Source organism: Podarcis muralis, chromosome 1 (assembly GCF_964188315.1).
Source record: "Podarcis muralis chromosome 1, rPodMur119.hap1.1, whole genome shotgun sequence".
Taxonomy (NCBI): Eukaryota; Metazoa; Chordata; class Lepidosauria; order Squamata; family Lacertidae; genus Podarcis; species Podarcis muralis.
In genome coordinates, this window is record NC_135655.1 from 130026740 (window position 1) to 130088868 (window position 62129).

General features: G+C 45.3%; 1 protein-coding gene across 1 annotated transcript; it reads left to right on the forward strand.

Annotated features, from left to right (window-relative positions):
* The first annotated feature begins 20883 nt into the window (after positions 1-20883).
* Positions 20884-45616, forward strand: LOC144326927 (uncharacterized). Its single transcript, XM_077924218.1, has 3 exons — positions 20884-20949; positions 23469-23790; positions 45042-45616. Exons 1-3 carry the CDS (start codon positions 20884-20886, stop codon positions 45614-45616), a joined length of 963 nt encoding a protein of 320 aa, XP_077780344.1.
* The last annotated feature ends 16513 nt before the right edge of the window (positions 45617-62129 follow it).

A 62129-nucleotide genomic window follows, 5' to 3' on the forward strand; every position in this document is an offset into this window, starting at 1 on the left:
AGAGCTACTGGGGGACATTAAAAACATAGTGGCAATATATTGCTATCTGTCGCGGTGTTATTGGGAAAATCAGGGTTCAGGGTAAAAATAATGGAAGCAAAGGGCCCAGTGGAGCAGGCAGCGTCCTCAAGAGGATACAATGCGCTGCAATATCTCTCCGTTCTGAAATACTCCTTCTAGCTGTGGCTATTAGTGAGGGAAGCGGGTTTCCCTAAGGAGGCAGGAACAATTGTCAGATGTTAGTGAGGAGCGGGTGTTTGGTTTGGCCTTGGAGATGGAGCTGTTCTCCGGATGTAATTCACATTCTATTTGCATTTTGCATCTGCAGAGGCTTCATTACTGGCTTATTGGTTTTGCCTCTGACTGAGACCCCGGAAAGCCATTGCCAGTTGGAATAGACTTAAGGTTACAGGACTGGTGCAGGTTAGCCTTTGTGTCATCTTGGGGGCCCAGCCAATAAGTCTTTGGGATTATATGTTTGCTTTATTTAATAAACTTTATATTCCGCTTGATTGTGCCAAAAAACAAAACAAAAAAAATCAAAGCAGCTCAGAAAAAGATTAAAACAATAAAATTGTTGCTAAAAAAATTACAGCCATAATTTTAAACACAGAGAAGGTTATGATCAAAATAGAATAAATTAAAACAGTTCACCCCAGATCAGGAAAGGCCGTAGCTGTCAAACCAGTTGCAGTTGGTAAAAGGCATTTCTAGTCACTCAGACTACCTCAGGTTACCTCAGGCCACATTTGGATATTATTTAGTTGTGTACAGTCGTTCCGGAAGTCTGTTTGGCTTCCAAAACAATCAGAAACTAAGGCGCGGCTTCTGATTGGCTGCATGAAGCTCCTGCGAGCAAATCGGAAGCCGCATCAGACGTTCAGGTTCCAAAGAACATTCGGAAACCGGAACACTCACTTCTGGGTCTGCAGCATTCAGGACCAAAACATTTGAGTCACAAAGCGTTTGACTTCCGAGGTACGACTGGATCTACTTTCCTCCCATTTGAGTTAAGCCAGATAAGTCCACATGTATTTGAATTTGTATATGAGGAGCAACATTGGCCTTTGTTATTCAAACTGTTAGGGTTTCCTGTTAAGTTGTGGGCGAACATATCAGACGACACAGCGATTCTTCAAACAGCTCTTGTTTATTCAGAAGCCAGAACAGAACTGAACTGAAGGGTTCAGTCAGCCTGCTTATATAGAGCTCCTAGAACAACGTAACTGTAGCAACTTTCTAAAACTATCCAATCACTGAATGTCACTTTTGATCCTTCATTTGCATAACTATCTACAGTATCCCCCTGCTGGCCCAGGGTGAGAACTTCAGTACATAACATTTCCCTACTTTCGAATTTGTTGATTCTGTTATGCCAGATCAGTGCAGCAGGGCACGCATGCAGATAGCTGCTTGTGCACCTTGTTTGGTTCTTTAAAAAGAATTTTCTGCCCTGAAGTGCGCAAGAGCACATGGTCAGGCAGCCGCAAATTCTCAGCACACACCTTTGCAGTTTTTTTGTGCAAATCTGAGGCATCAAAAGAAATCCTATCCGAAAACAGCAACAGCTGTGTGACCTGTTCACCAATGACACCAGGAGTGCTGTGTGGAAAGTGTTGAGACACACCCATGACTGCAGTCCAGACAGCAAATTAAACAACAGCTCAATAAACATAAGGAAGAAATGCCTTTTCCCTTTAATGGTAGTGCAATTCTCCCAAGTGTGAAAGGTTGTCTGAAGAGAGGCATCTGGATCCTATATAAGAAATCAGTACCAACAACACTTTGAGTATTCTGTTATCTGGAAAGGCCTGGCATGTGCAGGTGTATCTTGGAACATTATGGACCAGACCAAAGACTGATCTAGCGCATTAGTGGCCAGCTAAATGCTGCCTGTGGTTTGGTCAAGGCATCCATTACCCAGGGAAATACTGCTTCAGTGCGTAAAGGTAAAGGGACCCCTGACCATTAGGTCCAGTCGTGGCCGACTCTGGGGTTGCGGCGCTCATCTCACTTTATTGGCCGAGGGAGCCGGTGTACAGCTTCCAGGTCATGTGGCCAGCATGACAAAACCGCTTCTGGCGAACCAGAGCAGCGCACGGAAACGCTGTTACCTTCCCGCCGGAGCGGTACCTATTTATCTACTTGCACTTTGACGTGCTTTTGAACTGCTAGGTTGGCAGGAGCTGGGACCGAACGACAGGAGCTCACCCTGTCATGGGGATTCGAACCGCTGACCTTCTGATCGGCAAGTCCTAGGCTCTGTGGTTTAACCCACAGTGCCACCTGCGTCCCTTGCTTCAGTGCATAGAGGTTGCTATTATCTGTTGTGACTATTGCAGAGAGAGTCTTGCCCTTCCTGAATTTGTCTCTTTTTCCAAAGCTATCACACCGTCATATTTTCTGGCATAGAATTCCATATATGAAAACTATGGCCTGGAAGACAGAAGAGGCACAAATTCCTCCTTGCCTCTTTCCACCTTTACAGAGCGCCCATCAGCAGATTGTTCTGAGGACCACTTTGGGGGGTTCCGGACCAGCACAAGGAATTCTGCCGAATTGTTTCCCAAGACGTGTGTTCCTCTGGCTTTGTATAAGATTGGCGAGTGAGCGGGGCAGGCAAACCCTTTCCCCCTATGCAGCCTTAGCCAACTGCGGGGTGGAAATCCCGACCCCTGGAACGAGCTCGAAAGCTTTGCTCTCTCCGTAAGTGAAGCTTGCTAGCTGACAAAGTTTGGAAATGCAAGGATGTGTGGGTGTGGGTTCGGAGAGGGGTGTGTCTCTCTTTCTGCTTGTATCTATCAAGGGTGGACATAGCTTAGAATACAGAGTTCCAGTGCATAAATAATGCAAATGCCACGAAAGGGTTTCTATCCCTCCCTCTCTTCCTCTTCCCATCCGCTCCCTGGCTTATAACAAATGTTAATTTAATCAATTGGCAGTAAATCTGCTCAATGCTGACTCATGCCAGACAGTGTCTCTTGGGGACTGTACAGAGCTTTTGCTGTCTCATTTAGAAATGAACAATGCAGAACAGTGCAGTTCCATCTTCACCTCCTCCTTTGGAGAGATTTTTTAAAAAGGGGGTGTACAACAGCAAGAAAACTGCCAAGGGTTTGCAGGTTTATGAAACAGAGAAGTCAGGCAATTATTTTAAAAAAAAAACATTTTTTAAGGATTCAGATGTACGTTACATCCTTTGCAACTTTTGCTAACAGGGGATGAATATGAAATGGAAAAGTAAAGCAAAGATATATTTTAAAACCATATAGGTTGCCCGATATTAAAGAGATTAAGACTGAAATGTTAAGTGGATTGAAGCCATTTCTTCCTTCTTTTTAACACATTTAATTATGTTTAAATTTTTTTTACCAAACTGCGGGAGGCAGTGGAAGACAGGAGTGCCTAGCATGCTCTGGTCCATGGGGTCACGAAAAGTCGGACACGACTAAACGACTAAACAACAACAATTAATTTTACAAATAAAAAAATACAGGTAAACACACATCAATAAAGTACAGTGGTACCTCGGGTTAAGTACTTAATTCGTTCCGGAGGTCCGGAGGACCTGAAACTGTTCTTAACCTGAAGCACCACTTTAGCTAATGGGGCCTCCCGCAGCCGCTGTGCCGCCGGAGCACGATTTCTGTTCTCATCCTGAAGCAAAGTTCTTAACCCGAGGTACTATTTCTGGGTTAGCGGACTCTGTAACCTGAAGCATATGTAACCTGAAGCGTATGTAACCCGAGGTACCACTGTAACACTATATGTGGAGATTCTCTGTATCTCACGACTTCCTCCCCATCCCATTCACGGAGTCTTGTTTTAAAACATCTACAACTGCATACTGGTCTGTACTCCAGTTATTATATCAAACAGTATTATCCATAATATTTTTTACACTACAAGTGTGTCAAAATCCTGCTCTTGTTTCCATCCGCTTGCAGTGGTCTCCTAAATAACTTGCAAAATTTCCCCATTCTTTTATAAAGTTTTTATCCTCTTGGTTTCTGAGTTTGCAGTCTGCTTTGCCAACTCACCGTAGCCCATCAACTTGGCTTGCCATTCTTCTCTGGTAGGGACTTGATCATCTCTCCAACTCTGGGCCAATAACATCCGCACGGCTGTTGTTCCATACATAAAAAGTCCTTTCTGTGGACTGAAGCCATTTTTTTATTCCTTTCCTAGTTGTGCTACTCTAGAATTTGCACTGAAGTGCATGTTCCTAAGGACTGTTGCAGCATGCAAGCATAGCAAATATCTGCTTGAGACTCTCTGAACCTGCAGATTGACGTTCGAACTCTGCACCAATGTAACATCACTAGCATACCAGTATCAACACCTGCGGCAATGATCTAAGGTAAAAGGTAAAGGGACCCCTGACCATTAGGTCCAGTCGTGACCGACTCTGGGGTTGCCGCGCTCATCTCGCTTTATTGGCCGAGGGAGCCGGCGTACAGCTTCCGGGTCATGTGGCCAGCATGACCAAGCCGCTTCTGGCGAACCAGAGCAGCGCACGGAAACGCCGTTTACCTTCCCGCTGGAGTGGTACCTATTGATCTACTTGCACTTTGACGTGCTTTCAAACGGCTAGGTTGGCAGGAGCAGGGACTGAGCAATGGGAGCTCACCCCGTCGCAGGGATTTGAACCGCCGACCTTCTGATCGGCAAGTCCTAGGCTCTGTGGTTTAACCCACAGCACCACCCGCATCCCATCACTAGCATATCACATCACTAGCATACCAGTATCAACACCTGTGGCAATGATCTAAGAGGGATATACAAATCACAGACTGGAATAATATGGAATGTGTCATCCCAGGGCATTGTCTAACCCAGTGGCTCTCAAAAGGTATGGTGTACCTCACTGACGTGGCAGGAGAGGATGACAGTTGTAGCAGAAATATGGAAGATCAGAAAAGAGAAAGGCTTCTTTATTTCAGTGAGGATTGAGAGTTTGTTTGCCTCAAATTAGACCTAACATAAATGAGATTACCTGGCAAAAGCAACCTCATGCCTCTCATCAGGTTTGTGTACACACTTAAGGTACGTATGTAAGAGGCTTGTTTATAATTATATTTTGCAATTATTCATGTTCTTATGCTGCTGCACTGTTTTATACTTTCTGGATGTTCCATGAACATATTGTACTTTTCCATGTATAAGATGCCCCCATGTATAAGACGCCCCCTATTTTGGGGGACTCAAATTTAAGAAAATGGGGGGAGATGGCCCAAAGGGTTGTTGAGATTTTTCTAGGGGGGAATGCCGAAAATCGCTCACCCAAACATGTCGCAAAATCTGCCTCTTGTCTGTCCCATCGCCGGCAGAAGCTGCCAATCGCCCGCCAATTTGCCGCAGCGTCGCCAGTCAACACCACCCATTGATGCAGCAACCAATAACACGCACAATAGCCTCTGACAGCCATGACAACAACCAATCAAATGTTCACCCTATGCACTACCCATGTTTAAGACGACCCCCACTTTTTAGCATGATTTTTAAAGAAAAGAACCTAGTCTTATACATGGAAAACTATGGTAGTTGTGTTCTGTGTTATAAATTGAGCACAGCTAGGAGTTGTTGGTTTTTTGTTTGTTTTCTGGTGTATTTCTTATCAATAATTTTTTTGGGGTGTGACTTGAGCCAATTTTTATTCTGAAAGTGTCATTCCAGAGAAAAAAGTGCTTTGATTTCAGCATCTTGAGTCTTGTTGATGCAGGTGTGAGTCTGGTACACCTTCCATGAGCAAATGGCTCTTTTGGGGAAGGGGTGGCGAGTGAATTCATGCAGTACATGCCCATCTCACATGTTTACTGTTCTGCTGAAAAGCTGGTTCATTGGTTGCAACAGAAATATGTATTTGAGTGGGGCATGTGGTGAAATAATTCTGCAGCTGCCTCATCATTTGTCAATGATTGCTGAACGAGTCTTGTTGAAGAAGATTCAACATGGCTTCCACAAAGTTAAGCCCTATCTAGCTAACCTTTCTTTTAGAGAGTTGTTTTTTATTAACAGTTTCAATAATCATGTACATAAGGTTGAACCAATTAGGCATTATTGTGTACTTGGATTTCCGAAAAGCTTTGACGATGTTCCTCACTAATGGCTCCTGAGAAAACATGCCATGCGGTAAGAGGAGAGGTCCCTTTCTGTATTATTTTTTCATTTGATTTTTCCAATTAATATTTACATTCAAAATCACATATAAATAAAAAACAAATACAAGATTCTCTCGAATCCATAGACTTCCCGCCACCCTTCGACGGGTTCCATACTTATTCTTTTTACTGCATATTTTAAATCATCCAATTACTTAATTATCCATTATATCCAAAGTCTTTGTTACATTGCAAGTGTTATTTAAGTCCTGTTAAAGGGTTCATTTCTTTACAGTGGTTTTCCAAGTACAAGTCTCACTCTTTATTAAATTTTTGCTCTTCCTGGTTTCTGATTTTCCCGGTCAGCGAAATTTAATTGATTGATTAATTGATTAAATTGAGGAGAGGTCCTTCTATCAATTGGTAATTGGCTAAAGAAGCGGAGAGTGGGAAGAAATGGACAGTTCACAATGGAGTGATGTAAGAAACGTCGTCCACAAGTATCTGTATTAAGATCGGTGCTTTTTAACCGGTCCGAAATTGAGCTGGAGTTGTGCTGTATCCATGCACCTTGCTTCATTCCGCAGACGTCAAGAGTGGTATGCTTTATATCTGCATCATCATCTGTCAGGGGACAGAATCCTGATTTGATAGGGAGCAGAGTCAATTATCTAATACATCCATTCCATCACTTGTTGTTATGTTTCTTTCGTGTACAAAAACCATCTGCCTACCGACTGCCCATCCCCAGAGAAGAATGACCAATGAGCATTCATCTGGTTTATACCAGTTGTTGGAAACTTCAGGAGCAGAGAGTGCTCTGGTACTTGGGTCCTGCTAGTGGGTTTCCTAGCGGCATCTGGTGGGGCCACTGTGAGAACAGGGTGCTGGGCCAGATTGGCAATTGCCCTGATCCCGTGTAGGAATCGGGGGTCGAAAGGCCAGCTGGCTTGGCCCCAGCTGGAGCCTATTTGGTGTTTCACAACTTTCTGACTAGTTGCAGGACCTTAGCCAGACCTAGCAGAGTAAACGCGGAATCCACGGAAGCAATTGGCAACTTGGCTGCAGACAGGATAGACGAAGCAGGAACCAGGAACTTGTAGTTAGGTGTTTATTACGGTATATACAGTGGACTATTTACAGGAACAGAACACGGATCTTTAGCTCTATCTCTCTCTGACACAACTCGCAACTCTTACACTGACACACAGAACTACTGAACTCAGAACTCTCAGTTAGTAGGCCATTAATTATCACTCCCTTGAGACAGCTTGACCAATCAGGGAGTTGTCTCCATGTCTCTGTTATCACCAGGCAGACTTACTCCTTCAGATTGCCTTCTGGCTGTCTGCCAAACCTTAATTGACTCGGTGTGAGTAGCTGCACGTACACAGTTTCCCAACAGCGTCTCCCCTCAGCCTGGCCGCTGTGCCGATCCATCAACCTCTGTGCCGATCCAGAGTGGCTGGGGAAGCCCAACCAGATGGGCGGGGTATACATAATAAATTATTATTATTATTATTATTATTATTATTATTATTATTATTATTATTATCTCTTCTCCGACATGCATCAGTGACTCAAGCTTGCAGGCTTGAGCACACTTTCCTCAGCAGTGCAAACTGCGCAACAGAAGAGGCTTGAGGCTGTAGACACATACTAAACTACGCATTTATTATACATAAATCAGGACAAAGAAAACATCTCTCCTTACCGTCTTCTCGGAGAGAGGCTAAAAAGCAAAAGCAATACAGAGCGGAAGTTCCGCTCACGCCAGCAATCTGTGCTGGAATGTAAACAGACATGTGACATGTAACAATCCCATGTCTGCAGCAAAGGGTGGAATGGAATTCCCAACATCCCACAGACTCTTCTTGTAAGATGTTAATAATAATAATAATAATAATAATAATAATAATAATAATAATAATAATAATAATATATTTTTTATACCCCACCCATCAGGCTGGGTTTCCTCAGCCACTCTGGGCAGCTCCCAACTGAATATTAAAAACACAATACAGCATTAAACATTAAAAACTTCCCTAAACAGGGCTGCCTTCAGATGTCTTCTAAAAGTCAGATAGTTGTTTATTTCCTTGACATCTGATGTGAGGGCGTTCCACAGGGCAGGTGCCACCACCAGGAAGGCCCTCTGCCTGGTTCCCTGTAACTTGGCTCCTCGCAGGGAGGGAACTGCCAGAAGGCCCTCGGAGCTGGACCTCAGTGTCCGGGCTGAACGATGGCATGCCCGGATGGTCTGAAATAAAAATGCATGAGAATCACTTAAAATGGATCACTATCATGAAAAGGATCATGGGCGTGCAATCTGGTGCCCTCCACTCTTTTGTAGAGCAACCGATAGGAGTTTTGCTGCATAGCAAGCTGGGAAGATGACATTTTTAAAAAACTGGCAATTGTCCATCGAAACTTTTAAGAGGCAGGTTAGGGAGAGAAGGGCCGGTGCTGCAATTCAGTGATGGCTTTCCATGCTTTGTGTGCAAGAAGCGACATTTTCAGTGTCTGGCATCTCCAGGTCGGACTGGGAAATTCTCAGGTCTGAAACCCTGCAAAAACAGTGCCAGACACTGGTTCTCGATGGTACATGCCCTGGTATAAGGCAGCTTTAGTTAAGGCAATTATTGCTGCTATCACTTCAGTTGGTTAACTGTTGTTAGCTGGCTCAAACCATTTTTTATGGAAAGGCAGGGTGCAAATATTTTACATAAATACATTTGAATATGTTTTGCAAGCTCTTGACAAGGTTGTTTGTCTCAGATCTTTAACTAGGAAAATGAGATATTTGCTACCCAGGGTAGCGTGCTGTTTAGGCAATAACCTCACAAGAGAGATTGGCTGAGAGGATCCCACCATTTTTTCCTTCTTTCTCTGGTTTTTATCCACATTGATTGAATCTGCCCTCCTGTAAAATTGTATTAAGTAAGTTATGAAAAAATTGTGTTTATTATTTCCTTCTTTCTTTTTAAATAAAAGGTGACTGTGTAACCGTCTTTACTACTGCTGACTTTTAGTTTTTTAATTGCATCATGTCGTTCTTCAATGGTGGTGAGATTATTTAGATCGTTTTTCTCTTTATCTTGTACAGTGGTACCTCTGGATACGAACGGGATCCATTCCAGAGCCCCATTCGCATCCTGAAGTAAATGCAACCCATGCCTGCGGGTCGCAATTCGTCGCTTCCCCACATGCGCATGACATCATTTTGACCATCTGCGCATGCGCAAGTGGTGAAACCCGGAAGTAACGCATTCCGTTACTCACCGCAGAACGCAACCCGAAAGCGCTCAACCTGAAGCAACTTCAACCCGAGGTATGACTGTATTTGTTTTACTCTTGCATTATTGATATAATTGATTATTTCTTCTGGGTTAGCGGTTGCTGGCGAATAGAAATAAGGAACAAAAAGTCTATAAATTGGTCTAGGATTTCACGGTCTTTGTAAATTTTAATTTTATTTGGTAATTCTAAGGAGACCATATTGTTCCTTTTATGTGATTTTTAAAGGCAATGTGCCAACAAGTTTGGAAACGTTATTATACCCGCAGTATTTAAGAACTGCAAGGCTCCTGCCATTCTATCAGTTTCAAGAAAGTCTAATTCAGCTTTCCTCCTTGCTGTAACACTTCTGTGTCAAGCTTCATTTCCATCTGACGTGTGAGTCATGAGGCTTTAAGCTGATTGACCTCAAAGCATGATGATGAAAAATAACAGCAGCACAAGTGTAGCAGGAGGTTGGCTGGCTGCATGAGTAAAGCTTAGGCAAAGACCTCTGGCAGTGAGACCAACTGGGAGAGGAAATCAGAGCTAACTGCAGGCGCAGCCAGCTACTTCTGGTTTGGTCTCCATCGTCCTCCCTGCTGAGTTCTGCAGTGGCAAGACCAAGACGAAGGAAGAGGAAGTTGACAGGCAGCGTCACTGCTCCCCATCTGGCGTGGTTGTAAGTAGGGAGGTAGGCAGTCAGGTGGTTGCTGGCTGGCTGGAGATTCACTTAAGTTGGTGGCAGAGCAGCTCTCCTTTTGCCCCAAGGAACCAACTTCCTTAGGAACAAACATTACCCTAATGTCTCTTCTTCGTACTGCTGAGGCTTGGTGTTGATCTCCAGAGCTTCCAGAGCTGCTTCTCTCATAACCTCCGATGAAAATAGGGATGTCCTATTCTAGAAGAAGAAGAAGAAGAAGAAGAAGAAGAAGAAGAAGAAGAAGAAGAAGTGTTAAGTTGTGGGTGAACATATCAGACGACATAGCAATTATTCACACAGCTCTTGTTTATTCACAGGCCCAGAACAGAACTGGGCTGAAGGGTTCACCCAACCTGCTTATATAGAGCTCAACTACAACGCAACAGTAACAACCTTCTGTAACTATCCAATCCCTGAACGTCACTTTCAATTCCTTATTTGCATATGTGGACCTGAGTGAAAACTATCTACAGTATCCTCTGCTGGCCCAGGGTGAGAACTTCAGTACACAACAACAACAACAATTATTATTATTATTATTATTATTATTATTATTATTATTACTACTACTATTCCAACATAGATAAAAATATAACAAAACATGAAACATTAAAAAACTTCCCTATACAGGGCTGACTTCAGATGTCTTCTAAAAGTTGGAGTTCCTTATCTCCTTGGCTTGGTGCGCCACACCTCCAACATTTCTCTGATAAAAAAAGGAACGTCCTACCACACCCACCAACATTTCTGCGATGATAATAGGGAATAGTAGGACATTTCAGGATCAAATCAGAAACTGGGACGGCTTCTGTAAATCTGGGACTATCCCTGGAAAATAGGGACACTTGGAGGGTCTAGGTCAGCCATAGGCAAACTCGGCCCTCCAGATGTTTTGGGACTACAATTCCCATCATCCCTGACCACTGGTCCTCTTAGCTAGGGGTGATGGGAGTTGTAGTCCCAAAACATCTGGAGGGCCAAGATTGCCTATGCCTGGTCTAGGTCTCTCTAATAGTAAAATAGGATTTTGCCAGCAGCTAGGTATGACCTGAAGTGGAAAAAGTTAAGAATAAATTGTGTGTGCGTGCGCATGTTGGGGAGGGAGAGGTCTGTTAGGATTGCTGATATCTCTAGGTTTACATCCAGTAGAAAGATACATGACTATTAAGGTAGAATTCATGTCTCTGTCTGAGACAGAGAGTAAGTTGTGTGCTGTGCACCTGTTGTGGATGTGCACCTAAAATACACAATGACCAAATGCCGCTTGATGCTGCATTCCATAATTTGACAAGAGTTCCTATAGTTGGTTGGGGGGGGGAATTTGTTCATCGTCATCCCACCCCCCAACTTTGTCATCAGAAGAGAGACTCTCAGAATGGGCCTGTTCAAAATGGAACACAGCCATGGTGTGCTGGTCCTGGGGGCTAACCAGGAGGCAAGGTCTGAGTCCAGTCCAAGGTGGAGGGTGTGGTATGGAGGCTGTCCGTCAAAGCTGAAGCGGGGTCCAAGGCAGGGAGTCGGGTGAGGTCAGGAACTCTGGCAGAAGAGCAGGACAGGGTGCAGGCAGGAACAGGCTAGCAACAACATTGCTCCCGCAACCTGGGACTGGGGCTGGCTGGCTTTTATCTGCCCCGAGGCATAGGGTGGCCCCAGTCCACAGGTGACTCGCCTCTCCTGGCCTGGAGGTGAGCACTCCTCCTGCGGGAACTTAGTTCCCTCTGCCTCTCTGCCCTGAGCCTCTGCAGCTCAGGAGACGCTGGAGGGTTACCGGACCCAGAGGCAACCTCAGCATCCTCTGATGGGGCTGAGAGTGAAGCACCTGCAGGCAATGGGTCCTCCATCACCTCAGGAGCCAGAGCAGACTCAGCTGGTGCCTGCACCTGAGGATCCAGCACAGGTGAGGACCCTTCAGGCTCAGGCCCCAGCCCCGGATCAGCTGGTTCTGGAGGCGGGGAATCCTGTGCAGGCTGGGATTCCTCAGGTTCAGCCTCTGAGTCCAAATCCCAGGCCATCACACATGGTTTTTATCTCTTCCATTCAGGCACACAAACTGTTTCAGTGGAATGCGCATTACATACTTCTAAGGAAGAGATCACTGTGGACAACGGCAGAGTTGGCAGGTTGCAAACAGTATAGGATCTTCTAGTTTTCCATCCCTGGAAAAGGGGTTTGGGTAAGCGGCCTTCTACAATTCAGATTTTATCAGCACGGATCAAAACATCAGTTCATGAAAGAGTTTCCCCTGGAGAGTAGAACAATCCACTGGTGCTGTGTTTTCGGATCTTTGAAGATGTGTTTGTGTGTTGTTATTATTTTAATCACAACCAGAGTGTCGCGCCTACAAATTCAGATAACAATGCAGGGGGGATAATCCCAGGTTTTTATTAAGACACAGAAACGGGAAAATGCTGTTATTGCTGTTGTTTCTCCCCGGAGAACCAAGATGTAACATCCAAATATATATTTTAAAGAATCCATTTAGCGGCAAGTGTTGCAGGGAGCCTGGGGCAGATGCATTATTCATAAGAGACAACTGGACCAAACATCTAATCTTTCATAGAAAGGCACATTGAAAGGCATAATGTTAGCACTTGTCTATGAATGATGAACAAGTTGCAAGAGTTCCTTGTTCAAAGGATGCTTTTGAGTGTCTTCGTTTCTGCATGATCAGACAAACTGGGCTGCAAAGGATGGTTTAGCCTTTACTCCCACGCGGCTATTTTGACTGCCAATGGTGCAATATTCTTACACGTGGAAGGGAGTGTGGTGAATAATATCCTCTGTTACTCTGCAGCTTCTCTGTTTTGAGACAGATGGAGCATGGGGCGCTGGAGTATGTCAAGTATAGTGATTTAATTTGCTGAATTTGGGAATGCTTAAACGCATTACTGTGTGTTTAATTCTGGAATGTTCCCCACATAGCTGTCAAGTGTCCCTTATTTGGCGGGACAGTCCCTTATCCCAGTGCTATGTCCTGCTGCTGTCTCTTATTGATGAGGCTTCATTTGGCTGCTGGATGGGCTTTCTGCCTTTGGCTCGGAGGGGCTCAGAAGTTGAACATACCTGTGCCCGGAAAATCCCTTATTTTGGCTGCTGATCCCTTATTTTTGAGGCTGCTAGTCCCTTATTTTCAAATCTGTAAGTTGACAGCTATGGTTCCCCAGTAACTCTCATGTGATTGGTTCACTCTGGACACATGGGACATTCTCCAGAAGCCAATGTGGTGCAGTGGTTAAGAGTGGTAGTCTTGTAATCTGGTGAACTTTGTGTCCCCACTCCTCCACATGCAGCTGCTAGGTGACCTTGGGCCAGTCACACTTCTCTGAAGTCTCTCAGCCTCACCTCACACGAGTGTTTGTTATGGGGGAGGAAGGGAAAGGGGATTGTTAGCCGCTTTGAGACTCCTTAGGGTAGTGATAAAGCAGGGTATCAAATCCAAACTCTTCTTCTACTTCTTCTTCTTCCATTTTGTTTTGTGTGAGAGTGACTTGACTGCAATGGCGGCATCTCTGCGAACCCTGAAGAACAAACCATGTTAGATAACCCTCTCTCTGAACGAAACAGAGGAGAGGAATGCTAATGTTTCTGTGCGAATGTACGTGACAGAAAGAAGTGCAGAAGTCGATGTTCTCCCACAGAAGCAGTAAGGAGAAGTCTGCTGGAAGGAGAAAATGGAAATCTCTCTGCATGCAACAACGGCCATCCCGGGAACAGCGTCAGATAGCTGGCTAAACCAGCTGAGGGTAGCCAATTGGCCTCAAACCCCCTTGAGTTAGGGTCTTCCTTTGCATGCGAAGACAAGCTCCAGCAGATTGAGCAGGTGAGACCGATAGTGGGTCCAACAGTCGAGAAGGCAGTTTCTACACATGCTGCAGAGGGAAGTGAGGAGCAGATGGAGCTGGAAGATAGCCCATCTAGGAGAAGGAAAACTCCGATCCTAAAGCTGCCTTGTGGTGTATCTTCAGGGGAAGAAAAGGCTGAGGAGTAAACCCTACACAGATCTGGAGTGGAGTCCCTAAGCCCATTAGATGGCACCTTGTACACCTCCTTCCAGGCAGCTAAGCTGGTGCCAAACATATTGCCCTGCTTTCCTTTGGACCACATCAGAGAGTCAGAGGGGTGGGTGGGTGTCTTGTCGTCTGGGCAGGCCAGGACCTCCATACACACCACCCAGGCTTGCACCCCAGGGAGGTCACTCTGGTCTGCTAACACATGGTTGGACTTCACCCTCACAGGTGCACTCCATTGTCTCTCGGGACAGACGAATGCTTCTAATTATAGTTCTTCTATTACCAGTGTGGTGAGAGCCAGTGTGGTGTAGTGGTTAAGAGCGGTGGACTCGTAATCTGGTGAACCGGGTTCGATTCCCCGCTTCTCCACATGCAGCTGCTGGGTGACCTTGGGCCAGTCACACTTCTTTGACGTCTCTCAGCCCCACTCACCTCACAGAGTGTTTGTTGTGGGGGAGGAAGGGAAAAGGAGATTGTGAGCCGCTTTGAGACTCCTTCGGGTAGAGATAAAGCGGGATATCAAATCCAAACTCTTCTACCAACTCTCAGTAGTTAAATCACACAGTCCTACACTTGAACCCAGTTGAGTTCAATGAAGCTTATTCAAAATACAGTGGTACCTCAGGTTACAGATGCTTCACATTACAGACCCTGGAACCTGGAAATAGTACCTTGGGTTAAGAATTTTGCTTCAGGATGAGAAGAGAAATTGTGTGTTTGTGGCGTGGCGGCAGTGGGAGGCCCCATTAGCTAAAGTGGTATCTCAGGTTAAGAAGAGTTTCGGGTTAAGAATGGACCTCCAGAACAAATTAAGTTCTTAACCCGAGGTACCACTGTAAGTGCGTATAGGATTTCAGCCTGAATATAGGGAAACAGATTTTTATATACAGTGGTGCCCCGCAAGACGAATGCCTCGCAAGACGAAAAACTCGCTAGACGAAAGGGTTTTCCGTTTTTTGAGTCGTTCTGCAAGACGAATTTCCCTATGGGCTTGCTTCGCAAGACGAAACGTCTTGCGAGTTCTTGCGAGTTTGTTTCCTTTTTCTTAAAGCCGCTAAGCCGTTAATAGTCGCTAAGCCGCTAATAGCCGCTAAGCTGCTAATAGCCGTGCTTCACAAGACGAAAAAACCGCAAGACGAAGAGACTCGCGGAACGGATTAATTTTGTCTTGTGAGGCACCACTGTAATCTCAAATGCATTCTTTACTTTCCCTGGTCCAACCCTACATAGGGCAATGTTTTACATTGCCTATATTTTACATATAATATGCAGCTATGCCAAACTTACACAGTATCCCTTTGTGTGTAGATTTAGGTGCTGTTACATGGAAAAGTTATGTATTTAATTCAAGTGAGAAGGCAAAAATATTTAATTCATTTGAACCTATACACCCATGAATTATGAATCCACACGGCTGCAGTACATGCAGTCTTGTATAGCAGATATGAGGACTGAATTTGTTTGCCTTTGTTGCAAGGTTAAAATAAAGTGGCTTTCCTTTCTCTCTCTTTTGCTGCTGCTGCTGCTGCAAGACTCTTCAATTCCCACTGCAGATTCTGAACAAAGTATGTATGCCCAGGCATGGTTCTTCTTGGGGGGGGGGGTGTTCCATGTAGGATCAAATACAAAGAGATATCAGGAGGGAGAGGGAGAGCACACAAACACTTGAAAGTGACATTTTAGATGGGTTGGAATATCCAGGGCTCAAATCCTTAAAGACCAATTCCTCAAGCATAAAATATCCATTGCTGTCACAAGGATCTCAGCAACAGGAAAAGTATTGCTTTGTAAATTGCCTGAGATTGTTCTCCAGGGAGCTGGGTGATGCAGGCATGGGGGACGGGGAGGGGAAAGCAAGCCCTGGTCTTTGGAGGGAAGGCAAAATTTGATAAAGCAGCCTGCTAAATCAGTTTCCCTTAAATGCCAGCTGTCAGCCTTCTAAGCTGGGAGGTGCCTGGATTCAGAGGCAGGCATTGTCATGGGACGGCAGCCACAGATCAGCAGGTTAGAGGGCAGATAGGTGAGTAAAACACACGTACATAGCGACAGCTCTTGGGGAGCGTCTTGCCAAATGCAAGGTGATTCTTTTAATGAGATGCAGAAGCAATACAAACACAAGTGAGTGAGAAGATTAAAGATTTTATTCTAAACAGCAAGCATTATGTACATTACCAAGCAAGCCCTTCGATCTGCCACTGGGAATAGTAGTAGTAGTAGTAATAATAATAATAATAATGTTAAAGCCATGGTTTCCCCAGTAGTGATGTATGGAAGTGAGAGCTGGACCATAAAGAAGGCTGATCGCCGAAGAATTGATGCTTTTGAATTATGGTGCTGGAGGAGACTCTGGAGAGTCCCATGGACTGCAAGAAGATCAAACGCATCCATTCTTAAGGAAATCAGCCCTGAGTGCTCACTGGAAGGACAGATCGTGAAGTTGAGGCTCCAATACTTTGCCCACCTCATGAGAAGAGAAGACTCCCTGGAAAAGACCCTGATGTTGGGAAAGATGGAGGGCACAAGGAGAAGGGGAAGACAGAGGGCGAGATGGTTGGATAGTGTTCTTGAAGCAACAAACATGAGCCTGACCAAACTGCGGGAGGCGGTGGAAGACAGGAGTGCCTGGCGTGCTCTGGTCCATGGGGTCACGAAGAGTCGGACACGACTAAACGACAACAACAACAACAACAACAAATAATAATAATAATAATAATAATAATAATAATAATAATAATAATAATTTATACCCCACCCATCTGGCTGGGTTCCCTCAGCCACTCTGGGTGGCTTCCAACACAATATTAAAATACAGTAATGCATCAAACATTAAAAGCTTCCCTAAACAGGGCTGCCTTCAGATGTCGTCTAAAAGCCTGGTAGTTGTTGTTCTCTTTGACATCTGGTGGGAGGGCCTTCCATAGGGCGGGTGTCACTACCGAAAAGGCCCTCTGCCTGGTTCCCTGTAACTTGGCTTCTCGCAGTGAAGCCCTCAAGAAGTGGTGAAGTGAACCCCAGGTAGCCACAGGTTGCACGATCCTCCAGCCATGAGTTCATACACGCACTTCGCACAGAACTCCTGCTCAACACCATCTGATTTATAGATAGCTAACCCGTTAGCCTATGTGCCTTGCCCGACTAGCTAGTACAGATTATTAATTCGCTAGCCCCCTCTTCCAATACTGGACGTTCCTCCAAACAACGTCTAACATCAGAGGAGGTCAGCAGGTATCCTGCATAATAATAATAATAATAATAAATTTTATTTATATCCCGCCCTCCCCAGCCGAAGCTGGGCTCAGGGCGGCTAACAACAATCAAAATAATCCAACATTCTAAAACATTCATTATAAAATTAATTAAATCAAATTAAAATCAAATTCAAATTAATGGCAACCATCAAGCCAAATTCTGTGCAGATTGCCGATTGCCAGAGGAGGGGGTCAGGCTGCGCCCTGACCAAATGCCTGGTGGAACAGCTCTGTCTTGCAGGCCCTGCGGAAGGATGTCAGGTCCTGCAGGGCCCTAGTCTCTTGTGACAGAAGAAGAAGAAGAAGAAGAGTTTGGATTTGATATCCCGCCTTTCACTCCCCTTCAGGAGTCTCAAAGCGGCTAACAATCTCCTTTCCCTTCCTCCCCCACAACAAACACTCTGTGAGGTGAGTGGGGCTGAGAGACTTCAGAGAAGTGTGGCTAGCCCAAGGTCACCCAGCAGCTGCATGTGGAGGAGCGGAGACGCGAACCCGGTTACCCAGATTACGTGACTGCCGCTCTTAACCACTACACCACACTGGTCTCAGAGTGTTCCACCAGATTGGAGCCGCGACCGAGAAGGCCCTGGCTCTAGTTGAGGCCAGCCTAACCTCTTTGTGGCCTGGGATCTTTAGGATGTTTTTATTTGCAGACCGTAGATTTCTCTGTGGGACATACCAGGAGAGGCAGTCCCGTAGGTACGAGGGTCCTAGGCCGTATAGGGCTTTAAAGGTTAAAACCAGCACCTTAAACCTGATCCTGTACTCCACCGGGAGCCAGTGCAGCTGGTATAATACCGGATGGATATGATCTCGCAGCGAAGACCCCATAATGAGTCTCGCCGCGGCATTCTGCACCCGCTGGAGTTTCTGGGTCAGTCTCAAGGGCAGCCCCACGTAGAGCGAGTTACAATAATCCAGTCTGGAGGTGACCGTCGCGTGGATCACAGTGGCTAGGTCAGGGCGAGAGAGATAAGGGGCCAACTGCTTAGCTTGGCGGAGATGAAAAAATGCCGCCTTTGTTATAGCTGTAATCTGCGCCTCCATAGAGAGGGAGGTATCGAAGATTACACCCAAACTCTTAACGGATGATGTTGGCACTAATTGCACCCCCGCAAGAGATGGGAGTTGCCCCCTCAATCCCATATCGCTCCGTCCCAGCCAAAGGACCTCTGTCTTCGAAGGATTTAACTTCAACCGGCTCCCACGTAACCATCCAGCCACAGCTTCCAGACATCTGGTCAGTGTATCTGGGGCCGAGTCAGGGTGGCCGTCCATCAACAGATAGAGTTGGGTGTCATCGGCATACTGATGGCAGCCCAGCCCAAAACTCCGGACAAGCTGGGCGAGGGGGCGCATAAAGATGTTAAAAAGCATCGGGGAGAGAATCGCACCCTGAGGCACTCCACACACCAAGGAGTGGCGCGATGACAATTCCCCCCCCAAGCGCCACCCTCTGTCCCCGACCAGAGAGAAACGAGCGCAGCCATTGAAGGACTGTGCCCTGGATCCCCACGTCGGCAAGGCGGTGGTCCAGGAGTTCATGATCGACCATGTCGAAGGCTGCTGACAGGTCACTTCTTCCTTCCACCAGATTATACATTAAAGGCTGCTCTCAGCCATCAAAGAGCTTTAACAAGAGACAGAGAAGGGAAGGAAACAGAGGTAGGAAGACATGAGCAGGTCAGATCACTAAAACTCCTCAAAATACAATTGTCTTCTGGAAAAGGTTGCCCATACAGTGAGACAGAGCATGGGGATACCCAAAGCAGCCTCTGGAACCAGGACAAGTGATGGTTTAGGGAGAAAGGGGGGGGGGGATTGATGGATATTATCATCCCGCAACCCCCAAGGAAACTACTGAAGCTGGGTCAGTTAACACCTAATATCTGCTGAGAATCCGTATGTTATTTCCATTTTATATGCACATTGAGGCTGATGGATAGAGTTTTTAAGGGTTGGCCCGTTAAATCATTTGTGAAGGAACGGTGCACACAGTGTTTCTATGTTGTGTGCATCCCTTTCATGACTGGCTGGGTGAACCTTATAGACATTTGCAGAGTCAAGGGCACCCAAAAGCAGAAGTGGAGGGATTTTATTGGGCACTGAAAGCAGCATTCAATACTGCATCTCCAAGGAATGCTAATAAGAAAGGAGATAGGAGTAGACACATGTTCTGCTGGAAGGGCTTCCAGACAGTCTCTGAAGCTGCTCCGGCGAAAGATTCACGTCTGGTGCATAAATCAGTGAAGACCAGTCAAAACAAAAAGAGATTGCCAAGAGCTCCAGAAGAACCTTTCTTAACGGTGCAAATTGGTGGTAAAATGCAATTCAATGTAAGCAAGGGGAAAGCAATGCATGTTAGGGCAAGGAAATCTTATGTTTGCATATGGCTCGTGGGGTCTGAGCTGGTGGTGACTGATCAGTTGGTCCAGAATCCGAAAGTACTTCACTGTCCTTTGCACGTCAGGAGTTTGCCACGTAGGGCAGCCAAGCACAGATCCAGACTCAATGGGACACAGACTCAGCGGGGATTCTTGAGGACACATTTGTAGGACTCTGCCGTTTGGTGTGTTGTAAACAAAAATTTCCCTTTTCCCTTATGGGGTATCCAAGAGCCCATATAGAGTCCTTACACAGGTTCCCTATTGGTAGGAGAAAATAACAGAGGCCAACCAGAGAATATTGAGAAGCAAAGCAGCTAGTAAGCTTGATCTTTATTGATCTGTTGCAACAGGGTGCTCCCCTCACCCGCAGGAGAGGAGGAGGAACCCAGAAAAATGTCATGCAAGGCCTTATAAAGACATTTGAAATTCCCATCCTGTAGATCAAGACCACCCCCAGAAACATCATACATACATCACAGAAGAGGCGGTCTAAAACAGAAATTTGAATATTGTTTTTCTCCTGTTGTTGTTTATCTCCTGTCTGGCAGGTTACTTGATTGGATTGCCTGGGTAGCCTGGCAAGTCCTTTGTAATGATAAATACTTAGTTCCTGGGCCAGGTCACAGGCTCACACCCTATTTATATCTTAAGACAGGATTTGTGAAGGAAAAGACAATGGGGAGGCTTTTCCACTTTGACCTTGCAGAGAAAACATTTGCTCAGTTTAGGAATCAAAATGGCTTCAGGTCGGTCTTCCTGTGCTGATCTATGTACGTGCGGTTATGAACATTACCATATATCTAAGACCTCAAAATTCCTATCACACGTGCGTTATGAGAGCCAGTGTGGTGTAGTGGTTAAGAGCGGTGGACTCGTAATCTGGGGAACCGGGTTCGCGTCTCCGCTCCTCCACATGCAGCTGCTGGGTGACCTTGGGCCAGTCACACTTCTTTGAAGTCTCTCAGCCCCACTCACCCCACAGAGTGTTTGTTGTGGGGGAGGAAGGGAAAAGGAGAATGTGAGCCGCTTTGAGACTCCTTCGGGTAGTGATAAAGCGGGATATCAAATCCAAACTCTTCTTCTTCTTCATGTGTCACAACTTCCGCAGTAAGTTGTCTTGCTTACGGCAATATCTTGTGTGTGATTCTCAGTTTGGCAATGCAAAAGATTCAGGAAGACTTGCAGGATTCAAGCGCATCCCAGGGAGCTTCTGCTGTGCTGCAGGTAAGACCTTGTGCCAGGCAGAGGTCTGAGTCAGCTCTTTCCCAGCCAGAGGATAATCGACCCAACGAGACAGTGACACAGCAGAAATAAATGGGTAAATATAGACTTCTAAACTTTAAAGCTTAGTGTCTTCCAAATAGTTGGTTGCTTTCTTCAGTTTAATAGGAAAAGGCATCATTTCCCAGCAGGAAACTAAAGCAGGGCTGGAAAATGCGGAGATACCTCACAAAAGGCTGGTAAAAGAGTATTTCCTCTCTGTGTTTCCTTATTTTTCATGTTTAAACCTTCCATCTAGCCAAGGACCCTTAAGGTCAGGTGGGTGAGGCTCAGGTTGGTCCTATAGTAAAGGTTAAATTGAAAAGGGACTCTCGCTGCACTGAGAAGGCGTAGTTCGTAAATATAAAAATGGTTAGTCTTCCGAAGATAGTTTGCTTCGTTTTCTGTTAATGCAAAACATACATTCTAAAATTAATAAAATTTGTTGTTGTTGTTGTTTAGTCGTGTCATCTGAACTAGCCAGATGTTCAACTGATAATCACACTCAGTCTGTCATCTGAAAAATAAGACTTGAGAGTTGTCTGGCCCCAAAATGGCACCTTCTTGTTGTTGTTTAGTCGTTTAGTCGTGTCCGACTCTTCGTGACCCCATAGACCAGAGCACGCCAGGCACTCCTGTCTTCCACTGCCTCCCGCAGTTTGGTCAAACTCATGCTGGTAGTTTCGAGAACACTGTCCCACCATCTCGTCCTCTGTCGTCCCCTTCTCCTTGTGCCCTCCATCTTTCCCAGCATCAGGGTCTTTTCCAGGGAGTCTTCTCTTCTCATGAGGTGGCCAAAGTATTGGAGCCTCAGCTTCAGGATCTGTCCTTCCAGTGAGCACTCAGGGCTGATTTCCTTCAGAATGGATAGGTTTGATCTTCTTGCAGTCCATGGGACTCTCAAGAGTCTCCTCCAGCACCATAATTCAAAAGCATCAATTCTTCGGCGAAATACCCTTTATAATATTTCAGAAGGGCAATTTCTGCTATCTGAAGTGCAGTGTTTGGTGTGCTTTTGCAGTTAGTTCTGAACAAAATGATTAAGCTGCCTCCTTATTTTTACGCATATAAAGCTAGTTTTAGTATTAAACAAACAAACAAAATCCCATTTGAACCATGATTTACTTCTGAGTAAGACATGGGCTATTAAAGGTTCCTGATACCTTACATGACATGCTGCCATACCCTCCAACATTTCTCCAATGAAAACAGGGACGTCTCATTCCATAATGATAATTTTACTATTTATACCCCACACATCTTACTGGGTTGCCACTGCCATTCTGGGCAGCTTCCAACATATATAAAAGCATAATGAAACATTAAACATTAAAAAAACACCTTCCATATACCGGATTGCCTTCAGACAGTTCATGGGTCAAATACCCTCTAACATTTCTCCAAGGAAAATAGGAACATCCTAAGGAAAAGTGGGACATTCTGGGGTCAAATCAGAAACCAGGACAGCTTCTCTAAATCAGGGACGCCCCTGGAAAATAGGGACATTGGGAGGGTCTGTGCTGCTACAAATACATATGGTATCAACCAGTGCTTTTTTTCTTAAAAAATGTTTAGGGGTACTCTCATTTTGACTCAAGAAAATCACCATTTTATAGTTCAAATTGGGAAAAATAAATACAGTAAATGGACAAAAGTACAAAGATTCACAAAATGTTTAGGGGTATGCGTCCCCCCAGAAAAGAAGCACTGGTATCAACTCCTGGGTACATTCTTAAGAAAGGAAGTTTTATATTAATCATTGTTTCAGTGTGTTTGTTCACAGTTTTCCACCCTCTTTGGCGACTCTCACATGTCCGCCACAGATTGGTGGGTTAGAGGTGGGAGGAAGTAGACAAATAGGTACCGCTCCGGCGAGAAGGTAAATAGCATTTCCGTGCTCTGCTCTGGTTCACCAGAAGCGGCTTAGTCATGCTGGCTACATCACCTGTAGGGAGCTGTACGCCGGCTCCCTCGGCCAATAAAGCGAGATGAGTGCCGCAACGCCAGAGTCGTCCGCGACTGGACTTAACGGTTAGGGGTCCCTTTACCTCTAAAGTCAACCTGGTTGGAACTAAATAATGCTTACATGTGGGATGAGGTGTGGGGCGAACTTTGATTGATTGGGGGGGTGATCTCCCATACCACCTCATTCCACATTGTCCAGACAACCCCAAACTCTCTGGGGAGGCTTTCTGGGGGGTACAGGAGGAGGCAGAGGAAACAGGAAACTTTCCTCCCACAAATTTCCTCAAATTAACTCATTTTCTCATTCAAGCCGATGCATACAGGACAGACATTGATTTTGCTTAAGTGCCTTGAATAGAGCAGTGTTTCCCAACCGGTGTTCCGCGGCACACTAGTGTGCCGCCGGACGTTGCCTAGTGTGCCGTGGGAGGGAGGCGGGCGAGTCGGGCTAATCCTCCGGCCCCGCTCCCCCGGGGAACGTGCCCCGTCATCCGCTTCTGCCTTGCTCCCTGTGACAGGAATTCCCCAAACTGCATCAGCATCTGCCGCTTGCCCAGCAGCCCCGGCGCTGCCTTGCGCCCGGCGCCCCCGCCATCCTCGGCGCAGGGAGCGAGGGGCGCGCAGGCAGGCACTGCCCGGCGGAGCGACGGCTCCTTCCGAGCGGCTGGCAGTGTCTGGGCATGACTGGCCTCCCGCCTGGTCCCGCGGCGGCTGCAGATGCGGCCGAAGCAGCGCAGGGAAGGAGACGCCCGGCCGCCCAGCCCCGCCCCGCACGCTCCCACTCTCTCTCGGCGGCCGGGGAGCGGGGCCAAAGCGGGCCCCCACCTGAGTGGCGGCTGCGTGAGCCAATAGGCGAGCTGGGGCAGAGGGGGAGGCGGGGCTCCAGAGAACAAAGGAGGGAGGGGGCACCCGGGAGAAGGGGGCAGGGCGGGAGGAGCGGGGAGCGCGGCGCTGCGCCCGGGACGCCCCAGTTCCGCCGGGTTAGAAGCCGGCGGCCTACCTCTGCTGGCCGTGGAAGGCAGCGGGGTCTGGGTCGCGCCCCGAGAGTGGCGGGGTCCGCGCACAGCCTGCCCTCCAGGCTGGGAAGTGGCTCCTAGGCTCCGCCTGAAGCCACGCAGAGCCCGCAAGGCGCCCTCGGCGCAACTTGGCCGGGGCAAAAGGCGAAGCTCTGGAGGGAAAGGCGGCCGGATTCCCCTCCTCGGCGGGTCCGGTGGTCTCCCGCCTCCTCTGAGGAAGGGTCTCTTCTTCAGCTTTTCTGATCCTTCGTGGCCCCGTTGGGAGAAGCCGAAATAAATAATGGCCGTGCCATTAAAGTTCTCTCTTTTATAAAAGGGATCCTAATAGAATCGTAGAGTTGGAAGGGATCCCCAGGGCTATCCAGTACTGTACAACCCCTGCAGTGCAGGAATCTCAGCCATAGCATCCATGGCAGACAGACATCCCACCTCTGCTTAAAAACCTCCAAGAAGGGAAAAACCTCCCGAGGGAGACCATTCCCCTGTTGAACAGCCCTTACCAGCAGAAAGTTCTTTCCCATGTTTAGTCAAAATCTTTATCGTAACGTGAATCCACTGGTTCGAGTCCTACCTTCTCTACCTTCTATGCTGTTACTATTTTTTTATTTTTTTTTACATAAGTAAAAAGTGACCTTTCCCCATCTGGCATGGTGGTGTGCCTCGAGATTTTTTTCATGAAACAAGTGTACCTTTGCCCAAAAAAGGTTGGGAAACACTGGAATAGAGAACCAGCTGGCTTTGCCTTGCATACAACGTTTTATTCTCCCTGTTTCTCTAGCGTCTTCTAGAAGAAGATGGAGCTTTAAGCCTCTGTTCCTTTAAATAAAAAAAATGTAACCAGGCGGTGGTGGAAATCCTAGTTACAGTGGGCATTTTTGAGCTAAGCAGAGTTTGTGTGCTTAGCTTTGGATGAAAGAAGCAGCTATTGTTCGGAGTCATTGTGGGAGAAGCTTGAGCAGGGGGCGGCTGCATCCGCAAGTGCCAGCCAGATCTATTTATTATTGAGTAACTAACAGGCTGTGCTTCGGGGCAGCAAAAGCTCACCATTTATCAAGCCAATCAATTAGGACTGTATCAGAAAGGAAATGGCCACTTCCAGGTGGAAGCATTTTCAGGTCCATGAAGTCAGCAAGTGAACTGTACTCAAGTGTGTGTGTGTGTGTGTGTGTGTGTGTGTGTGAGAAAGAGAGAGAAAGAGAAAGAGAGGGAGAGAAGTCTAAGAAGCAGACTGAAATCTAGCAGCACGCCATGGGCTTCTAGCAAAGGGTCGTGGGAAAGATGGCCAAAATCTCACTTCAGCCACAAACAGGTGACAAGCCAGCCATCTGCGATACACAGGAAATGATACTTGGCTTCTTTAAAGGGCTGCTGCAAGGATTGCGGAACTTACAGAATAAAGGGGGGGAAACAACACTAGGCGACCCACCTGGACCCCCAGCCTCCTACGCCTGGAGTAGAAGCATACTGCAATTCTCTTTGCACATGAAAGAACTAGAAACTCGGTTCTTTTGTGGTGTGAGATTCTAGTTTTTTGCTGTTTGCCGTATAATCTCGGTTGTGCAGATTCCTAGACCGCCTCTCTGCAGTCTGGATGATTACAGGTTATGGGTCGATTTATTCGTCATGCTAATTGGGTGGAAGCTCAAATTCCTCGCTGCCACCAGAAACATAGGTGCATTTATTTCTTATCCGAAGTACCAATTGTGCAACTTTGTTGGGCTCTCGTCTGCAACTCCAGCCCCTCCCATTGCACATATATGCTTCAGCAGACAGACACACACATGATGCAATCCAAGCTGGAAATTAATCAGGACCCCCAGGGAAAAGGTGGGTGACTCATGCATTTGAGGACTTTTGTCTCCACAGATCTCTAAAGGGTTCAGAATGGAATGATGCCCTGGCGTTGCGATGCTACCTGGGGAATAACTCAAAAAGGGGATGAACGGCTTCCATGTTGCAATAGCTAATATTGTTCCCACCTCCACTTTCAGGATTAGGAAGATTGTTTACGTCACGACTGGGTTTCAGTTGCTGGTTTCTTACTGTTCCGCAGCGTGTTTGTTTGATTAATTCCACTTAAGAATTGCTTCCAATACGACATCTCAAGAGGGATTTCATGGGAAGCAATTGGTAAATGGAATCAAATCGGCAACCAGCAACTGAGATAAGACTGGAAGCAGACCTGTAGCTAGGGTGATCTTGCACCCCTGACAGAACTGTCCAGATCACGCCCCCTAGCCATGGACAAATTAGCTCTTCTTTCCGCCTCTCCTCCAACCCTCCACCCATTCAATTCACCCTCTATTTAAAACCATTTCTTATGAGGCAATAATCAATATTTTTATTTATGGACATATTTACGGACATATTTTTTAGGCCAATTTTGCGCCCCCCCTTGCCTGCGCCCCTGGCGGTTGCCCACCTCGCCACCCCCTACCTATGGCCCTGACTGGGAGAAGGGTGTTTCTGAGTCAAAACAAAACAAGGATACAGTCAAATCTCTGATGTTGAGCATCATACATTCTGGAAGCCTGTTCAGCTTCTGAAATGTTCAGCAACCGAGGCACGGCTTCCGATTGGTTGCAGCAGCTTCCAGCACTCAAGCAGAAGGCGTGTCGGACATTCAGCTTCCGAAAAAACGTTTGAAAACTGGAGCATTTACTTCCGGGTTTTCGGTGTAAGGGAGTCGAAATGTTCTAAAACGGAGGCGTTTGGTAGCCAAGGTTTGACTGTACTTCAGTAAGAGGCCAGTTTGCATAACTGGTAGTAGTGGTTGCTGTCGCATTTCAGACTTGACGGCCTGAGAAAATATACAGTAACCGTGAGAGTGGGCAACCTTGTCTGGTTCCCTCAGCAGTAATGCATTTTTCTAATAAAAAACCCTTTTACTATCATGTTTGCAAATTGCTCTGCATATAATGCCTTTATTCCTGTCACAAATTTTTCCCTGAACCCCATTATATCCAATAATATATTTTGTTTTTTTAAACAACCCTTCTGCCGCTTGGCAAATTGTCATGTGGTTCAGGCATTTCCCCTGAAAGTGGTGGTGACAGCGACTGTTTGCAATGGCAGGATGAAACTCCCTTTCTATACAGTGAGCCACCGGATAAAAACAATGGGTTATCATGGAGGTGGAGAACCTCTGACCCAGAGAGTAAATGTGTCACCTCCTGAAATCTCTGTGTGGCCCCTGACACTGTCCAAAGTCTGTATCCAACACTGATCCTGCGCCCTGAGAGTTTTCCCTGTCTGGAATGCTTCATTGAACTGTGACAATGCTTCTTGCTGGATAGACTATCTGTTTAGCTATCTGGATAGACTATCTGGATAGCTATCTGTTTTTGCAATAAATCCTCCTTTTTAATTAGCTACACTTACTGTGTTATCAAGCTGGGAACCTGGACTCCTGACAGTCATTCTAGGATGGAGAACCATAGGCCAAGGAGTTAGTTAGTTAGTTGGGTGAGTGAGTTGGGCAGAAGCTTTGGTGTTCTACTTTTACTCCTGCCTCTATTTTTCTGAAGGCTCGGGGTGTCCGAATTGAATCAAAACCCACCGCACCGAGGTGAGCATTAGTCAACATTCCCTGAGCAGCCATTTTGTTAGGAAGTTGGATTTGTGGCTTCATTTTCCTCCCAGATTTCCCATGCATTGCTAGCAATTCTAGGCCGCCCGGCATCCCTCTCCCACCCCTGTATCTCCATCTACCTCGTGGGCTCAAAAAGCACCCGCATTGATCTGAGCTGAGCCCTGCTAACTGTCTTTCAAAGGGTGACTGCAAAAGCTATTAAAGGGTAACCAGAGAGCTCTTGTAGCTGAGAGGGAGGAAGTTCATGTTTCCTTGTTTGCTTGTTAGAGACTGAGCTTCGGTCACCTCCGATCTGTTAGGGCCATTTAGAAAACATCCTCTGCGGCTGTGGATTCAGAGGAGTTCTCAAATTGTTCCCTATCAACAATGACACGTCCCCTCCACTTCCTGGAGTTCTGTGAGGGGACAAAAAACCCACAATCGAATATCCACAGTGGATCAAGTGAAAAATGGGTGGAATGGATGTGGTTTCTGTCACAGGGGTGCCGGCATAGTTCATAGGCTTCTTTCCAGAACAGTGAGCAAGTCACAGGACAATTTGAGAGCAGATCTACACTATAAATTTACAGCACACCCAATTCACATTTAAAGCACACGAATCCCAGGAACCAGTGCTATTTTTCTAGAAAAAGAGGTGCTGGAACTCACCAAGAACACTTCTCTTGTTCTCTTAGAATGGCAATGGCGCCCACCTGAGAGGCACTGAGTCCCAGTGAATTGCGACTGAAAAAAAGCCCTGCCGTGAACTGTAGTTTAATAAGGATGCTGGAGCCTGTAGGTCTGTGAGGGGAAGACTAGAGTTTCCAGGATTCTTTAGGGGGAGTCATGTGCTTTAAGCAAGTGTTTAAATGTACGGTATAGTAACTCTGAGACAGAATCTGTACGGTATATTCTATACACACACACACACACACATCCTGACGACTTCATTAACAGAATTTATCATTTCTGAACAATGAGGATAACGTAATAGTCAAACAAAAATAAAACATTAATTGAGGAAACGGGGGACATGGCTTAAAGTGTTGTGACCTGGAAATCAAATATCCTGATCAAATGTTCTCTTGCTTTTTTTCTTTTCCCTCCCATTGATCCTTTGCCAGCTGAAATAAGGAGTGCAAGTCATTACTCCATTGTTGAATGGAAGGTGACCATGAGTGTGCCTGGGACCAAGAACCCAAAGTTCATGGTCCTTTGGTAAATTGCAAATATCAAGGATTTAATTTAGTAAAATATGCATGCCTTTGAAATGCAGCAAGGTTTCCAAAAACAAGTTAATAATTCCCAAGGCTCCATCCCCCAAGGGGTAGCCCCACATCATGCGGGTATGAGACCTGAGTTGTAACCCATGTCAGGAACACCTCAAGGACTGAGATCATTTGTGATGTCCAATATGCCAGAGGTTTCCAACCTTTTGGGGTCTACGGCTCCCTTGACCAACTACATTCTTTCTGCAGCACCCCTGTGGGGCTCAGGAGCCCCCAGTTATGTCACCCCTTGCCTGCAGAGCCGGCAGTCCCTCACCCCTTTTCGAACACCCTCCCTGGTGGAGTGTTCCCTCGGCCTCCTCTCTTCTTCCCTCTCCTTGGGAGTCCTCCGGGCAGCTGCTGCTGCCCCTGGTCTCTGAGCTGCTCCCCACCTGCCCCAAAGAGAGGTGCCTCTTCACACTGCCCCGCAGAGGCCTGGAAAGCACCCCCTGCCCAGCCCCAGAGGCACCATTCCCCTGTGGAGCTTGTAGCCAGGGCTGCTGCAACAAACAGCCACACAAGCCTTTGGAAGGCAGAGATGCAAGAGACCGGAAGGAAGAGGGACAGAGGTCAGTGTTGTCTGCAGCACCCCTGAGCATCATTCAAGGCACCCCCGGGTGCCACGGCACACTGGTTGAAAACCACTGCAATGAGCCCCTTGTTTTTGTTGGATGAGACACATTGTCAGGTTAAAGGGGAGGACCTTTCAGTCGACGAGAGTGCTTTGGACAAACGCATGACTGGTGCTAACCATTTCTGTTATTTTGAATTATTATGACTTTATGGAATTGTATTAATTGTTTTGATGAATCTGTTGTTGTTTGCTTTTGTTATACGCTACTATGTTTGATTATAGTGGTGGCAGTATTTATTTTCTAATGCTATTGTGAGCCACTTTGAGCTCAACATTTGCTGCTGGAATAGCAGAATACAACCGTTACATCTAATCAGATCATAGCACTGTTTGGGTTGAAGAATCCATATACAGTGGTACCTCGGGTTACATGCGCTTCAGGTTACATACACTTCAGGTTACAGACTTCGCTAACCCAGAAATTTTACCTCGGGTTAAGAACTTTGCTTCAGGATGAGAACAGAAATCATGCTCCGACGGCACAGCGGCAGCAGGAGGTCCCATTAGCTAAAGTGGTACCTCAGGTTAAGAACAGTTTCAGGTTAAGAACAGAGCTCCAGAACGAATTATGTTCTTAACCCGAGGTACCACTGTATTCTTTGATCTGGTTCATGCACTGCCTTGGACCACTTTTTAATTTTATTTTGGGTTGCCCTATACCTGGTTTATGGGACACGGGTGGCGCTGTGGTGTAAACCACTGAGCCTTGGGTTGCCGATCGGAAGGTCGGTGGTTCGAACCCCTGCGACGGGGTGAGCTCCCATTGCTCAGTCCCAGCTCCTGCCAACCTAGCAGTTCAAAAGCACGTCAAAGTGCAAATAGATAAATAGGTACCGCTCCGGCGGGAAGGTAAACGGCGTTTCCGTGCGCTGCTCTGGTTTCGCCAGAAGCAGCTTAGTCATGCTGGCCACATGACCCGGAAAAACTGTCTGCGGATAAACATCGGCTTCCTCGGCCAGTAAAGTGAGATGAGCGGCGCAACCCAAGTTGTTCGCAACTGGACTTAATTGTCAGGGGTCCTTTACCTTTACCTTTATACCTGGTTTACACTACTTTCTATTCTCAATCATGGAGAGGCTTATTATTTATACCTGTTCCCATGCACGTGAGTAGATGGACCTCTGAATATTCACTATCTCGGAAATATATTTGGATTCCAGATATTGTGATCCCGCCTTCTGTCCAAGGGGATCAAGGTGCTTTCCTTCCTCCCAACTATGTTGTGATTGGTTCAAAGTCACAGAAGAAGCTTCATAGCCGAGTAGAGATTTAAACACTGGTCTCCCTGCTTATAGCTCTTTGCATGATATAGCTAGTAGATTTCTGGATTTGGGCTGGCAGGGGTCTAGATTCCAGTCCCTGCTCAGTTGTGTCGTTCTCTTGGTGCCCCTGTGCAAGTTTCTCCATCTCTCAGCCTAGCCTGCTTTACAGGGTTGTTGTGAAGATAAGACGTGCTCATCCCTGTGCCCACTGGGAAGAAGGGCAGGATGTGGAGGCAAACAGAGAAGGAAGTAAATGTCAAATTGCATGTGTGAATGGATGACTCCAGGGAGTGAACCAAGCAACACAACTGTCATCACGGGGCTGCTTCAATCTGTTCACACATTAAGAATGAGCCGTTCGGGGGGGGGGGAGTGGAGAAAGCAGCAAAGAACTGATAAATGAATGACTTTCTTTGTCCCAAGCATTAATTATGAAACTAAGTGCTGTGGTCCGTATGTGTGATGAATTCAAAAACAATCCAATGAAGAGCGAGCGAAGAGGCCAGAGTGGTCATGATTTCCCCATCAATCAGAAGATCAATCTGATAATTTCTGCGCAGTCCACATTATTGTGCTATTAAGGTGCTATTAGGGCAAGCTGCAGAGCTGAGCACGGCCAGTTCGGTGGGTTAATATTAGCAGGCTTGGAAAGCCTTTAACAAGCTACAATCCTTCACTGGCCTTTTAAAGGGCCTTGTGTGCCCCTTAAAAAGCAGCCCTTGCTTCAGCCGATACAGCTTTGAAACCTTGACCTATTGCTTTGCTACCGCAGGTGCTTTTGGTCCAAAATTAATCACAGCTGGGGCTCAATCAATCTGCTGGATCAATAGAAGCCATTTAGGCTGCTCCTTCCTGGGGGCTACCCCTAGGGAATGCGGAGGGACCTTTGACCTATATTATGGGGCTTCTCGTGATGGAAAGCATGAGAGATCCAATAAGAAGGTTTCAGCTAGTAACTCATTGCTTGTGGTGGGAGCATCTTCATATGACCCCTGATTGAGCCCTAAATCTACCAGTGGAAAACGGACCCCATCCATTTCACCTGGTGCAGTTCGGTTCTCATTAAGTTCCGGTTACTGGCAGAAGATAAGCAGAAGAGGTCTTCCTGCGCGTACAAGCATCTGGTCATGAAAAATAATAATGCAGACGTCCTATTCCATCATAATAATTTTACTATGTATACCCTGCCCATCTGACTGGGTTGCCCCAGCCACTCTGGGCAGCTTCTAACTATATATATAAATTAAACATTTAAAAACTTCCCTATACTGGGCTGCCTTCAGATGGATTGGGGGTTGGGTAACTCCATGCCCACCAACATTTTTCCAGTGAAAATAGGGACATCCTTAGGAAAAGCGGGACATTCCGGGATCAATTCAGGAACCAGAATGGCTTCTCTAAATCAGGGACACTCCTGGAAAATAGGAACACTTGGAAGGTCTGCAATCAGAGAAACGTTGCTGATATCTCCCCCCAAACCTGAAGCCAACCTTGACTGTGAACTTGGCACGAGTAGATGCAAATATATTATTATTATTATTCATCCCATGTTGGACTCCGTTTTTATCCAATGCCTGAAAACATTCCCGATTCCACCTCTTAATATTTGGACTGAGTTCTAAAGCATTGCTTGGCCTCTTCTGGACACCTCAACCCCACTGGGCATCCCTGGACTGGAACAACCCCAGAGATTCTTGGTGTTGTCAGAGGACCACAACACCTCCCACCTAGGGAGGTGGGAAAGGAGACATGGTGTAACGTTGGAAAGTGTCGATCATTTCTTCTACCTGGGCAGTTATCTTTCCACAAGGACCGACATTGATGCCAAAATCCAGCATTGCCTGAGCTCTGTGAGTGCAGCTTTCTCCCAATTGAGGTGTTTGAGGACCGGGACATTCTCAGGGAAACCAAAATGCTCGTTTACAAAGCTATTGCACTACCAACCTTATTGTATGCTTGTGAAGCATGGACCACTTATAAACGCCATCTCCAACTCCTTGAAAGATTCCATCAACGGTGTCTCCAAAAAAAATTACACATCACTTGGGAAGACAGGCGAACTAATGCCAGTGTACTGGAAGAAGCAAAAGATCACCAGTGTTGAAGCAATGATTCTTCAACATCAACATCGTTATACTGGTCATGTTGTTGGGATGCCTGATTATCGTCTTCCAAAGCAACTACTCTATTCCAAACTTTAAAATGGAAAGCGTAATGCTGGTGGTCAACAAAAGAGGTTTAAAGACTCTCTCAAGGCAAATATTAAAAAATGTAGTATAAACACCGACAACTGGGAAACACTGGCCTGCGAGTGCTCCAATTGGAGAACAACCTTTTCCAAAGGTGCAATGGACTTTGAAGATGCTTGAACTCAAGATGAAAGGGAGAAACATGCTAAGAGGAAGGCACGTTTGGCAAATCCTCACCATGATCAACTCCCATCTGGAAATCCATGTCCCCGCTGTGGAAGGACGTATGGATCCAGAATTGGCCTCCACAGTCACTTACAGACTCACTGTTAAGACCGTGTTCATGGAAGATGATCTTACTTGGCTACAAGTGATCGCCCAAGAAGAAGACAGACTTTTCCGACTGGTGAAGTGGGAAAAGAGTAATGAATGCCAATTGGAAATTCTAGAGTAATTGCACTGTGGTTCTGAAATGGAGGCAAAGGGGTTAACAGCAAACCTTGGATTTACCGGTAAGTAAAAGGGCTATTTTCACTTGCATTTTATTTGATTTAAAAGGAAAGCCCTTGGTTCCTTCTATTCAGGAGCAGAAGATGAAAGATGACATACAGGGTCTTCTCCACCTAAGTCTTACTCAGAGTAGACCCACTGAAATCAAGTCAGCTCTTTTTAATGGGTTTGCTCAATGACTAATATTGGATATCATTACATTTTGTCCCCATCATTCTCAGGCATCTGCTGTAACTTGGTGCAGCCAATTTCTCTTGCAACCCGATTCATAAAGGGTTGAAGGGGCTTTTTCCAACACGGTTGTGCCCTGGAGATGTTAATTAATTGCAGAACTTTTCGATTGCTAATCTTCCTTTCCCTCTGCTTTTAAAACACAGTTCAGCTTTTTAGGATGCAGGCCCAGTCCCGACGGGATGTGAGCTTTCTTAACTGTACATACATGGTAAATAATTGATACCTGCCATATGTTACTAATCTTCTGCCCCTCCTTCCTTTGGCTCCCCTTGGATGTCCATTTCTTTCTTTTCTACTTTAACCTAACCACCATTTTTCTTTCCTTTATCAATCGTGCCCTTTTCTTATTGGTTTAGTCCGCAGTCACCTCCGGTCCTTTTTTCCTCGCAAGGCTGGATCCTGATTTCATTAGCTCCTGAGTTCAATGAGGCTGTCGCTGATTTTATTCAAGTAGAAATGGGATTAGACTCTCACTCTGCAGGTGAGCTCCTGGATATTTTAAATCGTGGGTGAGTCTGAGGCTTACTTTAATGAAACAGGATTTTAGCAGCCTCTATCAAATATTTTTTCTCCATTAGGGCTGCCTCATACACAGCAAGTTTCAATATGGATATCACTTTCGTGTAGGGAAAAGGCACACACCACATGAGTTTCACTCCTGCATTCAGAAGCGACGGGAAACAATGCTGGTTTATTTGCATTTTAGTTTTCGGGGGGGGGTTGCTGTTTCCATGGTGATTTAGGATTAAATCTGATTATTGATCGCATAGTTTGCTCTCAACCTGTTGAAATCCACCTCGAGGGGGTGTAAAAAAATAAATCTATAATTATCTTATATAAGTAATATTTCTGTTCAGATTTATTGCTTAAAACCATTGGTCATCACAATACAAACCAAGGGAAATGCATACCGAATGAGATGAGAAATAGAACAGAATTAAGGACAAATCAATTAATTTAGTTTTAAGCCTGGCAGTCGCTCCAATAAATTGATTAAAAATACGAGATTCACACATGACACTGCATCAGAATGCGTATGTTTTCTCCCTCTTCCTCCATCAACCTATGTATTCCGATGTAGGAAAACAGGTGAGCTGACCGAAGGAATGAAGATAGCAATGTAAACATTTTCACTTTCTTAATCCAACAGTTCTATTGGTTGAAATGGGTGAATTTTAGATAAAACCAAAGCAATTCACTCAAAGGTTTCAAAGCTGCGGAAAAAGAGGGGCAGAGAGAGAATATTGGCTATCAAACAAAGGCCCCACCTGCCCTATGCATTAAAATCTGTATCGTATCACTTTAAACAATCATGGCTTCCCCCTAAAGAATCCTGGGAGCTGTAGTTTGTTAAAGGAGTCACTTGGAGTCTACTATTCCCCTCACAGAGCTACAATATTCAGAGTGCCCTAGGAGGAGGGCTTGATTGTTAAACCACTCTGTTGTCCATTGTGTCATGTTGTACCCAAATGAAAAATAAAGGAATATGTTGGATCATCATCAGAAGGCTGGATGTTCTGCTTAGTAAGTGAATTTCAGCTAAGAGTTTTAATAATGTCAGATGCTCCACTAAAATCAGTGGAAGATCCTGATGTATCCTTTGGTTCCGTTATATTTCATGCCTCTCTTGTAACAACAGCGGGTTTCAGGAAAGCACCACATGGGACTGAGTTATAAAGGGAAGATGAATCATCAGAGACTAGCAGGGTGCCTAAAAATGCAAGAATAAGGAGATGTGAGAAAACACACATATGTGTGAATCACAGAAGGGCAGAGCCTTTAATTTTCTGGATGGAGGTAAGCCCTCACTCCAGGCTCATCATGTGTGTGTAGGTGTTAGATGCTGAATGTGGATTTAGATCTTTTAAAAACCAACTCATGTTGTAATGTTGTAGGCCAGTTTATTAAGGTTTATTTGGAATCAGCATACTGCGAATGGACCACAACGTACAAAAATGGATTCGAACAAAAATCTGAGCTTTGTCACAGAAGCCTGAAAATCCCAAGTTTTAAATTTTTAGAAGGAATGTGTTTGGAGACCTCGTGGTAGTAGATAAGAGCCAGAAATAGGGTAATTTCTGCTAAATTGCACACAAGCATGAGTTTTGGCATAATAATGCAAAGTTGTTATCCATTTGTTGTGATCGTACCAGGGCTTCTTCCATACTAGTCATTTAGTCTGGAACTGAATTCTTCATTTGCTCAGATTATATGGACAATCCAGATGTTATAATTACCACCCATTCAATTCCAATGTTCCCCTTCATTTAAAAAAAACTAATGTATGACTTTAAATACAATTGCAACAATGGCCTGCCCAATGTTGGTTAGCAAAATTCTCCTGAGACTCTTCAGGGCTATAGTCCCTTTAATTAGTAGCTTTGTCCTTGCCTCTTTCTATGAGAGTGCTTCATTTTTGTTTCCTACTCAGTCCTGTGGCAATGATATCCCTGAATTGCCCTTAATGAGTTCCTGTTCCCTGAGGGGGGAGGTGTTAATTACTGCTTTCCTCTTTGCAGCTAGAGCAATTGTTCATTAATTTTATTTTTAATTAGTGCCAGTTTGCCATTTTACTTCCTTTTGTCTGCCCTAGGCCTACTGACAATATTATAATCCATATATTTTTTTACTTATTTATTTGTTGAATTAGTATATTACTTTTCATCTGAAGAACACAGCGTGGTAAACAACATAAAAATACAAAATGAGAACCCAAAATACGTAGCAAAAAGAAGAACGGAACAAAAAAAAAATCAATAGCCCCACTAGATTGATGTGGACTCTTAATATGGTAACAGAAGATTGAGTGTCTCTAACCCACTGGTTCCCAGGGTATAGCTAGCTGTAATAATAATAATAATAATAATAATAATTTTATACCCCACCCATCCTGATGCTGCAATATAATATAATATAATATAATATAATATAATATAATAATAATAAAATATAATATATATTTTATTATATATATATATATATATATATATATATATATATATATATAAGTGCATGTTTTTTTAAAAATGTAAATAGTAGGTGAAAGGGAACCCAAACAACATTAGAACTTTACGGACCAGAGAGGGACCAGAAATACACCCATAGACGCCCAACTGTTGTTTGCATCAGGAAAGCAACCTGTATTAGTACTAATGAGGAGTTTCGCTCCATTTACAAATTGTTGTTGTTTAGTCGTTTAGTCGTGTCCGACTCTTCATGACCCCATGGACCAGAGCACGCCAGGCACTCCTGTCTTCCACTGCCTCTCGCAGTTTGGTCAGACTCATGTTTGTAGCTTCAAGAACACTGTCCAACCATCTCATCCTCTGTCGTCCCCTTCTCCTTGTGCCCTCCATCTTTCCCAGCATCAGGGTCTTCTCCAGGGAGTCTTCTCCTCTCATGAGGTGGCCAAAGTACTGGAGCCTCAGCTTCAGGATCTGTCCTTCCAGTGAGCACTCAGGGCTGATTTCCTTCAGAATGGAGAGGTTTGATCTTCTTGCAGTCCATGGGACTCTCAAGAGTCTCCTCCAGCACCATAATTCACAAGCATCAATTCTTCGGCGATCAGCCTTCTTTATGGTTGAAATATACTCAGAGTCGCAAAGTGATTTCATGCTCTTTATTCAGCTCATAGTGGTGAGGAGGAATGAATGCAAGTCCCCTCAAAGTATCTGCTTTATATACATTATTTACACAATGGGCTGCACATGATTGGCTAATTCCGGAATTCTACTGTAAGCCAATCAGGTTGTGGATTCACTTCTATCTGGAGCATGATTGGGTAGTTCCTGCCAACCAATCATACTGCTGCATTGTTCTAGGACCAATCAGACTGCTGCATTCTGAATCCTATTGTTCTAGGACCAATCAGACTGCTGCCTTTTGGATCCTATTGTTCTAGGACCATTCAGACTGCTGCAGTTTGGATCCTATTCAACTCAGTACATAACAATGGTCCAATTTACAAATAGCAACTTTGGATTTTGGGCTGGCAGGTGGTAGTTTTGATCAAGCTATTCGGATCGGGCTTGCTATCCTTTTACTTGCCATTTTCTATCATTTCCCCAGCTCTAAAATATCTGTCCCCTGCCTTTCTTACCTGGGATGCCCAGAACTGCTTACATTATTCTAAAGGTAGTTAAAAACCATAGATTTATACCAGGTGTAGGGAACCTGTGGCCCTCCTGGTGTGGTTGGATTCCAGCTGCCATCAATCATAGCCAGCAGGGCATCAGGGATGGCAGGAGTTGCAATCCAACCCGGAAGGCAGTGATATCCCCACCCTTGATTTCTAGAATGGCAGATATCGTATCTGCCATCTTATTTCCAATCCAAATTATTCTCAGCACCGAATTTTCCTTTCCCCCTCCCATAGTGCACAAGATTTAGTCATGGAAAGTGCTAGTTTGTGAATTACAGAAAAAGCTGCTCCTGTTTCACAAGTCTTCCCCCTTTCCCACCCTTGGAGGTATATGCGATCTGCCAGAGCTCTAATTAATACTTGGGAATAACCCACATGAATTCTCATCGATATATTTTGGATATCCTCTTTATCAGCTTCTTGGAGATGCTCTGGGGCATCGCATTGTGAAGCACGCAGATTCCATTATGTGCCTCTGTGTCTCTGTACTACACGGCCCGGTTTTATCACCCTTTCCCCTTAATTAACAAGTGGAGATAAGGAAATGTGATTCTGCGACATGAAGATAGCAGGCGTGTCCATGGAGGAGAACATGCCGCTTTGTGTCTTTGGAAGGTTTCTACAGGAGACACCCGGAAAATAGTAAAAGGCTTCGACAGATTCCCCTTGAGCTGACCTTTTGTGGACTGCCCTCCCTGCAATACTGAACCATCAGTCATACTTGGCCAGCGAAGTGTCAATAATTGAATAACAGTGTGACAAGCAAGGGAAAGATCTCTAGATAAACGCTCAGTTCTATCTGCACCAGTATATACACGTTGGGTCTCAATGTTCCATCTCCAAAGAACTCGGTTCAGAGAAGGCATTGAGTCAGAAATGCATTGAGTCAGTTTTGTTTTCCCTGAGTCTTCTTGACTCTGTCCTTTAGAGGCCACTTGTTCTCCTCAGAGGACCTGTCTCTCAATATGATGGAGAGCTCCACCTTAGCACAAGCTCTGAACCTAATCCTGAAAGGTGTAACAAGTACAAATGTGTTTTATACACACACAGAGAGAGCACGCATTTTTGAACTGCTTTAAGAATGTGAGAGAACACTGGCATTCTGCACTAGAGCTTAAATTTGTATCTCTTTCTAAAAGTCTAATTCTTAATGACGACCATTATGGTTTCTCCCCCCCCCCCCACTGTTCTCCAAATCTGGTCCCAGGCTTCTATCTTGGTAAACAAGGTAAAGGGACCCCTGACCATTAGGTCCAGTCGTGCCCAACTCTGGGATTGCGGCGCTCATCTCACTTTATTGCTGAGGGAGCCAGCATTTGTCCGCAGACAGCTTCCGGGTCATGTGGCCAGCATGACTAAGCCGCTTCTGGCGAACCAGAGCAGAGCACAGAAATGCCATTTACCTTCCCGCCGGAGCGGTACCTATTTATCTACTTGCACTTTTGACGTGCTTTCGAACTGCTAGGTTGGCAGGAGCAGGGACCGAGCAACGGGAGCTGACCCTGTCGCGGGGATTCGAACCGCCGACCTTCTGATCAGCAAGTCCTAGGCTCTGTGGTTTAACCCACAGCGCCACTCGCGTCCCTTGTTTTCCGCGTCTTTGGTAAACAAAAAGCAGGGATATTTCTATCAAGGCTGTGTTCCACATGTGAGAATTCAAAATGGTGTGTTTTCTTTTGCTTCCTGGTTTCCCATTTGCTAGTTTATTGACATCTACCCTTTAATTGTTATTTTTTAAGGGAATTCGAGAAGCGCCCTACCTTCCCCCATTGTCAGGTGCGTGTGCAGGAGCCAGGTCCTGTGACCAATAGGACTGTGCAGGACTGGGGCCTTCCTAAGTTTCTTCTGAAGAGGCAAGGCGCAGCCTCACAGGTGAGGCCGATTGGTAACTCACAGCACCTGGTGGCAAGAGCTGGGAAGAGAGATAAGGTCAGCATTTCCCTTCGGCTCTTTGCCACAGAAACACACTTCCTGCCTTGCTGCGTTTGGCTTCTTGTTTCCTGATCCTTGAACCTCGGCTTCTTGACTCCTTGCTTCTTGATCCTTGGACCCCTGACTTCGTGACTCCTTGCTTCCTGACCCTCAGACCCTTGGCGTCTTGTCTCCCTGCTCTCTGACCCTCGGACTTTTGGCTCCTGAATCCTGGCTTCTGGACCCCCGTTCCTGCTCCCACCCTGCCATCTTGCCCCCAGTCCTGACATCCCCATAGGCGCCGACTCCATGGGGCCTGAGGGGGCCCGAGCCCCCTCAAAAATTTTATTGGGGGGGCAGAGCCCCCCCAATAATTTAAGAAAATTATTGGGCGCGCGCAGCGGAAACGTCCTCCGCCGGTGACGTCACCCGGGCCTTGCGGAAAAGGCGCTGCAGAAGGGTGAGTGGCGAGGGCGGGACGGGGCCGCGCGCTCCTTTCCTCGGCTGCCCTCGTCGCGCGCCTTGGCTCCCGCGGCCGGCAAGGGGAGCCCGGGCCGCGCGCGGCTGCTGCTGCCGCCGCCGCCTCTCCTGGGGGCGCCGCCTCCCCGGGCAGGAACGCTGCGGGTGCGCAAGGGAGGAGGGCGGCCCCCGGGGGCTGGGAGAGCCGTGCTGCCGTGGCCGAGAGGGCTGCTCTGCCGGGCGCCGCTGACATTGGAACTTAGAAAACTTCCCAGGGCAGGACCCCGGTATGGGCCCCCCCAATATTTTTTATAAGTCGGCGCCCCTGGACATCCCCTGCCAGGACTTTGATCGCCCATGAACTGGACCGTGACACCCAGGCTGTAGGTCCTGCTAAGCATTCAGTAAGCTGGTCAATGAAAACCTCCAGTGACCTTTTCAACGTTTCTACAGGTATTTTGTGGCAGTAATGGCTATATTTTCAACTCCAGATAATGGAGAGTCATTTGTGGCCAACGGTCAGGGATGATGGGAGTTGTAGTCTTGCAACCACACCTGGAGGTCTGCAAGTTCCCCACACCTGCACGTAACCAGATGCAACAGATGCATCTGGTTACCTGAAACCTCTGATTTTAATGGGTACAGCTTATTGTGTAGAACAGTGTTCCCCAACCTTGGGCCTCCAGCTGTTTTTGGACTACAATTCCCATCATCCTTGACCACTGGTCTTGCTAGCGAGGGATGATGGGAGTTGTAGTCCAAAAACAGCTGGAGGCCGAAGGTTGGGGAACACTGGTGTAGAAGCAAGGGATGTTGAATGGGATGTAGAAGTAAGGGAAGCGGGTGGCGCTGTGGGTTAAACCACAGAGCCTAGGACTTGCCAATCAGAAGGTTGGCGGTTCGAAGCCCCACAACGGGGTGAGCTCCCGTTGCTCAGTCCCTGCTCCTGCCAACCTAGCAGTTCGAAAGCACGTCAAAGTGCAAGTAGATAAATAGGTACTGCTCTGGCAGGAAGGTAAACGGCGTTTCCGTGGCTGCTCTGGTTCGCCAGAAGCGGCTTAGTCATGCTGGCCACATGACCTGGAAGCTGTACGCCGGCTCCCTCGGCCAATAAAGCGAGATGAGCGCCGCAACCCCAGAATCGGCCACGACTGGACCTAATGGTCAGGGGTCCCTTTACCTTTAAGGGATGTTGCATCTTCCGACATTCCCACTTCCACACGGCTATAAAAGGTCCAGGAATCCTGCCCTGCTTTGCATCTGGCAAGCCTTGGTTTCCTTCCTGGAGATGGCACTCAGATGGGCATCAAACTGCCCACCTGAAAGAAGCAGGCTATACTCTCCCCTGCCCACAATATTCAGCATATTAGACCTGCTACAGACACTCCCAGCTAAAGTTAAGGGTAAAATCAGGCATGTGAATGGGAGCATTCTGTAAGTAAATGTGAGGAGGAGGGGAACCACTGCAAAGGCATAACCCAACCTTATTTAAGCACTTTCACAGCCCATTGACTTTGCTGTGCACATGCTTAAATGTTTCCTGTTGCCACCAGACTGCTTTGCCTTGCCTGGATTGAGCTCAATTGTGTATATGAAAAGCCACGTAAATGCAGCCAAAGCTTTTTGCAAACACGAATGAATTCCCACGGTGACCCTATGGCATATGTAAATATTAATGTTAATCGCTAAGTCCAAGGACAATTGAGACCAGTCATGAGATGGTTCATTAAGTTCCTATTGTGTTTACATCTTCAAATGTCAATAAGCCAAAGATCTGGAACAATGCTAACCACATCAAATACCAGTCAGTATGTTTCAATTGACTATATAATGAATTCCTCAGATGAGCTACTATGCGCTTCTCAAGCAGTGCTGTTGTTAGAGCTGAGGGCAAACTATGCTGCTGTATTGGGCAATGCAAGCAAATCTTGGAAATTCAAAATGGTAGGGTATGATATTGGGAAGACAGCTTCCCTAGTATTCATACTGTTATAGGTGAGACACCAAGAAGCAATGCTGTTTACTTAAGAGTAGACCCCACCATGTACAACATGTTCACTCCCAGCCCCAGGCTAAGATGCATAGGAATGTACTGTATAATCTGGTGAGACAATCCTGTCCAAACATATCTGCCACTCCCTCTTTCTGGGCATTGTTGTTGTTGTTTAGTCGTTTAGTCGTGTCCGACTCTTCATGACCCCATGGACCAGAGCACGCCAGGCACTCCTGTCTTCCACTGCCTCCCGCAGTTTGGTCAAACTCATGCTGGTAGCTTTGAGAACGCTGTCCAACCATCTCGTCCTCTGTCGTCCCCTTCTCCTTGTGCCCTCCATCTTTCCCAACATCAGGGTCTTTTCCAGGGAGTGTTGTCTTCTCATGAGGTGGCCAAAGTATTGGAGCCTCAGCTTCAGGATCTGTCCTTCTAGTGAGCACTCAGGGCTGATTTCCTTCAGAATGGATAGGTTTGATCTTCTTGCAGTCCATGGGACTCTCAAGAGTCTCCTCCAGCACCATAATTCAAATTGTTGCCTTCAAAACAAAAGGTTGGAGAGAGATTTCAACCTAGTAGGAAAGCTTCTTCTCCCTCTCTCTTCCTCTTCCTCCTCCTCTCCATGCCTGGTGAAGTTATGACGGTGTAGAGACAACTGGACTATTGAATGGAACTGTCAAGAGTCCTCAAAAATGTGTACCTTCCTGTACCTTTAATAGCCAGTAGTTCATCTTTGGGGATCGTATTAGCTTCCTTCATGTGCTATAGTTCAGGGCAGTGGGAGCACATTGCTGGATTTCTGCAGGGAGAAGAAATCCTGCTTGCATGATGGGAACTCTATTCACATGTTATTTGCAAACGGTATTACAGCCTTCGGGGTCGCAACTCCTTCCTCAAAGTACTGTTTGTCGCACACAGTTGTCTGCAGAGGAACCCGAATGTACAAGCTGCTGCTCCAGGGTGGATTTGATTTAAATCAAATCGATTTAAGTCACGATTTAAATCACTAGTCAGCAAGACATGATTTAAATCACTAGTCAGTAAAACTTGATTTCAATCAATTTTTTTACAGAAAGACTCATTCTTGCTGGTATAATCTTTATATTTACAACCAGAGGAAGGTTTCATTTTTGGAATAATACATTTTCAGAGTAGTTTTTACAGTTATATCAAAAATTACTATTTGGTTATACTATTAGATATACATAGACAGATAATTATGAGATTATTGTAAGGTTTAATAAGTTAACTGTTTATATTGGGACAACTTTTCTGCTGTACTTTATTGGAAGGAGAAAAATAATCATTTCCTTAATAACAATTTAAACAATTTATTGGACTAAAGCAATAACATTAGAGCATATGTATCCAAGTTTGTTAACTGATGTGGTTAAACGTGTTTTGTTGTTGTTTTAAAAAAACAACTTTGAGTTTGAGCACACATGAAAAACTTTTTTAAAATCCTTATTTCCTGATGAATAGCCTTTGGAATATAATGTAACTTAAATAGAAAACTATCTTTAGAAAGATTTTTCCTCCAAAAGCGTTTTATTTTAAAAATCCAATTTAAATCAAGAAAATCTAATTTAAATTTTAAAAAATCCTATTTTTTAATTTTTTAAAAAAATAATTGAATTTTATCTACCCTGTGCTGCTCATGTGAGGGGACTCTGCGTGATTGGGGCATATTATAGAGTAGGCCTTCTAACCAGATGGATCCTGTTTGGGTTCTGAAGACAACCACACACAACACACGGCTGTTGCTAGAAGAATACATGATGTCGACGGTGAGGCTCAAGCTCCACTCTGGAGCAGAAACAGGGCAAGGGACATAGCAGGCAGGTCCAGTTGTCACCACCTGATTTCAGGGGCAAAGGACAGCAATGTCCTGGGACTTAAAATTTACAGCATGCTGTGCGTTGAAGGAGAACCATATGAAAATGATGTATCGGTGGTATTTAACACCTATAAAATTATAGCAAAGATGTATAGAACTGTTTCAAATGTATGTTGGAAATGTAAGGAGAAGGAAGGCACTTTCTACCATATGTGGTGGACGTGCAAGATAACAAAAGCATTCTGGGAAATGATTTATAATGAGTTGGAAAAAAATCTTTAAAATAACGTTTGTGGGAAAAACAGAGGGTTTTTTATTAGCAATTTTAGGTACAGAGATACCAAAGGAGCAGAAACGATTATTTATGTACGCAATGACAGCAGCGTGGATACTACTGGCCCAGAAATGGAAAGAAGATAAAGTCCTGACCAGAGATGAAGGGCTGATGAAGATGGACTATGCCGAAACGGCGAAAACAACTGGGAAAATTAGAAACCAGGAAGAGAAGAACTTTAAGAAGGAATGGGGAAAATTTACAACGTATTTAAGAGAACACTGTAAACAACATAAAAACTTTGGCAGGGTTTGAGTAACGCTTGTAATGTACTAAAAATTATGGTAAAAATGGATTATTTGAGAAAAAATGAGGAAATAAGTGAAGCATTGGGGGGTAATGATAAGAGTAAAGACACTCCTCCCTGCAAGAGAGGGGAGTGGTTGTGGGCGGGAGCCGAGCACTGCCCCTAGCAGGGGGCGTTAGCCCCCTGCCTCCATCTCACCTGGCTTGCACCCACGCCCCTCGGCAGGCATCCAACCAGGTGCCTGAGAGGGGGCGTGTTCAGCAGCCTTTTGCTGCGGCGCCAGCCTCTCCCCGGCCTCATTCTTCGTCGTCTCGCCGCGATCATTCAGGATTAGTGCCGCAACTACAGCCGCCCACTTGGGTCTGCCTGCGGATAAAATTAAAGAAATGGGCCGGTGGAAATCCAACGCTTATAAAAGTTACATTCGCTAGAATGCGCTCTGCTATATTACGCCTACTTACCGGTTTTCTCTGTCCTTTCATCCTCAGCTGTGCTCAGGAGAAGTGTGTGGATTTGCGGCCACAGTATAGTCCATTGGGCCCGTGCATGGGCAGTCAGCTGCGGCCTCGTGCCTAATCTTGGCTTACCACCTGGAGTTCGAGTTTCCTGGTTTTCGAGAAGAGGCATGCGTTGGGAAGAGCTTATGCCATTGCTGTGGGAGAAAGTAGCCACATTCGGCCCTCCCGACATCCTTGTCATTCAATTAGGGGAGAATGACCTTGCTAACAGAAGGAGTGTGGACTTGTTGTGGAACTTAAAAAGAGACTTGGATGCGTTTGCTGCTTTGTGTCCCAGAACGACGGTGTTCTGGTCCTCCTTCCTGAAGAGAATTTTTTGGCACGGTGCGCAGAGCTGTATGGCCATTGAAAAAACCAGGAAACTTGTAAATCGGGCAGTGGCCCGTTGGGTGCGCTTTATGTATGGCCGAGACATCTCTCATGACTGTATCCGGATTGGCGACCAAGCCTTGTACCGGAATGATGGGGTTCATCTTTCAGACCAAGGGAATGACATTTGGTTAACTAGCATCAGCAGCAGCATCAGGGATTGGTTACAGCCGTGAGGGTATTGGCGGCGAGCCTTTTGGCTCGGGTGGCGGCTAGGCATTGGAATAATGTGTTGTGGTGTGTCGAAGAGCTAGGTGTGGCCATCGCCTATGCCTTCAATTTTTGGGTATTCCGTTAAAGGAATCTGGCGGTCGTGTATTCTGTCCGATGCCTGCTTGGCGGGAGGCCATGGCACGACCCTCGGTGACATCAGGGGAGAGCCTATAGTTGGATTGGCATCAACAGGCTCCACCTACTGGTGAATAAACCCCCCTTGTTTCAGACTCACCCCTCTCTGAGGGGGTGGAGTCAGCTGACGTAATCCAATGCCTAAGACAATACCTTTTCACTTGCTGTAATCAATAAAGTTGTGGCCTTTTCTTGCCCATTAACCTTATATAACGTGTCCTTGTGTATTCTTTCCACATCGCGGGGGTCGGGTCCTTGAACCACAACCATGGAAGTGAGGGGGCAGTCAAAGAATTCAGGGAATCCTAAATGAAGATGTTGGTGTTTAATGTTTGAATTTAAATCTGCGATGTAAAACTCAATAAAAAAGATTTTTATTTTTTTTTAAAGACAGCAAAGTCCTTGAATGGGCTTTTTACACATGAATGGACCCTTCTCTCCTTTTTCTTCTCCGCATCTTTTCATCAAAGGGCTTCTACTATACTCAGCTCTTTGGGTTTAAGCCAAAGAGGCAAGTAATTAGGGGGGGGGAACCCCAGGCAAATTCTGCTAGAAACCTCGCAGAAATGAAAGGAGCTTGAACGCAGAGTTGTGCCGAAGCTGTGAACACGAGAAGTTTGAGGTATCTTACACGCTTCCGAACCCATCAGTCTAATACAGTGGGCTGCTCCCTTGTCACTGCAGAGGAGTTCAGAGTGGATATTTATGACTCCTTGATACGTTTAATCTTTTGTTGTTATGCTTTTTAATTAATACAAAATTGCTTTAAAAAGAAACTGGTAATTAATCATAATCTTAAGCAATTAAGAGGAAATAATCCTACTTTGTTCGAGCCATAATGAGCGAGGAGTCATTTGGAGGTGATTATATGGATAATCCAATTGGATTTATTCCAGGGTAAGACTGTAGCTCCCATTCATTAGGCCAATTATGTTAGTGTGCTGTAGAATTTTCACCTCATAAGTTTAAATATAATAGTAACATTGATTGTGTGAGCTAATGCGGAAGGAGATCTTCAGCTGGTGCCAGGACTGATTTTCTGCCCTATATAGACATCAGCACACAGTTTGCCATTCCAATAGTAACTACATCATGAGACAAAATGTCAATAAATTCAGTATGCTTTGTGGAAGGAAGGAGGGAAGGGGAAGGGGAAAGAAGAAAAGCCATGATTTTGAATTATTTCAAAATTTCAGGATACAAGCATTTTGCAGTCTTTATCTCACCCTAACACCAAGCTCTGATCAGAAACATTTATTTGATTGAACATCCAACTTTTCAGGATAAGGATCCCAACAAGATGTTGCACAAATCATTAATAAAAACATGCAGAATCTATAATTGAAAATCTACCGTTGCACTCCCTTTAAAACAAGCAGCAAATATATTAGGATGTCGAGAACAATTAAAAAAGAATTAATAAGAAGTGTGTCGTAACCCTGACCCCTGTGTAAGTCTAATATGCTATACCTGGACTGACAAAAAGTGCCATGGCACATTTCTGGCGGGGGTGGGGGGGAGGACATTATTTATGAAGTGTTAAAGCTTTTGTGTTAATTTACAGTTACATTTAATTTGCAGTATACTTGATAAAATGAAATCATACCTTGCAAATCACTCACTGCTTTGTTCGCTGCCACTTGTTATATAAATGAAGAAAAGATTTAGATCTTCCCTTTTGTCTCAAGGCAACATATAAAAAGTCGTAAAACATAAAATTCACGATTACCGAAAACCTCAGTAAGACACAGCAATTAAAAAATAAAAGCCAGAACAACATAGAAACATTACTGAGAGTATTAATTTTTTTTTTACAAAGGGGCTGTGCATACTTCACAGGGGATTTCATTTATTAAATATGGGGCAGTCACGGAAAAGGCCCTGTCCCTGGGACCTGCTCTTCTCTGCAGGTCAGAGAGCAGGGCTTCAGAAGCCGATAGTAGAGCCTGAGCAGGTTCATAACAGTGCAGGTAATGGTTTGTATAATTTAGTCACGAACGGCTCAGGGCTCTAAAGTGCAGAGCCAGAGCTTTAAAGTAGACTGAGAAGCGAAAAAGGCGCCAGACAGAGCGGGAGTCATATACTCTGGTTATTCGGCTGCTACAGATGGAAGCTTGAATATAATAGGGTTTACTTCTGAGAAGATACTGGTTACAATTGCATGGCAAGGAAGTGGAAGTCCGTTGACAGCCCGGATCAAGCCAGGTTGATCTTAATTTTGTTTCCTGACATCTTGTGGCTGCACCAAATATTAATCCACATTTGTCAACAATTTTATTAGAAGAAATCTCAGGATGCAGTAGGTGGAAATAGTCCACGCCGTAATGTTTCATCCGTCTTTGGGTTTTGTGGTTAATATCCCTCTTTAGAAAGCTAGAGAGTTCCAGAAAGACAACTACTTCTGCTTCATTGACTATGCAAAAGCCTTTGACTGTGTCGACCACAGCAAACTATGGCAAGTTCTTAAAGAAATGGGAGTGCCTGATGACCTCATCTGTCTGCTGAGAAATCTCTATGTGGGACAAGAAGCTACAGTTAGAACTGGATATGGAACAACCGATTGGTTCAAAATTGGGAAAGGAGTACGGCAAGGCTGTATATTGTCTCCCTGCTTATTTAACTTATATGCAGAATTCATCATGCGAAAGGCTGGGCTGGATGAATCCCTAGCTGGAATTAAGATTGCCGGAATAAATATCAACCTCAGATATGCAGATGACACAACCTTGATGGCAGAAAGTGAGGAGGAATTAAAGAACCTTTTAATGAGGGTGAAAGAGGAGAGCGCAAAATATGGTCTGAAGCTCAACATCAAAAAAACGAAGGTCATGGCCAATGGTCCCATCACCTCCTGGCAAATAGAAGGGGAAGAAATGGAGGCAGTGAGAGATTTTACTTTCTTGGGCTCCATGATCACTGCAGATGGTGACAGCAGCCACGAAATTAAAAGACGCCCGCTTCTTGGGAGAAAAGCAATGACAAACCTAGACAGCATCTTAAAAAGCAGAGACACCACCTTGCCAACAAAGGTCCGTAAAGTTAAACTATGGTTTTCCCAGTAGTGATGTATGGAAGTGAGAGCTGGACCATAAAGAAGGCTGATCGCCGAAGAATTGATGCTTTTGAATTCTGGTGCTGGAGGAGACTCTTGAGAGTCCCATGGACTGCAAGAAGATCAAACCTCTCCATTCTGAAGGAAATCAGCCCTGAGTGCTTACTGGAAGGACAGATCATGAAGCTGAGGCTCCAATACTTTGGCCACCTCATGAGAAGAGAAGACTCCCTGGAAAAGACCCTGATGTTGGGAAAGATGGAGGGCACAAGGAGAAGGGGACAACAGAGGACGAGATGGTTGGACAGTGTTCTCGAAGTTACTATCATGAGATTGACCAAACTGCGGGAGGCAGTGGAAGACAGGAGTGCCTGGCGTGCTCTGGTCCATGGGGTCACAAAGAGTTGGACACGACTAAATGACTAAACAACAACACCCCTCTTTATACTTGAAATGCATGTGTTTCATAACTATGGACTGAATCAATAAGAGCAGCCCAGGCTGCTTTGATTTCCCCCCTCTTCTTCCTCCCATCACCATCTTCCTAAGCCTTGAGATTGCTCATATGTGCATCAAGGAGCCTTTCGTGTCCCCTCTATGGTATGGAAGTGGAGGAGGTTCTGATCCGCCAAGTGTTTTATGTGGTGTCATGATCTTGTCTCCAAAGTTAAAGGCTGAAATATGCTTCTCTGTTTCAGTAATATCACAAGGCGGCTTGACTGGCACCGAGATTTACACATCACTCCCTCAAGGATCCTGTCAGGAGAATTGATCAGTCAGCAAATGGCGTATCAGCAGCCAGGAAAAGAACACAAACGTGGACCCGGGGTCAATTATATAGTCTTGCCACATCCAGCGCATGTCTGTCGAGAGCCGGAGACTTGGCAATGGCCCACCCCAACATCTGGACAGCAGCAGCAAATTGTGTTGCCCTTCTAAGATGAAAGGAAATCACACATGTGAAACAAAACAAGCTGAAGGTTTGAAGGTTGGGAGAGAAGGATCATGAACCAAGAAGGAAGACGAGTGACTTCGCTTTTTTGAAATAATTTTTATTGGTTTTACAAAATAAATCTCACATTTAACACATTTAATTTTTGAAATCAAACAAGATTCTTCCAAATCCTTGGACGTCCCTCCTCCCCTCCGTGGGTCCCTTGTATATCTAAATCAACGGCATATTATAATTCCTCCGCATTATAGTCCTCCCAAATGTCCAAAGTCTTTGTAACATTGCAAGAGTCACAGAAAGCCTGCCAAAGAACAGTGTTTTTTGAAGTACAGTCTGTATTTGTCCCATTCCCTATTAAAGTTTTCATCCTCCTGATTTCTGATTTTCCTTGTCAGTCTCGCCATCTCTGCATACTCTAGTAGTTTCATCTGCCAGTCTGCTGTTGTCGGCATCTTCTCTTTCAATCGCTGGGCAAGCAGCATCCTTGCAGCTGTGGTCCCATACATGAATAATCTTCTCAAATCCTTCAGTATATCTGCACCTGAAATTCCTAAGAGAAAGGCTTCTAGTCTTTTAACAAATGTTTTATGTTTTTTCTTTAAAAAAAATTTAATTCATTATATATCATTTCCCAGAATTCCTTAATCTTTTTACAATTTTACATATGATAAAAGTTGCCCCCTTTTTTCCTTACATTTCCAACATACATTTGAGTTAGTCCTATACAATTTCACTAACTTACCAGGTGTTAAATACCAACGGTACATCATCTTCATGTAGTTTTCTTTCAGCGTATAACACATTGTACATTTTAGGTCTTCTTTCCATAATTTTTCCCATACCGCCAACTGTATATTATATCCAAAATCTCTTGCCCATTGAATCATTACAGATTTAACTTCTTCATCTTAGAAAGATGACAAGTGTCTTTGAAGCCTTCCATACTTTATTTCATAGCTTTTCAGTTGGTGGATGGCCACGACCTAAGATGGGTTGCACTTAAGTTTCCTGAGTCATTTTCTTTCAGTCAAACAAAAAAGAAAATGGTCTGGATCCTTCAGTGCAACCCACCCGAGGTTCTTGTTGTGGTTGTGGTTGTTGTTAGGAAAAGAGAAAGAGAGTGACTGAGAGGCAGAGTAATTGGGGAAAACCAGACAGAAGGAGAAAAGTGGATATTCCAGTAAAAAAAGGAAAATAAATGCAGGTCCCAGATGGAGATGTAATGTCAGACTCCACTGCAATATAAAATGACTGCCATACCCTCAAGGATCTCTTCTCTGTTTCAGAGAATAAGCTGAGCTTCTGGGTATGTGCAGATTCGTAAGGGACCCACAGACACATAGTTTTCCATAGTTCCTGTGTGTTGCTGTGTTTTTTTTCTGCCTGGGACCCTGCTAAGGGAAGAAGAGCACCCCAAGCACAAGAGACCCTGATATGGACACTATCCAGGGAACCTGACATCCTGGCTGACTTGCTCAGGTTCCATGAAAAACTACATGTCTCTGTGTCCTAGGCACCAGGAAGTAAATCAAAGCCTTGCAAAGAGGCTGCTGTTAATGGCACCATCTCTAGTTTGGGTGAAGGGCATAGGTAGTTGAGAAGGGTGCACAGTTTGGAAGGATCGCAAGGGAGGTTGGGGTGGGCTTCTGAGGATATGTGATGGGGTTTCTGAATTTCAAAATTGGACTTGGGGGGCAAACCCAGGTTACTTTCCTCTGTTGGTGGTTGCTGAGCCCAATTTCAAATCAAGCCAAAGGACTTTGTTGTTTAGTTGTTTAGTCGTGTCCGACTCTTCATGACCCCCTGGACCAGAGCACGCCAGGCACTTCTGTCTTCCACCGCCTCCCGCAGTTTGGTCAAACTCATGCTGGTAGCTTCGAAGACACTATCCAACCATCTCGTCCTCTGTCGTCCCCTTCTCCTTGTGCCCTCCATCTTTCCCAACATCAGGGTCTTTTCCAGGGAGTCTTCTCTTCTCATGAGGTGGCCAAAGTATTGGAGCCTCAGCTTCAGGATCTGTCCTTCCAGTGAGCACTCAGGGCTGATTTCCTTAAGAATGGAGAGGTTTGATCTTCTTGCAGTCCATGGGACTCTCAAGAGTCTCCTCCAGCACCATAATTCAAAAGCATCAATTCTTTGGCGATCAGCCTTCTTTATGGTCCAGCTCTCACTTCCATACATCACTACTGGGAAAACCATAGCTTTTACTATACGGACCTTTGTTGGCAAGGTGGTGTCTCGACTTTTTAAGATGCTGTCTAGGTTTGTCATTGCTTTCCTCCCAAGAAGCAGGCGTCTCTTAATTTTGTGGCTGCTGTCACCATCTGCAGTGATCATGGAGCTCAAAAAAGTGAAATCTCTCACTGCCTCCATTTCTTCCCCTTCTATTTGCCAGGAGGTGATGGGACCAGTGGCCATGATCTTCGTTTTTTTGATGTTGAGCTTCAGACCATATTTTGCGCTCTCCTCTTTCACCTTCAATAAAAGGTTCTTTAATTCCTCCTCACTTTCTGCCATCAAGGTTGTGTCATCTGCATATCTGAGCCAAAGGACTAGTCCCATATAATAATAAAATTATAAAATTTTATTTATATCCTGCCCTCCCCAGCCAAAGCCGGGCTCAGAGCGGCTAACAACAATAAAAGTAACATAGCATTCTAAAATCAATTCATTTTAAAATCAATTCAAAATCAAATTAAATTACCGTAATGGCAACCATTGGGCTAGAGCTCTGTGGGGATTACCAAAGGAGGGGGTCAGACTGTGCCTTAGCCAAAGGCCTGATGGAACAGCTCTGTCTTGCAGGCCCTGCGGAAAGATGTCAAGTCCCGCAGGGCCCTAGTCTCTTGGGACAGAGCGTTCCACCAGATCAGGGCTACGGTCGAAAAAGCCCTGGCTCTGGTCGAGGCCAACCTAACCTCCCTGTGGCCCGGGATCTCCAAGATGTTTTTATTTGAAGCCTGTAAAGTCCTCCGTGGGACATACCAGGAGACGCGGTCCCATAGGTACGAGGGTCCTAGGCCGTATAGCCATCACCTTAAACCTGATCCTGTACCCCACCAGAAGCCAGTGCAGGCTTTTAATCTCAGGTTGGGATTAAAAGTAGTCACAGTTTTGAAAATGTTGGAGGCTACCGTTGGATGCTTCTTGGGAAAGAAAACGAGGTTTTTCCTAGGATACGCCCCGTGTTCATTGCAGAGACCAAGACATGCACAACTACGGCAATTTTTGCTCTACCCATGTCCTTCCCCCAAATGCCATTGGTTCCATAGGACCCATATGTTTCTGCTTAGTTAATTATGTATTGTCATCTTTCCTATATTAAATGACTCTCTTGAAGCACTCTCTGGCTGAGAACCAGCCATCACACAACAGGGAATACATTTGACCCATAACATTTCCAACTTGTGACCATATCATGCGCTCTCTGGGAATACAAGGGTCTCTGTTGTGGGACCTTTGGCTTAGAAAGTCACAAGGCAGAAGCTGCTCTAGGCTGCCATGTGCGTTTTTCAACAGCTGTGTGGGATGCCGACCATAACTGAATGGTGGAGCACATGCGTTGCCTGAGGTTCAGTCCCTGGCATTGCCAACTGAAAGGATCAAGTAGCCGGTGACGAAAAGAGCCACTTCCTGAACATAGCTGTCAACTTACAGATTTGAAAATAAGGGACCAGCAGCTTCGAAAATAAGGGATCAGCAGCCAAAATAAGGGATTTTGCTTAGCTTATGCAGAAATCCGGCACTGATGGAGCCATGCTGCTTTTGCTGCAGCTGACTGTGTTTTGCAGGGGGTTGGACTAGATGATCCTAAGGGTCCACAACTCCAACCAAAGAAGAGCAGCAGACAAAACTGATGAACAACGTCGAGATGGCAAATCTTACAGGCAGAATTAGAAACCAGGAAGAGGACCTCTTTAATAAAGAATGGGGAAAGTTTATAATTTAGTTGAAAAGCTATTGTAAACAGTTACATACATTGGTAGGATTGACAGAAAACTTGTAGTAAAAATGTGAACTATGGATGGACAAATGATTTATAAAAATAGAGTTATGAAAGGGGTGCAGAGGGGGAAATCACTACATTAAGATGCTGCACTGGTTGGAGGGGATGCTAAGCAGCACGTCGGGGCTGCCGTCATCCTGGTGCGAGGAGTTCCATCTGCCCTTCCCCGCCTGAGAGAGAGGGAGGGAGGAAGAGGGACTCTCGCCCACGCCGCCCGCAAGCCCGGCATGAGGTGGTTGCGGCGCCGCCACGGCCGCTGAAACGCCGCCCTTCTGCGTCCCTCCCCATCCCCTCCTCTTCCTCCTCCCTCAGGCTGCCTCCACTGCCGCCTCCGGCTTCCCCTGGCAGCGCGGTGGAAGTCTCGCAAGAGAGGGGCTGCCTGCCCACCTGCCACAACCCATCTCCTCACGACGCGCCCCTGAGGGGGAAAAGGAAGAGACGGAGACGTAGCAGCTCATGTGCATGCTCTCTCGCGCGGCAGAGAACCCCGAGCTGGACGAGCATGAAACCCAGGAAATTTAAGGGACATCATCAATCCGGGACAGCAGCGGGACACGGCGCTGGGATAAGGGACTGTCCCACCAAATAAGGGACGGTTGACAGCTATGTTCCTGAAGCCCTGAAGAGCCGCTACTAGTCAAAGAAGAAAATGCAGGGTTTGACACACAAAGCCTTTTCCGTACTACACTACCCAGAAGGCTACCTGGGCCCTGCTGGCAATGTTAACATTTCCTTGATTTAAAGTCAGCAGCCATCATTCAGTGTCACCGAGTTGTAATATGCCCTGTTTTATTTCCCACTCTATTTAAGGGGCTGTACAAACTATTTAAAAAAGTCTTTGCATGATGACTTCATCTTTAATGGGATTTTCTTAAATGAGGCGAGTAAATTCTCTCAACGTTTTAACAAAGAATTTTGCCAGACCCTTGAGCAGACTTTTAATATTAGCTTGACTGTACCTAATTTGCACATGTTTGATCCAGTTAGCTGTAAAAGGTGTTCATGTGTGAAAGTAGAATTGCATTATTTTTGCTACGTGAAGTATTGAGTTATGCCTGATATTGCTGCATTGGTTTATGGGATGCAGTCGGATACACACTTACCTGGGGAAAACTGCATTGCTTCCCTGGCTAGAGAGGTGTGTGTTAAAACGGACTGGCAAGCAAAAATGATAGAATATTTACAACTCGCAAAGATGACAGGGAGAATAAGAGGAAGTTCTATACAGAAAGTCAATAAAGATTAGATAATATTTAAAGAGTATCTTAAAAACTGCTGTGACAATGTTAATCTCCTGGCAGACTTAGAATGAATCTTGAAATACATTCTGAAATATAGAGAAAGTATATAGGAAAATCTTCCTGATAACAAATGGGAAAAAGAAAAATAATAAAGAAATGTGTATAGACTTGTTGTTATTGTTTAGTCATTTAGTCGTGTCCAACTCTTCTTGACCCCCTGGACCAGAGCACGCCAGGCACTCCTGTCCTCCACTGCCTCCCGCAGTTTGGTCAAACTCATGCTGGTAACCTCGAAAACACTATCCAACCATCTCGTCCTCTATCGCCCCCTTCTCCTTGTGCCCTCCATCTTTCCCAGCATCAGTGTCTTCTCCAGGGAGTCTTCTCTTCTCATGAGGTGGCCAAAGTACTGGAGCCTCAGCTTCACGATCTGTCCTTCCAGTGAGCACTCAGGGCTGATTTCCTTAAGAATGGATGTGTTTGATCTTCTTGCAGTCCATGGGACTCTCAAGAGTCTCCTCCAGCACCATAATTCAAAAGCATCAATTCTTCGGCGATCAGCCTTCTTTATGGTCCAGCTCTCACTTCCATACATCACTACTGGGAAAACCATGGCTTTAACTATACGGACCTTTGTTGGCAAGGTGACGTCTCTACTTCTCAAGATGCTGTCTAGGCCTGTCATTGCCCTTCTCCCAAGAAGCAGGCGTCTTTTAATTTCGTGGCTGCTGTCACCATCTGCAGTGATCATGGAGCCCAAGAAAGTAAAATTTCTCACTGCCTCCATTTCTTCCCCTTCTATTTGCCAGGAGGTGATGGGACCAGTGGGTGTATAGACTAACCAAACGTAAAATAGCACAATAAGATGAATCGGACGTTAGTGTTTAGGGTGTGTATATGTCGTAGTGTGTGTAGTGTATATGGTATGTATTGTCTAAGTTAAAAGTTATAAGTTATATGTAAATTGATATTGATTGATGTATAATAAAGGTTATTTTATTTTTATTTTTAAAGTGTGGGGATGCACAAAGCTCTGGTTTCTTCATGGTTGGAATGTAGCCTTCTGCAGAAAGCTAAGAGTTACACCTGCTGCTCTGATCACATTTGCCCATTATTTTGTGTTGTTGTTGTTTAGTCGTTTAGTTCTGTCTGACTCTTTGTGACCCCCTGGACCAGAGCACGCCAGGCACTCCTGTCTTCCACTGCCTCCCGCAGTTTGGTCAAACTCATGCTGGTAGCTTCGAGAACACTGTCCAACCATCTCATCCTCCGTCCTCCACTTCTCCTTGTGCCCTCCATTTTTCCCAACATCAGGGTCTTTTCCAGGGAGTCTTCTCTTCTCATGAGGCGGCCAAAGTATTGGAGCCTCAGCTTCAGGATTTGTCCTTCCAGTGAGCACTCAGGGTGAGTACAGGACGCATATGCATTTTTATAACATCATGTGAACACAGGTTAAAACCCCAGCACTAGAAACACAGTGAATGGGAATGTGAACACAACCAGAATATGAGAAAGCTGGTAAGCCTTTTGTTTTCAAGGTCTACCACCAGAGCTGAAACTCCTTTCACGAATGCAGAACAGAACACTCTGATTAAAAACCAATTAGTAACAGTCTAATTGTATAAAAGTACAAATTAATCTATCAATTCTGACCTAATTTAAATGAGGGTTTAATTGGGTTATCCAAACACAGGCACATGGGCCAATCCCACAAGCTTTGCAGAAATACCCAGAACTCTCAAAGAAATACATTTGCAACATGATCTCTGTGTGAAAGTGTGTACGTAGCCCTCAGCCTGAGCATAGTTGAGAATCTTAAGTAATGGATTTAATGCTCGTAGTTCCCATGTGGGAGAAAGAAGCATTATCAGTTTTCTTAGACAGTTAGGCAGTAAGAATTAAAGGAAGAGGGCCCATTAAGAGCTCTAGCCAGCAGCATCTTCGTTTGGGCCAGCCAAGTGTTGGGTGCAGTTTCTCTCCAACCCACGGAGCTTCCCCATTAGATCGTTCTCCTGGGGTGGGGGGTGGGGTGGGCCTTTCCGCATCTCAACATCATGTTGATGAAACAGAAATTTTCACACAGTGTATACAGTGGTACCTCTAGATACGAACGGGATCCATTCCAGAGCCCCGTTCGCATCTAGAGGTAAACGTAACTAGCGAAGGCACGTCTGCACATGCGCGCGTCGCTTTTCGTCGCTTCTGCGCATGCGCGCGACGTCATTTTGAGCATCTGTGCGTGTGCAAGCGGCGAAACCCGGAAGTAGCGTGCTCCGTTGCTTCCGGGTTGCCGCGGAGCGCAACTTGAACGTGCTCAACTCGAAGCGTCTTCAACCCAAGGTATGATTGTATTTTTTTATGCTGTGAACCACCGTGAGATCATCGGATGAAGGGTGATGTACAAATTTAATAAATAATCAGAGCCAGTCCCTAGAGTTCTGCATTGACATTCTCCTTTCCAGACTCCCCAGTGCTCTCACAGGTCCTAATAATCAGTATATATGCCCCTTGATGATGATGATTAGAAGTAGTAGTAACAGCAGCATTATTATTAGATCATTGTGTGTGTGTGTGTGTGTGTGTGTGTGTGTGTGTGTTGTTTGTGGTTCTGACGTTGCAGGCCATATAATGCACATAGTCTGGTCTTCACATGTAGGCTGTTGTGCAAGCCTAGACTGCAGTCCTAGACCCACTGATCTGGGAGCAAACCCTATTAAGCTCCATAGAATTGCACCATTGGTTATATGCAGCCACCGTCCAAATGCTTATTTAACTTATATGCAGAATTCATCATGTGAAAGGCTGGACTGGATGAATCCCAAGCTGGAATTAAGATTGCTGGAAGAAATATCAACAACCTCAGATATACAGATGACACAACCTTGATGGCAGAAAGTGAGGAGGAATTAAAGAACCTTTTAATGAGGGTGAAAGAGGAGAGCGCAAAATATGGTCTGAAGCTCAACATCAAAAAAACGAAGATCAAGGCCACTGGTCCCATCACCTCCTGGCAAATAGAAGGGGACAAAATGGAGGCAGTGAGAGATTTTACTTTTTTGGGCTCCATGATCACTGCAGATGGTGACAGCAGTCACAAAATTAAAAGACGCCTGCTTCTTGGGAGAAAAGCAACGACAAACCTAGACAGCATCTTAAAAACCTAGACAGCACATTTAAAAACCTAGACAGCATCTTAAAAAGCAGAGACATCACCTTGGCAACAAAGGTCTGTATAGTTAAAGCTATGGTTTTCCCAGTAGTGATGTATGGAAGTGAGAGCTGGACCATAAAGAAGGCTGATCGCCAAAGAATTGATGCTTTTGAATTATGGTGCTGGAGGAGACTCTTGAGAGTCCCATGGACTGCAAGAAGATCCAACCTATCCATTTTGAAGGAAATCAGCCCTGAGTGCTCACTGGAAGTCCAGATCGTGAAGCTGAGGCTCCAGTACTTTGGCCACCTCATGAGAAGAGAAGACTCCCTGGAAAAGACCCTGATGTTGGGAAAGACTGAGGGCACAAGGAGAAGGGGACGACAGAGGATGAGATGGTTGGACAGTGTTCTTGAAGCTACCAGCATGTGTTTGACCAAACTGCGGGAGGCAGTGGAAGACAGGAGTGCCTGCCATGCTCTGGTCCATGGGGTCACGAAGAGTCAGACACGACTAAACAACAACAACAAGAAGGCAACACAGGGTTGCCAGTTCTCATATATTTCCTCTCCATCAAATCCAGGTCTCAGATATTGAAAGGACTCCTCTCCCCCATAAGTTTAAGTAAGAAAATTCTTCCAGGTAGGGCTCCCCCATCACTTGAACACTCTGGTGGAAACAACTGTGCTGGGTGAAATTCTTCCAGTCCTGGCTCAAACAATTCCATTTAAATCTCTATTTAAACAAGCAAACAAACAGACACCCAAACACACACACCATTGCTCCGGGTGATTAAGTTTTTCCTGACATAACATTTTCAGTTTTGACTCTTACTGGAAGAAGGTATTACTTTAATTAACAAAACTGCAGAATGGGAGAGAACAGTCCAGACTGCTTGTGGAAGCCAAAATGGCTGCTTCTATCAAATTTCTATGAAATGGGCTGCTGGGAGGAGACTTGCCTTAGCCAAATCTTGTAGCACGCTGACAGACACTTACTCATGCATTTGTCATTTCCTTGGAAAGGAGAGGCAAGAGGCTTATCTAGTTTATGATTTCAGAAAGCCCCACTTGCTTAGCAATTGCAAAGTGCTCCGACAGTGGCTGGTGAAACCCAAGGACTGAGTCAGAATTCTTCAAGGAGTCCTGAGTACCTGACTTGTATTGAGAAGAGTAAGCAAGCACAGCGAGAAATGCAAGAGAACCCACAGCGCAGTTTTGCTCATTTGTTTCTTCAACCCTAATTTAACAAAAACCATGCAATTTTAGAAAATAAAATAAAACACAAGATGCAGCATAGAAGCAACAGAAAAGAACCATTCGTGTAACCGGTAATGAGAACAGCCCCTTTGAGCCATATAGCCCCTTTCTTCTGGGGTGACTATTGGCCCTGCTGGCTGGGAACCTGAGAGTATTAAAACATTTGGAGGGCCACAGATTCACTGCTGCTACCTTGGAGAAGTGACTAACTTAAAATAAACTGACCGAGAGAGAATTTAGCAGACTGCACCTCTGTCTCTAAGATAAACCCAATCTGCCAGAGAGGTCCAGAGAACAATGTTCTATTTGATTTGCTAATTGAAACTAAATTTGCAATATAATGTTTAATTTTATCGATTGTCTTTCCGACAGTATAATTTGGATCTAAATTGCTGGGAACGTAAGCTACATTCTGCACACTTTCTTAATTTCACTGGCCACAACCTCCTTTTATAATTGCCAAAACACTTCTCCTCCATTCTGATTTTAGGCAGATGTTGCCAGCATACCAAGAACTATGGGACTCCTTGCTCTCCTGGCAATAAGGCCAGAGTATATGTTTAAGTAAGAACACTGCCGCGATGCCAGAAATTAGACAAACTCAATGTTAATGGTGCTAATAATAAGCAACAGCAATAGCTCCTAGGTGAGAAATCCTCTCTCAACACCATTAGGAATATTGGGATCAGCAGCCTTCCCTAGTACCATGCAGTTATCAAAAGAGCTCCTCACAGAGCTTGAATGACAGGAGGGATAGGAGTGGGGCCGGACCCTGTTATCTTTTGAGATGACTCCCTTAGCCACTGTTTCTAGAAGACTATGGAAACACGATTAGCTACAATTTTGGTGGGTGGGTGACTTTTGTTAAGGGCCTCGCTGTACCCTTTCTCCCATTATTTGAGCACTGGCCTCTCTCTCTCCCTCTCTCTCCTTCTCCGGCTGCATCTAGACATGTCAAAGAAGCGATTCAGCTAAATGCATTGTAAACTCATACAGGGAAATCCGGTAGGGAAAGACGAGACTCCACAGCGCCATCTGGTGTCACAGAGTTATATCACATATGTTGTTGTTGTTTAGTCGTTTAGTTGTGTCCGACTCTTCGTGACCCCATGGACCAGAGCACGCCAGGCACTCCTGTCTTCCACTCCCTCCCGCATTTTGGTCAAACTCATGCTGGTAGCTTCAAGAACACTGTCTAACCATCTCGTCCTCTGTTGTCCCCTTCTCCTTGTGCCCTCCATTTTTCCCAACATCAGGTTCTTTTCCAGGGAGTCTTCTCTTCTCATGAGGTGGCCAGAGTATTGGAGCCTCAGCTTCAGGATCTGTCCTTCCAGTGAGCACTCAGGGCTGATTTCCTTCAGAATGGAGAGGTATGTTCTTCTTGCAGTCCATGGGACTCTCAAGAGTCTCCTCCAGCACCATAATTCAAAAGCATCAATTGTTATATCACATATACAACATATATAAAATGCTTTTTATTTACCAATCTAGCTGAGTTTTGTTGTTGTTGTTGTTTTGTGTGTGTAGCACATATATATAAACTTTTCATTTAGAAAACTGTTGGGTGCTCTACATCATCTTGCAGCTCTGAATCAAATGCCTTGCCTAACTCAGATTCAGAAGAAATAATTCTGTTTGTTTTGCATCTCAAGCTTTTTATGGCACGGTGCACCTTTCCGAAACTTTCTCAAACACTCTCCCCACCTCCTGCCACAATCATATACTCACTCCCTGTAAGAATGATGCTTCTTTGGCAAAGCTGGCCCCTTTAATAGTTTTGGATGGAGTCTTTGGAGAGGATGTCCTTCCTTGTTCAACCTCTTGTTCATTTCTCAACTCTGCATCGCACACAGACCTTGTGCAGTCAATATTTGACTCTTGGCATCTGTTCATCATTCCACTTTTCTGGGAGTGAATAAGCAAGTGAATAGCAATCAGCTTTCCCGTTAAAAGTTTCAGAAGATAATTGCAATGATGGGAAGTGTGCTACAGTCACGCTGTGTTTGTTGTGATGCCACTAATCATATTGAATTTTCTGGTATTCATGTAAATTACACATGTGCCGTGTTGGACATTCTGTATTAATCTAGCCTTGTAGTAACAGCCATTTAAGAAGGCAGTCCTCCGTCCCATCCAAGTGTTCTGTGGGAAATGGTCTAATATAAAGCCAGAGATATAGCAGGAAGATTAAATTTTTCTTACCTAGCCTTCTTCTGTGCTACAATTAAGGTTTTCAGATTCTGTCCTTCAGCAGCTCAAGACTTTGCAAAAACAAGGTGGGTGATGAAGAACAATATTTACTCCGTTTGGCTGACGTTCCATTGTGAAACATGACCTGTGAAGCTGTGAATCACTTCTTCTTTCCCCTTTTACGAAAACAAAACATTTGCCCCCTGCTCCTGATGTGCTGAGCGAACTTGGCAAAACGTGTTCTCCCTAGCAGAGAGCACCTGTTGCGGTGGGGGATACAAGCCACGCCAGTGTTGCTGGGCGGATTTGCGGAGTGACCCAGGCAGTGAATTGGTTAATTGGGTCACTGGGGAGAATTGCTTGTTGCCAATTTTGAAGGAGGGGTCAGAGGTTTTAAATATTGGTCGCCCAACTTTGGCCGTCCTCTTGGCTGCTTGCCAAGGTGGGATCACCTGCCCACCCTCCCTGTATTGGGGGGGTTGTTCGCTTG

Coding starts and splice junctions, on each gene's coding strand:
- LOC144326927 (XM_077924218.1), top strand. CDS start 20,884: ATGCAAAAGATTCAGGAAGACTTGCAGGATTCAAGCGCATCCCAGGGA. Junction 20,950..23,468: donor GAGCTTCTGCTGTGCTGCAG/GTAAGACCTTGT, acceptor TCCCTGTGACAG/GAATTCCCCAAACTGCATCA. Junction 23,791..45,041: donor CCCACCTGAGTGGCGGCTGC/GTGAGCCAATAG, acceptor TTTCATCCTCAG/CTGTGCTCAGGAGAAGTGTG.